The following is a 72089-nucleotide window of genomic DNA, read 5'->3' as shown; positions in this document are numbered from 1 at the left end:
CAGGTCCCAGAGGCCAAAACTATTATGACAAGGCCGGCCCACCCATGAGGCAACTGTCTCAGAAGGCGGAATCCACAGGGGGAGCAGATCCCGATGTAGATATTTCTTTCCCCACTTGTTCCTGATGTACCGTATTTTTATGTATACAACACACCCCCGTGTAAAAGACGCCCCCCCTATTTTTTGGGACTCAAAATTAAGAAAATGCACTATGTACTATCCGTGTATAAGACAACCCCTTATTTCAAACTTCAAAAATTTAGGAAAAAATTTAGGAAAAAATATAGTCTTACACACGGAAAAATACAGTAGTTCTTCCCTCACTCCTCCTTCCATAGCAGAAGAAGAAGAAGAAGAAGAAGAAGAAGAAGAAGAAGAAGAAGAAGAAGAAGAAGAAGAGTTTGGATTTGATATCCCGCTTTTCACTACCCGAAGGAGTCTCAAAGCGGCTAACATTCTCCTTTCCCTTTCTCCCCCACAACAAACACTCTGTGAGGTGAGTGGGGTTGAGAGACTTCAAAGAAGTGTGACTAGCCCAAGGTCACCCAGCAGCTGCATGTGGAGGAGCGTAGGCACGAACCCGGTTCCCCAGATAACGAGTCTACTGCTCTTAACCACTACACCACACTGGCTCTCTCTACTGCAGGGAGAAGGATGCCAATTTGGAGTCTGCCTCAGATAGCAAAATGTCTTGGGACCTCCCTGCACTGTGAGCCGTCTTCTTTTTCTTATCTTCTGAAGAAGCATGGTGCCTGTGTTGAAGAATTTCTAAAGAGCAACACAACCTCGGCTTTAGGGAGCTCAGTGCTGTTGTAAACCCAATGACAGTTCTGGTTGCGAAAGCAGGAAGGAATGCTTCTAAAGTTTTGGTCCTTTGCATATGGCTAAAGCATCTGTCCAATGATCCCTGAAAGGGGAGGCAGTATTAATGGTTGTCCATACCTTCCCCCAAACACATTATTCCTGTTTTATTATTTACAGTCTAAGATTGTCCAACAGTAACAAAGACAGATACAATATGGGCTGTATTTAAGCCTGTGGGAGCCCTTCACCTGATGAGTAATTGGGCTGCAGCTGACAATGGTAGAAAAATGTACCCAATGGCATTGGAGGTGCCAGCACCCAGCTGTGTCTGAGATGAGGCAAGGCGGCAGAGTGGTGGGCATTCCTTTTCGGCCCAGTTCCAGGAAGTATGGAATCTATGACCTACTCTAGTCCTTGATGCTCACTTCAGGTGCTGGAGCAATTCCTCTAACCTCTCTTGCCTATTGAGCCATATGTGATTAGGAAAGAGGGTTAAATGGGAAGCAGTGACTTGGAGGCAATTGCTGTGGCCTCCCTGTCCCAATGAGCATTGCTAGGGGAGCTGTGTGCAATGCGCCCCTGCTTGTACTGTTGTGGTTTGGGAGAGAGGCCAGTCTGGATTGTGCCCCGAGTCCCTTCCAAGTCTTGGGATCCCGTGCCTTGTGAGGGTTAGAATCTAATAGAGGAGGTTGCTGAAGCAAGTTTCTTCGTAAGACAATGGCCTTAGCTGGCCATTTAAGTGTACTCATCAGCTTCCCAAAAGAATGAGCTAGGCTGAAAGTGCTACAACTAAGGGGTGTGCCCTCCAGGCTAATGGGTGGACCTTTCCTCCAGACCCTCACCTAGCTACTATGTAGGAGAACAGTAACCAGAGTATGTGTAAGCTGAGCTGGGAAAACAGACTGGAAGCTGGAGACATAATGACATGCTTGCTCGGTGCTGGATCCAAAGCTGTGAGCAATGGAGAAGCAAGATCTGTTGGGATGTTAATGCTGTGAGACCCTTCCTACACTCAGCTGCGTATATGTGTAAATAAAACCACATATCCTAAAGACCACTGAGTCTCTGCTGAACAACATTCCATGGAAACTGAACTCTGGGTAAGTGCCTGGAACCCCTGGATTCTCTCCCTCCTCAGAGATGGGGGGTGGCATGTATCAGTACTTTAACTTGGTCAGCAATGCAAACAGAAAAAGTCAATGTTGATGAGAATGTGACATGTTTTCTAAGCTTTATTTGGAATAAAAAAGACTTCACTTCCAACGTTTCAGGGGGATGAATCATAATATGAACCCGGGTGAGTAGCTATGGATCCTGCGTAATCATCGCACACCCCTGGAATGTGGGCTAACAATTGATAGCTTTCGGAGTCATGTTTTCAATGTCACACTCTCAAGCGCTAAATGGAAAGCTTTTCTGAATTGCGAGTTACAAAACCAAGAAATGCCTTTTGTCTTGTTTTAACAAACGCAGGTTGTTTCCATGAACCCGCTCCTTACTTTTCCTTGCAAGGGGTTGAAACACAGGGATTATCAGAACCAAGCACGGACTGCTCACAAAAGCCATGATGGGTTACGGCCTGTGACCTGCATTTTAGAACAATCTCTATGCTAAAGAAAGCAATGGAAAAGGAAACAGAAGCCCCACATTGCTGCAGCAGGAGAGCCTGCAGCCAGAGTTCCAAACTATGTGAAATTCTAAAGGATTTGGTATTCCAGTGTCTTGCACTTGCTAACAAATCTGGCAACTGCTTTCATCGATGCATTGCCTTAGGAATTGGCTGCCCTAGAACAGAGCAGGCAAGTTGTTTGGCCCTGAAGACAACGCTGGAAAGCATTGCCATTTAAATACAAAAATGTATTTATCCCAGCAGAGTCTTGAGATTTTGAAGGCTGCACAGTTCGTTTTCTCCCCACTTCTTTTAATGCAGCATGAAGGCTGGGACTCCCAGGGCTCTGAGGAAAAACCATGAAAACCACAAATGGTCTGCGATACTGAACAAATATCCCCAAGCCACAGAAAGGTTTTAAAAAGACCATTGAGACCAAGCATATTGAGTTATGATCTCAAGCTATTTTGGAATATCTGGAATAGCGGCTCGTCTTGATAAACTTCCACTCAAATGCTGCCCACCCTCACGGCAGTATCAGTGACGGTTTCTATCTGGCCCATCACCAGTGCTATTTTTCTAGAAAAAGCAGTGCCAGAACTCATCACGAACGCCTCCCTTGTTATAATGGCAATGGTGCCCACCATTTTCCAGCTGAAAAAAAGCCCTGTGCACCACTCCATTTTCACGCATGAAATCAGCCTTGACTTCCCTGCAAAGTTTAAATTTTGTTCCATGCTTGTTAAATATTGAATTTCAGAAATCAAATATTGAAAAGAGCAGATACTGGATTGCGAATATCAACACAGAAGAATCAGTGTGTGTTGAATATTCAGCTGAAACTCAATTGACTATCAGCTGAATATCAACTCCTTTGTAGGAGAGGATTTCTGTGAAGCTTGGAGTGATTTTTTTTTTTAAAAAAGCACTTCTTCTGGGCCGGTTTGTATCATGTTCATTTCATCTTTTGAATTATGTGTACTTTCCAAACACACAAATACATTGTGTGTGTGTGTGTGTGTGTGAATCTCTGTGTGTGAATCTGAAGCATGTATATCTAAATTTAAATTTGATTACCCTTCACATAGACTTTCAAAAAGCTTTTGATCATGTCCATAGCTGTCAACTTTTCCCTTTTCTTGCGAGGAATCCTATTCGGTATAAGGGAATTTCCCTTTTAAAAAGGGAAAAGTTGACAGCTATGATCATGTCCCCTACCAAGAATCATAGCTGTCAACTTTTCCCTTTTTTGCGGGAAATTTCCTTATTCCAGCGCCATTTCCCATTGCGAAAACAGGGAAAGTTGACAGCTATGGCCGTTTCCCAATGCAACAAAAAGGAAGGTTGACAGCTCTGCCAAGAATTCTTCAGGAAGCTTAGCAGTCTCGTGATAAGAGGACATGTTCCTCTTATGGATTGGTAAGTGGTTAAACGCCAGGAAGCAGAGACTAGGAATAAATGGACAATTCTCAAAGTGGAGGGATTGGCAATTGTGTAAATGGCTTTTGCAAAAGCAAATTAGAAGTGGGTGCATGGCAGGCCTTATCCAGAATGGTACTTTGGTGTGGGGAGGGTATGTGGGTCTGTAACCCTTCCCCAATACTCTGCTGTTCCAATTGGGATTGGGCCTCACACAACTATTTTCACGGCAAACTCCAATTTGTGCCAAAGGAACCTTTTCTTCCAATGCAAATAGCAGCTGCAGCGGCACCAATCTAGGCTGGGCCTGTCATCATAACTGTTTTTTTTTTTTTTAAGCTCATCCCTTTCTTTTTTTACAATTGCTATTGCATGAATGGCATCACATCTAGTTGGACTTGGCCCTTAGTGTCCTCAGCTACATTATTCCTCCTATCTCCAAAGTCCACAGGTAATTGTGAATCCTTATGTAGCCAATATCACACCACCCTGTCTTGCAGGTTTGCAAATCTGGGGTGGGGGAGAGGGAATGGAACGGAGTATCAAGAAGTACAGAGTATGACAGACTAACTGAACAAAAGCACTCCACACCACAACATTTTGTTGCAGTACCCTCCTGTTCTAACGTAGTGCTAAAACAAGCCTGGAAACTTTTTTTTAAATGAAGAACACATAAATTTCGATTTGAGGCTTCTTCATATTCCTAAGCACTTGACAAGCACTTTGGAGAGAAAAGGATAAAGTCATAATGATGCTCTGTCTGCTAATGTGACCAATAGATAAGTTACAATTGTTGTTGATCAGTCATAGGGATCAGGGGAAATCTCATCTCTATTGTTTCTTTAACTCAGCACTGCTGCCATCTAAAAAGTATACAAGGTTGCTCTCTGGTGGTAAATGCAGAGGAGTATAAAACACAGAAATCCTGCTACGGGGTTAGGCATATTTTACATTAATAGCTATATATAAGAATAAGAGAATTAAAAATGCTAATTATTTTGATTTAAATCAGTTTCTTTAATAGAAAAAAGCTGTAAAATGATCCTAGGGGATTTTTTTCTTTTAATTTTTTTTTAAAAGAACCCATTAAAGGTTTGCAAGAAATACTAAATATTTTAGTACTGTTTTGGCTATGTGTGCTGCTGGGAATTTTGTCCATTTACTAGCAGCTGAGTGGCTGGTACTAAAAATTCAAGTACCATCTTTCTGAACTGGAGCCTGGTTTGCTAAAAAATGGTCAAGCAACAAGGCCTTGGTTTTACATTCAGAGGAATAAGAGCAGCCCCAACACACAGCTTTGAGGCTTTCTCTTGGGTGCTTCCCTCTGAATTATTGCTAAACTCAGTTGTCTGCTCTGTGGCTTTGCATATACAGTTACAGGTAGGTAGCCGTGTTGGTCTGCCATAGACAAAACAAAACAAAAAATAAAAATAAAAATTATTCCAGTAGCACCTTAGAGACCAACTAAGTTTATTCTTATGACAAAGCTATCTTTAGCCATCTCACCCCTTGCTTTTCCCTTTAAGACTAATTGCAGTCATTAACAGTCATCAACAGGTTTTCCACACTCATCAGCCAATCACCCATTCCCACCACCCTTCTGAGTAATACCCCACCTCACTCTCTCACTATATTTAAGGGTCTGGTGACTTCTGTTTAAGTGTATCTGAAGAAGTGTGCATGCACACGAAAGCTCATACCAAGAACAAACTTAGTTGGTCTCTAAGGTGCTACTGGAAGGAATTTTTTATTTTGTTTTGCATATACAATTCTGCTCCTTCATCTACACTTTGGTCAACACTCTGGGTTGGCTGTTCAGCGGAGGGTATTCCCGGGTAAGTGTGCACAGGATCGCACTGCTTCTTCATACCCACCCTTTCTTTGGTTGGCCTATCTCATCCCTCCCTTCTTCTGTTTTCAACCTGCACTTCAAAAGTTTTAGATTGCGAGTTAGGAGGGGTGGCGAAGGGGAAAGCTTTCCTTTCCTCCTCCTAATGCTGTAAAGAAGTGGGCTTCAAACTGTGTTCTGGGGAACCTGAGGTTCTTTGGAAGAAAGGTCTTTTGATAAGAAGGGGAGGAATCATGGCCAACCCTTCTTTGAAAGTGTGCGTGTTCTCTTTTGCAACATGCAGAGGCATACCTAGATTCCCTTCGCAAGGAGCTGTATCAGTGCCTCTGAAGCCAGGAGAGACCATGGACCAGAAAATAAAAGAAGTTTGCTTTATGTCAGTGGCATAGCATGGGTTGCCAGCGCCCAGAGCTGTGCGTAATGGGGTGGGTAGGAAGGATGGAAATGGATGAAGTATGCTTGCACATTCAACTGCATAATGGCATCCGCATCACCCAGGAGATCGCAGCTGGGGGAAAGAGCAAAGGATAGAATTGTATTTTTAAGCATAAACTTGGTCTGCAAATCCCCTTTCATTTAGTTGCTCAGATTGCCTCCTCATATTAAGGAAGCTTATTGTTTTGTATTGTTAACGCAGAGTATTCAGATAAGATTTGTTTTCGCGGTCAGAAAGGAGCTGACTTTACGATTGCAAGGACAAATAAAACATCATTTATGAAGTACACATGCAGACCTTTCGATCTTGGTGCCTAATTCTACAACGTCCCAAGAAGCGTACATATTATTTCTTCATAGAAAACCACTTTTAAGATAGTCAATGTATTGCTTGTGCCAATTTTCCTTCCACGAAGATGATAATTTACAGCACTCGGAGTGCATTTACAAGTGCTTAAGGAAATTAGCAGGGATTCCAAGTGCCCTTTGAGAGCATTGATTAGCAATCCAATGAACAGCCCTTTTATTGATTCTGCAATTGAAGGCAATTTCTCTTCTTATGTCCTATAAATTGCAAATTGTTGATTCAGTCCACACACACAAGACACATGTGCTCCAAACTATGGGCTGAGCGGGCTGGGTACACATTGCTACTGTGTCCAGGGGCTGGCAGCTGCGATAGCTTGCAACAGGAAAAACAGCCATGGAATTTGTGGCACCTTCAAGAAGAATCTCCAACCAATGGTATAGCGTGGGTTGCTAGTGCCCAGGGCCACGTGGAGGGTAGGTGGGATGGAAACAGATGGAGTATGTGTTAGAGATTTCAAAGTGCCTACATGCAGAAATTCAGCTAATCACCTATGTCAATTAACAGTTGGCTGAAAGCCAAGATCTGCTCTCTCTCCAGACCCTTAGCAACGACCTGTGATTGGTCAAGGAGTTCCTAAAGAATGAGCTCTGTGTGAGAGCTGTTGGTGTGGTGTTTGTAGTTTGGTTACTGAGGGTTGTGAGAGAGAGAGAGACAGAGAGAAGAGGTTTTACTTTTGTTTCTTTTATTTCCAAAGTCTGTACATAGTAACTTATGGATACTAGTTGCTTCAATAAATACTGTATATAGTTATCCAAGTGAGTTCCTGAGTTCCTGCGTTGTGCTGTCCAGTCAATGCTCTACAGCCAGAAGCTTCCAGAAAACCTGCGTTCACTCTGCTGTGTCCAGGATTACATTATTTTCCTGACACTTAATCTTAAGAGTACGCATGTGCATTCAACTGCTTGATGGCATCCATGTCACCCTGTAGATTGCAGCTGCAGAGATAAGAAAAGAAGAGTCCTTCTGTTGTTTGGAGAGGTTGCTTCCTGGTTCGCATGGAAAAGCCGTTTTCAACAGAGTGCAGCGACAGAAGCGCATAGCTGTATTGAGGCAGAACCCGGTGTTGGAATTTTGTGCCCTTAACAATTCTATGCCCGGGGCAACCACTCCTGTGGCCCCCCTCATGCTACGCCACTGTCTACGACAGGAGCGTTCATGAACAGCAACCCACTTTGTCAGGTGCATGAAGTGAAGCCCTCAGCTGAAGGAGATAAATATATAGACAATTGTAAACAGTCAACATTTCCATACAAAGCTAAACTGTATACAAGAGAAGCACAGTCATCGTTCTCAGCAGCAGTTAACTCACAACAATACATGGAGTGGGTCCAGGAAGGGCTGTTGCCAGGGAGGGGTAGTGTGGAGGAATGGGCTGGGGAGGGTCTCAAGAACTGGAGAGAGGCCATTGGAGGGCCATAACAAACAACAACAACAACAACAACAATTTATTCAACCGTCAATCAGAACACAATCATTATCCATACAAATTTTTAAAAAACCTGAGACAACTCAGAGGGGTTTACACTAAAACATACACTAAAAGTAGATTATACATAAAGACCCATATTGATACTATCGATTTTAACCTTACGTCGTTTAAGGGCCAAAAAAAAAAAAAAAAAAAAGAAATTTGGCCACCTCAAAGGTTGTGGTACCAGTAAAATTATTCACCAAAAACGAAACCTGACATTCTCTATCTACCAGGCTAAGGTGGCCTAAGAGTGGAGCTATCAGTTTTTGTCTAAGGACTACATAAAATGGACAGGTCAGGAGAATGTGTTTGGTTGACTCAACCATTCCCAAGGCACAGGGACAGACTCTCAGAGCATATGGGACTCCCTTGTATCTTCCCAACAAGACCACTGTTTCCAGGACGGTTAACCTTGCTGCTGTGAGGAGTCTGCGGTATTCCACATAGGAGGGCCATAACTGGATCCTGGCCTTGAGGTTCCCCATCCTTGCTTTAAGCCTCCAGTGCTTTTAAATATAGTTGTATGGCTGACCTAGAACATGGTGCCTCTTGGAAAAAGTACATAAGCCCAGTGCTGGAGAAAATTTGCCAAGAGCTGTAAGACTATGGCTGCTTTCCCCAATGTTGCCTCTTCCCACTCTCCTGATACTTCCAGAATATATTCATTTTTTAAAATAAAAAGTGCAGTGTGTTTCTAAAGCCAGTGCTGCCTCCTCCTCCTCCTCCTCCTCCTTGAAAGGTCTACCTGCAGGCTAGGAAATCACCATTATCCATTGCATGTTATACTGTCCTGTGGGGCAGATTTGGAGGGAAACATTGAAATGAAGATATTGAGGATAAAACATTAAGGCTGCAGGGATAAAATATAGTGGGGGCAGAACATAGGTTTTTGTTTGCTTAGCTTGAAAGAGTTTATACAGTGGTTTTGTGACAGGCGGGGAATCCTCCCACTTGCCAAAAACCCCCTCTAAATTGTCTCTTTGTAAGAAGCCAGTCTCAAGCTTCTCCAGCGCCAAGCTTCAGAAAAGACCCCAACAAATTGTATTTCAGTCAAGCTATGATCCGTTTGCATTTAATGCTGTTCCTGGCGTTGTAAACACTTCAGCAGCTCTGCAGGTTACAGGTTCCCCGCTGGCGGGTTTGTTTTCTTTGGGCGTTGCTGCCAATTTAGCCAGAACAAAGAGCTCATTTCTGTGGCTGCCAAGAGAAGCCTCCTCAGCAGGCAGATGACATCAGTTTAGGGACATTCCTGTATCTTCCCTGCTTGCTTTCCCTTTCCCTCTTGCCCCCACTCACTCGCCTCTGCTTCCTTTGCTTAGTTCCTGTAGCCAGGGGGGCACACAGTGGTGATAGTCATTAATCCAAAGACCTTAGGTGCATAAAGCCAATTCACTGGGGAATGGAAGCAGCTTGCAAATGCAAGGGCAAAAAAGCAGATTCAACTTGTGGCTTCTCTTGCAGCTCTGTTCTGTCTTTCTATTCCCCTTCTTTTATGATGTCACAAAAATAACATGAAACACATTAAAATAAAAAGATAAAAAAAAATCCTTCCAGTAGCACCTTAGAGACCAACTAAGTTTGTTATTGGTATGAGCTTTTGTGTGCATGCACACTTCTTCAGATGTGTAGAGTCCGAGGATCACAGGGCAGTTTACAGTATAAAAACAAAAATACATAATGTAATAACAAGCAAAACAATAACTACCACTACCCTACTTTAAAAGGCCATAGATTGTTTCATGAGCCAAAGGCCTGGGAGAAGGGCAATGTATTAGCCTGGTGCCTAAAGGCATGTAATGAAGGTGTGAAGGCTTTTGGATTGTTGGAAAGCCTTCAAACCAACTTAGCACCCAAATGGAGTCCAGCAAGTTTCTGCCGTGCGTACCTGTGTACGTTCTCACTTGCTTCTCCTGTGCCATCCGCAGAGTATCTTCTTGCGCAACGGTGTGTGTGTGTGCATGCCAGCAATTATAGACGACAGAGCCCAGCTTCTTTTTCTAATCTAGAAGCTTTATTTACAAGGCATAAATCACATTCCTGGAGAGACACACAACATTCTTGCCTTCTCCTTCTCTGGCCAAAAGCGAAAGGAGACAGATACAGAAACAACAAGTATCACATTACACTGAGTCTTCCGGCGATAGGAAAACCGAATGTGCGGCACTTTTCCTCTTGTGGGCGGGGCGACCTGGTTGAGCTTGTTAACCCTGAAAGCTCCAAACCTCTACAAGATGCCAGGCGAGTCTCCCAGGGATAAGCATGTGAAAAGCCATAGCTCAGCATTAGAACATCTGCTTTGCAAGCAGAAGGTCCTAGGTTCAACCCCCAGCATCTCCAGGCAGGGATGGGAATGTCCCCTGCCTGAAACCCTGGAGAGCTGCTGCCAGTCAGTGTAGACAATACTGAGCTAGATAGAGCCAGGCTGCCATGTTCCTATGTGTTCCCACTGAGCTGCCTGTGCATAGTTATATTTTCCAATGGCCACCCACAACTCAGTGTGCATATCTGCACTGGTAAGATTTAGTAGTGTTCTGCTGTTGGCTTTCCACAACCCCCTTTTTCCACCCTAGGTTTGCAGCCAAGTCTGGAAGCTGTTTTTAGGTTCCCCTTCCCACTCATCTCAGTGAATGGAGAAAAGAATGATAAAACTGGAAGATAACACATGTATTTGAAAGCAGGACACTGCTTACAATCTGGCAATAAATGGGCATACAGGAAACTGCTTTGCATTGGATTGGCTATTTTTCCAGCTAACCCAGAAGCAGAAATGCACACTCCTCCCCTCCCCACAAATCAGCAAAAATGTAAACACAGAGTCATCTGGTTGTGGCATCAGCTCCATCTGTTGAGGCAAATAGTTTCTACCACCAGGGCTGGAAAACCTGAACTGGTGGCAATCTGTTGGCCGGGTAAAAGGTAAAGGACCCCTGGACGTTTAAGTCCAGTCAAAGGCAACTATGGGGAAAGCTCATCTCACTCTCAGGCAGAGGGAGCCGGCGTTTGTCCACAGACAGCTTTCCGGGTCATGTGGCCAGCATGACTAAACCACTTCTGGTGCAACAAGACACTGTGACGGAAGCCAGAGTGCACGGAAACACTGTTTACCTTCCTGCCGCAGCGGTACCTATTTATCTACTCACACTTTTTGTTGTGCTTTCAAACTGCTAGGTTGGAAGGAGCTGGGACCGAATAACGGGAGCTCACCCCGTTGCGGGGATTTGAACCGCCGACCTTCTGAGCGGCAAGTCCAAGAGGCTCAGTGGCTTAGACCACAGCTCCACCCACTCTACTATGTATGTGGCAAACATAGTTGTTGCATTAACACAGGATACCCTGGTTTGATGGAAGTTTCCCAACCTATGTAGCTGAGTGCTTAAAAACGTGTGTTTCATCCATGCTCTATTCGGGGAAAGGCTGGTGTGCCTGCAGCCCTCATGTTTGCTGTGTGTGGTGTATAGAAGCCCACACATCTTACTTTTCACCCTAGTTAGTGCCAGATCACCAGCTTTTACAATGGCAGAGAGACACAGAAAGATAGAGAGGCTTGGACTGGCAGCTTGAACTTTGAGCAGAGTGGGGGTTTCAAAACCAGACAGCAACACGGTTATAAAAGTTCTGGGTACCTGGGTGGTGGGAAGCAGTGCCCCAGCCATGGTAATGTGAAAGATCAGTTGCTGAGTCTCAAACAGAACCAGGAAAGATCAGAGCATGATTACACCTAAGTCAGGAGATATAAAACACTTGAGACTGTCAAATACATTTTCCTTGCAGACTGCACATTCAGCTGTAGCTGCAACAGCCTGCTTAACCCATCACTGAAAATGCAGCTTGCTGCCGAGTTGAGGGAGGGAGGGAAGGAGGGGGAGATAATAAAGACATCTTTTCCAAGGCTGTCTTAGCTGCCCACCTGCTGTTTGACAGCTTTACACAAGTGTGACAGGTAGTAATGTCAGTGGCAGTCTTCCCCTATCATCCATTTTTTAAAAAAATTCAAACTGACACTGTCTACACATTTATAGGAAGGGGGGGGGGAATGTGGCAAGAAGCCTCAGGTTTTCTCTGTTAATCTTACCTCTCTCTCTCTCTCTCTCTCTCTCTCTCTATGATGTTTTAGTGATTGTTCTTCCTGCTCTTCTGCCTTTTCCAACCTTAAAAGCAGTGAGTTTAAAACAGCCAAGACACTCATAATTGTTGTTGTTGTTCAGTCGTTCAGTCGTGTCCGACTCTTCGTGACCCCATGGACCAGAGTCTATCTTACTAGCCTTTTCTCTAAACTAAAAAGTCTTCTACAGTATTATTATTATTATTATTATTATTATTATTATTATTATTATTATTATTATTATTATTATTATTAAAATGTGTATACCACCCCTATACCTGTAGATCTAGGGTGGTTCACAACACAATGTTCACCCCAACCCTAGATCATGTATAAACAAGTTAAAAGACACAGGTCCCAATACTGACTTGGCATTCTATGTATCTCTTTGGGGAGAACAGTCCATTTATTCCTACTCTCTGGTTCTGGTTCTTAATCAGCTACTGATCAAAAAGGAACCTCTCCTCTTACGCAATGACAGCCAATCTTACTGAAGAGTCTTTGGTGAGGTGTTTAATTAAAAGCTTTTAAGTCGAGTGGGGAACTGCTGGTCTGCGTGGGGAAATGTGTCCACAAGTTGGTTTTCCCACCAAACCACTCCTATGTGCCCCACACAGACACCATATGTGGCAGGTAAAGGTGTTACTGACTCACCTGTGAGGCTGAGATTCCTATGGGGAATTTGATCATGCAGCTGATCCTGTAGAAAGCAGATTTGCCAGTCCTATGCTCAGCACTGGCAAGCTGGCAACCAACTGGCTGTTGGGCAGCTGGGAAGCACTGCGCAAGGAGCCCACCTGCCAATCATGTGACATTGTGATGGTATCAGATAATTGACAGGTCAGTTATTCCACCCACCTGTCAAAGTTGCTCCAAGGGGGTGTGGACAGATAAGGATCTGGCCTGTCAGGTCAAATGTGTTCCCTTGACTGGATCACTTCTATCTATATATTTATCAACACTCTCAAAGAACTCTAAAAGTTTAGTGAGACAGGGTTTACCCTGGCAAAAGCCATACTGGTTCTGCTTCAGCAAGGCTTCTTCTTCTATATCAGGCATCTCCAAAATCAGCCCTCCAGCTGTTTTGGGACTACAACTCTCATCATCCCTAGCTAACAGGTCCAGTGGTCAGGGATGATGGGAATTGTAGTCCCAGAACAGCTGGAGGGCCGAGTTTGGGGATGCCTATTTTATATGCATTGTAATTCTTTATTTAACAATGCTTTCCACCAGTTTTCCAGGAAAAAATGATAAGCTAACTGAAATTTCCCGAGATCCCCCATGAATCCCCTTTTGAAAAGTAGTGTTACTTTGGCTGCTTAGTCCTCGGGTACAGAGTTGAGAGTCCTATCTGTTGCTTTGCCCAGTTTTGCCTCTGGCCCTGCCCACAACTAGCATGTGGTCCCTTGAAGGCTGCCCATGATGCGAACCCGGTTCCCCAGATTACGGCTCTTAACCATTCACTATACCACACTGGCTCAGATGTAAAGTCTGGCAGGTATCTTTTGAAGGGCATTGCTTTTGCCAACCATCACAGCCCATTTGAATTTGCTCAAAAGCCCAGTGGGATGCAGTGGCTAGATTGTACGTTTTGAACTGCAGGGACTTGGGTTCAAATCCTTGTTCAGCAATGTCGCTCCCTGTGCTTTCTTGACAAACTCTGCCTCCTCTGTGTGTGCTTAACTTGCCTTGTTGTTGTTGTTGTTGTTGTTCTTCTTCTTCTTCTTCTTCTTCTTCTTCTTCTTCTTCTTCTTCTTCTTCAGTTTAGTTGGGGCAACCTTGTGTACAGTGCATGGCCAGCCTAAGGGGAAAAGTTCAGGAATTTGACTGGCAGCTGAACCCTCCTTCAACACCAGTAATGAGTTAGCATCCTCCGCTGCCCTTGAGGCCAGGACAGTGCCATGTGCCATACAGGACTCTGTCCTCCAAGAGTGGGGTGGGGTGATGGCAGGAAGGTGGAACAACATCCAGCACCTGTCATGTGATGCACTTGCCTCATTTGCCTAATAGTTGGTTCTTTGAAAGAAAAGCAGGGGGTGAACATTATGTTTACAGTTTACATTTCCACAGCTGTCTTTTATTTCCAGCACAATAATGGCCAAGTAACTCTTATTATTGAAAATTTGATCTAGTAACCCAACGGATGGCTCAGAGAATTGTGAGCATTAGAGCACAGCACATAACAGAGAAAATAGAGTAATGCTCACCAGCCCTAAGAAAGAAAGAAAGAAAGAAAGAAAGAAACAGAACAATTTTACCATTTCATTTATTTAAACTGGTTCTAGTTCGGTTCCTCTTTCACATTCCATGTTCAGAAACTGTGACTTACAGACATTTCTATGGCTTCCTATCCTGCCACAAACTCGATTGCAGTTATCTTATCTATGCTTCCCAAATCCTTAAAATAATCTTCTGCAGATACACTTTCCTGCCACTAGAGGGCACTGTGGAATGCACTGACTGAAATGTCAGCTATTTCCCCAGTTCTATTCAACGATAGGAGAAATAATCTAGTTCTCTTTCTCCCCCCCCTGCTCATTCGGGAGATGCATTTCTCTCTCAGTTGCAAAATTAGATAAGGAACAGTAACACGCACTGACAAATGCATTTTAATAATGTAATTTGTGCAAGGGCCAGGAAGCAGGGTGGAACACAGCCCGTTTTAACCTGCAAGAGTTCAAGGAGACCCTGAAATAGTCTTGTGACTGGGAAATTAACTTTTACCAGAGTCTGGCTCCTGCTCCTTGCCCTGGTGAGATATGATTTTCTGCAAATGGTTAGGAAAGACTTTCATCCTCCCTTAAAAAAAAAGGGAAGGTGCTCACCTTTCTTCACACGTGCTAATTTATAGAGCTTTCGTCTGGGAGTTTTTAATCAATCCATCCTCTGCCTCAGAACCAATTGATTGATTGATTGATTCATGGAACTTAAATTAATTGGGACATGCCCAAAGCTTCAGTACAGGAACTGTTTTGAGATGTTGAAGGAGGTTTAAGGTAACATACTGTACCAGCTTCTGGCAGACTGTTCCTGAGTTAAGACAGATTGCCAGTTAATTAGCGCAGGATGCTTGGTTGATGCTTTATCAATGGGAGTCAATGGTTGGGAGGATGCTTGGCTGATAGTTGGGGATTGCTCTCCTTTTGAAGAAGATGCTCATCAGAGCTTGGGAAAGATCTCCAACCGAGGAGACAGGTGTCAGTGTGAGAGGGGGGTGGATAGTGGGAGATAATGATTCTAGCTGCAGTTAGCTGGCAAAAATCTTCTGCCTTGCTGCTTCAATGCTTTTATGCATATTTGCAAATAGAGCAAATGGTACAAAGATACATTAAGAATTCAATGCAAACTACAAAGGAGCCTGTGGACGGCCTGCAAACAGGACTTGCTCACTTGCAGTTCCCAGCAACTGGTTTTTAGAGGCAGGTAATAAGGTAATAAGGGTTGCAGCACTCATTTCGCTTTCAGGCCGAGGGAGCCGGCGTTTGTCCACAGACAGCTTTCTGGGTCATGTGGCCAGCATGACTAAGCTGCTTCTGGCGAAAACAGAACAGCACACGGAAATGCTGTTTACCTTCCCACTGGAGTGGTACCTATTTATCTACTTGCCCTTTGACGTGCTTTCAAACTGCTAGGTTGGCAGGAGCTTGGGACCAAGCAACAGGAGCTCACCCCATCGTGGGGATTCGAACTGCCGATCTTCCGATCAGCAAGCCCAAGAGGCTCAGTGGTTTAGACCACAGCGCCACCTGTGTCCCCACCTTTCCGCCATAGCTGCATCTATTTATCTACTTGCACTGGTATGCTTTTGAACTGCTAGGTTGGCAGGAGCTTGGGACCAAGCAACAGGAGCTCACTCCATCGCGGGGATCCGAACCGCCGACCTTCTGATCGGCAAGCCCAAGAGGCTCAGTGGTTTAGACCACAGCGCCACCCGCGTCCCCATTTCTCAGAGGCACAATGCCTCTGACAGTGGAGGTGGGACGTACCCATCTTTGCTAGTAGCTGTTGATAGCCCTCCCTTCCACGAATTTGTCTAATCCCGTTTTACAGCTATCCGTGTTGGTGGCCATCACTACCTCCTGAGGGAATGAGCTCTGTAGTTTAACTATGCACTTTTACCCTCTCCTGAATCTTTCAATATTCAGCTTCACCGGATGTCCACATGTTCCAGTGTTAGGAGAGAGGGAGAAGAACTTTTTTCCCTATCTACTTCCTCTGTGCCATAACAGAATTGTGTAAACTTCCATCTTCATCTGAGTTGCCTTGGCTGAGATTCCTGCACTGCAGGGGGTTGGACAAGATGACCCTTGAGATGCCTTTCTACAATTCTGTGGTTCTATTAGCCTATTATCTGTCTCACGTGGATAAGTACTTCTTGGACTTCTTGCTGCTTCAGTAAGTGAAGGGTGGGTGAAAATCTACCACCCATTAGGAAGGGGTGCAAAAAGTCATCTTCGGTATTATTTCCTTTTTCATTCCATATTACAGAAGCACATCAGAGCAAAAACTAGGCCCTCAAAAGTAATAAAGGAGGGCACCTTTAACTTGCAAACTCACACCCACAGCTAAAAACTCTCCCTTACCACATCTAAATGATTTGTATCATTGAAACCAATTCAAGCTGGCACATACCTGCAATTCAACAGAACGCTTCAGGTCATGGGCGGGGCAGGGAGGGGCAACTGCCCCCCCCAATCAATAAAAATGCATAGTTAACTGAGGTTCTGTCCCCCCCTAACAAAAGGCCTGCTCCCCCCTAACAAAAATCCTGACTACGCCCATGCTTCAGGTATCAGATGAAGTGGACTTTGGTCCATGGAACCTCATGAATTAATAAATTTGTAAGTCTTTAAGGCGCCACAAAACCTTTTGACGCATTTAGTAGGGAAGGGTAGCAGAAAATAGGGAGTTTCCGTGTTAAGTAAGTATATGAGAGTGATTAAAAAGCAAGGGAAAATGAAGTTCCTCCCAGGTTAATGGGCCAATGGACAGAAGGACGTTTCAAAAAGGAGTCCTTGGATGTATTACTTGCACTGTGCAGAGTTGATTTTTAATTAAAAGATTATCTGTTGCCACCTATGCTTTAAAAGGTCCATTGGTATTCATTAGTATTTGAATTGAACAATGGGACAAGCGCAGGGGTGTAAAGGATCACTAATGAATGCGCAGGGCATGTTGCAAGTCTCAGGTCTGAAAGGGAGAGTGACTTTAATCATCAGGGAGGTATACATTGAGTTGATACTCTCTGCGGAGATAACTTCATTGCTAGGCTGACACAACGAAACCTAGCAATTAGCTATTAAAATGCCCATTATCCCAGAGCCCTTTAAAAAATGGTCATCAGCACAGCCGTAGTCTGCCAATTGCCACTATTTTTTTTGGCCAAAGTCCAAAATGCTTGCATTTGCAACGGGCCCTGTGCCAGAATCTTAGGAACTTCTGAATGTTGTTTTGAAATGTAGAGCCAGTTCAGAAGAGCTGGGGCTCGTGGGTGCCCAGTAACCCTGAGGGACACGTCTGCATGGAAGAAGTCAGGTCTGGCCGAGGACACCCTCAGTTGCAGGTATTGTATGCAAATCTCCAAAAGGAAGCAATGCTATATTCATCAGTGGTGCTAGGTCATATATTATTTCCTTATATTATATAAGAGAGCCAGTGTGGTGTAGTGGTTAAGAGTGGTATACTTGTAATCTGGGGAACCGGGTTCGTGTCTCTGCTCCTCCACATGCAGCTGCTGGGTGACCTTGGGCTAGTCACACTTCTTTGAAGTCTCTCAGCCCCACTCACCTCACAGAGTGTTTGTTGTGGGGGAGGAAGGGAAAGGAGAATGTTAGCCGCTTTGAGACTCCCTTGGGTAGTGAAAAGCGGGATATCAAATCCAAACTCCTCCTCCTCCTCCTCTTCTTCTTCTTCTTCCTCCTCCTTCATATTGCAGTGAATTGTGAAGACTTGCACCAGCTCTAGATTGATATGTGCTTAGCAAACTACCTCCCCACTCCCCACCACCATGTCTGATGTATTTTGCAAAGATAGAGGCAGGACCAAAACCCACCATATTAAACCTAGATGCTTATACTGAGTCAGGCCCCTTGGTCCATCTTGCTCTGTATTGTCTACATGGACTGGCAATGCCTCTCCAGGGTTGCAGGCAGGAGTCTTTCCTTGCCCTACCTGGAGATACCAGGGATTGGACCTTGGACCTTCTGCATGCCAAGAAGATGCTCTGCCACTGAGCTATGGTCCTTACCAGTTCCCAGATAGGATTGGAGTAGAGCGGTGTTTCCCAAATTTACAATACAGTGGTACCTTGGTTCTCAAACTTAATCCGTTCCAGAAGTCCGTTCCAAAACCAAAGTGTTCCAAAACCAAGGCGCGCTTTCCCATAGAAAGTACTGCAAAATGGATTAATCCGTTCCAGACTTTTAAAAGCAACCCCTAAAACAGCAATTTAACATGGATTTTACTATCCATTGAGACCATTGATCCATAAAATGAAAGCAATAAACAATGTACTGCAGTCACACAATCAATCAATCAGTAGCTGAACTGTGTTCCACACAGTCACAAAAACAAGAAACAAAAAAGAGCCGCAAAAACAAAAACGCAAAATAAATAGCAAAAACAGACAGACTTCAGCGTAACACTCAAATCAGAAGCGTAACACTCAAAATGGAGCATGTTTGGCTTCTGAAAAAAGTTGGCAAACCGGAACACTTACTTCTGGGTTTGCAGTGTTTGGGTTCCAAGTGTTTGGGTTCCAAGTTGTTGAGAATCAAGGTATCACTGTAATTGTGTACCCCTTTTGGCAGTTTAGTCTTAATGGCATACCCATTCTCGGGTGAAGATCAATTGGAGGTATTTTTAAGAATGCTATTTTATCTTTTGATTGTTTTTTTGAAGCTAAGAAAATGATGGCAAAGTAAAATTTAAAAATTCTGCCATGTACACATATCACACTTTGGGAAAAACTGAAGTAGAGGATATCACAACCAGAAGATTCATGAGAAGAGCCTAGCTGAATCAGCCCAGAGGCCTACCTTGCCTGTAGTGACCAACCAGGTGGCTTTGCAAAGCTCACAAGCCTACAACTGTGCTTCGGAACAGATGATATTTGTTTCCAACAGTGGTTCGAAGTACGACACTTTTGAGATGCATTGGCGGGGGGCAAAGATGCAGTGCAGAGGCCTATACAGGTGGCTGTTAGTCAAAATAGTAGGTCAGGGTCTGGCAGGATCATCATAGGAAATGCACATGTCAGGCATCACAAGATACTTTCCCCTCTGTTCGTTGTTTCATGTGATGAGTGAGGTGGCTGGGACCTTCCTGGCGCTGATTTTAAGTTAGCTTCACAAGCGGTGACAAGTACAAGCAACTATTCTCAAAGGAGAATGAGAGAGATAGGAATAGCCGTGGACTATTATACCATTAGACAGAAGACTCAGCTACATTAGTAAAGAAAAGGTGTTTAATATTCGTTATAATGCTGTGACACCAGATGGCGCTGTGGTGTCCCGTCTTTTGCCAATGTGATTTCCCACTTTGAGGTTCCTGAAACGCTTTTTTTGATGTGTCTAGATCCAGCCAGAGTGAGGTGGCTGTCTCAGACAGTATATGTTGCAGGACATAGCACTCAAGATACCTTCCCCTCTGGTTTCAAACTATTTAAAGTGTTGGAGGTTGTTTTTGTTTTGTTTTTTGCCTAATTGCTGAATTACTGTTTGCTCTAGTTCTTCTACCAGAAACTTTCTAAATAATGCTTTCTAAATAATGAGTGGACTGCAACCGATTCTTTTGCTGTTGTGGCTACTAACAACCCCTTCAGTCTAATGGTCGGGAAGGTTACATGTGTACAGCAAGTCACATCTCTTATACACAGACTCATTCCAGGCTTAATTTCTCCTTGTGAGTGATAGGCTGTGTACTTGGCAATAGTGTATGCTTCGCATTCTTGGCACGGCCAGTTAAAACGGTGCTTGGGAACCTGTGGCCCTGTTGTAAGACCACTGGTGGAGGAAGAGGGGAGCGGGAGGAGTGCACCACCCCCAGCAGCGTGATCCCAGTGGGGTGCCATCGCGGCTGTCCACCCTGTCTGTGCTGGGCACCACGCCCCCAGGACACGCGCCAATTCCATGGAATGCGTGCCACGCCCCCAGGACGTGCGCCAGCCACGCTCCCGCCTGCTCTTCGCCCCCCAGTGCTAGAGCATGAAGCTCTGCCGCTGTGTAAGTCTTCCAACTCTTACCATCCACAGCCAGCAGGACCAGTGGACTGGGATGCTGGGAGTTCTAGCACAATAACACACAGAGGGCCTCATATTTCCCATCCTTGAATTAAAAGGATCAGGGAGCAGATGATGGGAAAGATTAGGGAAATATTAGGATGAACTTTTTCATTGCAAAAAGTAGAACAATGACTGTGGTCTCAGAAGGTGGTGGATTCTCCTTCATTGGTAGATGCCAGGGGTTCTTCAGCTATGATTCCTGCATTGCAGGGGGTTGGACTAGATCAGGGGCCAGCAAACTTTTTCAGCAGGGGGGCTGGTCCACTGTCCCTCAGACCTTGTGGTGGGCTGGACTATAGTTTGAAGGAAAAAAACAAACAAATTCCTATGCCCCACAAATAATCCAGAGATGCATTTTTTTTTTAAAGGACACATTCTGCTCATGTAAAAACACGCTGATTCCCAGACCATCTGTGAGCCGGATTTAGAAGGCAATTGGGCTGGATCTGCCCCCCGGGCCTTAGTTTGCCTACCCATGGACTAGATGGTCCTTCAGGTCCCTTTTAACTCTACAGTTCTGATTCTGATTCTAATAAAGCTGTGTGTGCCACATCACCTGCCTTAAGGTGCAGTGGAGAATGCTGTGAAATTCAGCCGCCAGCCCAGTTGACTTCTATGCCTGGGAAGTGGGGCACCAACTTCTATTCCTCAGAAAGTGAAATAACTTGCATTGGAACTGCAGTTGTAGCACTAGTTGTTCACACCAGGGCTAGAGCGTTTGTGCCCGGTCTACCACTACAGAACAATTGAGGGAGAGAGCCGTAAGCCACAGAACGAAGGACTCCTGGTTAAGGTGAGCTGGCCGCCATCTTGTTTGGTGGAGCTATGGGAGACACACACAGAAAGAAAGGGTTTAGTTGCTGCACTTTGTATACAGGTACATGCCCTGTGTTTTGTTCTCAATAGTTTTTTGTTTTATTTTTTTAGCCTCAACCCCGTCCCAGTATCTCTGATGTAAACCCTCTAGTTGCACATTTTTACCTCAGCTTTCTTCCCTGGTCCATTGTAGCATCATGTCTTAGAGTGGAGGGCTGATCTAGACAAACCTCCTTGCACAAGATTAAAGCCTTTGTTATTTTCTGTTACTGAGCCACAAAGAACGTGGAAGCTTTATAAGCTTGTGGAAACTAGCAACATACCAAGCAAATTCACTTTTCTGCTAGGTGGTAACTGAGACCGTGATAGATCGCAGGACGACAACAGTTATTATAATTATATTAATCCCCACATGTGTAAACTAACCCTGCAGGAGAGATATTGATAATAGATGCCATTTAGTCACAATGCAGCGTTAATCAATGGCGAAGACATTTTTATTTTTTTTCAGTGCGGGGGCTTATTGATTGATTCCATGTAAATAGGTGGAACCATTTAATTAGACGCAGCTGCAGATGTAATAACTCTCAGCAGGGCATTGACAAGGTGCTCCACAGACAATGACAGAAGCTTATTTTTCTGATGTTTATTTATCCTGGTACGGTTCATCCCAAAAGTACAAGTGTGCTTTTAGGAGATGTATTTTATCTTCATGTTTTTCCACAGTGCGGCTTATCACAGCTTAAGCTCTCACAGTGCTGGTTTATTGTAGGGTCTTTGTGCTATCTTGAATAATGGTTACCCCACCCCTTGCCACAGAACTCCGTGCCCAACTCCACGTGTTTTTCGTTCTGCATTGCCCCAGGAGGTGAGGTCAGGAGTTTTGCTTGTGTTGGCACCCACAAGCCAAGTCAATGTGGCGGTGTGGAGTGGATAGGCAGTTGAATACATGCTGGGGAGACCCAAGTTTGAATCTCTTCTCAGCTACAAAACACATCAATCTTGCACCACCTGCTATCTCCCTGGCTAATGTCCTTCATAGTCATGAGGCGGACAGTCAAACTGAGGAAGGAAGTTCCAGAGGATGTAATGTTAATAACTTAATATAACATAGGATTGTATCTAACCAAGTTTTACCCAGAGCAAGCCCATTGAGATTGATGGACCTGAGTCATGTGTGCTAATTTCAATAGGTCTACTATGAGTATGACTAATATTGGATAAAACCTAGTTTATTATTTGTGTTATTTGTTTTTAACACTCGATTGGGAGCTGCCCAGAGTGGCTGGGGAAACTCAGCCAGATAGGCGGGGTATAAATAATAAAATTATTATTATTATTATTATTAGTCATTGGGTCTGGGCCTCCATGCCCCTCATCTGACTTCTTCTTGTCATTAAAAGACTTCAGTGCTGTTTAGCAGCCTGCTTCTCACCGTGGACAACCAGATAGGAACATAGGAAATGGCCTTATACCAAGTCAGACCATTGTCCAGCTGGCTCAGTATTGTCTACCCTGAGTGGCAGTGGCTCTCCTGGATTTTAGACAGGGAGTCTCTCTCAGCCATACCTGGAGATGCCAGTGACTGAACCTGGGATTTTCTGCATATCAGGCAGGTGTTGCACCTCTGAACCCATCCCAGGCATCTTTGAGAAGCCCACAAACAGGACTTAATCCTGCCCTCTTTACATCACAGTTTCCCATCCTATCCAACACACGGAACTGTGGTTGAATGTCAATTTTCTAACCAGGGTCTGAAAGTACAGCCGATCCTCTTACCAGATTTTGACTAGGTGCTCATTCCTGGCTTAATAAGCCACACTTTCCTAAACTAGGCCCGTTGAATATGAATGAACTAGTCTTGCAGAGCCATCTTCCTTAGTGCTGACAATGAAGGACACAGAGGAAGGCCCATGCCGGTTCATAATGGAGAAGGTGATCCTGTAGATATTATGGCCGCAAAACATTTGGGGATTTAAAGGTCAAGAACAGTACTTTGAATTGGGCTGGAGACAACCCATGAGCCAGTAAAGCTGATGCAGTATTGGCATAATATATTCAATGTGCCCTGTTTATTATACTGCATCTGTAAATGAGCTCCCTCGGTAGCTTCAAGCGGATAGTAAACAGTATGGAGACTGAGATGGAACTTTGCAGGACCCCACATAAAAGCTGCTATGGGCTGGAGCAGAAACATCCCTTTGGATGTCTTCTCTTAAGCAGGCTCTCATGAGGGTATTTATGCTTGAGCTCAAATCCCTTTGAAATTAATGGGACTAATCAAGAGGCTTAGCCTATCATTGTTCAGGAAAGCAATTGTGCATGTAATTAATTCCCTTTCCAAGGATGCGAAATTAGCCTTACAGCAGTTGTTAGGTAGAAGATAGAGCACAATTCTCGGTAAGGGACAGTACAGTATGCCAGTTATGAACCTCAGAGACACAAAATGACGAGCCTACTGAACTGAAGGGGGAGGTAGACCAACATCAGGCAGATAAGAAGTTTTTTTTTGGTGGAATTTCATACAATTTTTGATGGTGTAGAGAACTAGTAAAGGAAGAGGCAGACAGTTAGACGGGATGGCTCTGAAAAGTAAATGTTGAGGTTCCATATATGTGACCAGTTTCAATAGATGGCATTTTCTTTTCCACATATAATGCACTTAAATTTAGTTGGTTGGGTCCTAAGCAGCTTCTCTGTTCATGTATGTGGAGGGAGTGATTTCTACCAATTCCCCTCTCCACATGATTTCCACACCATTCCCAAAGGGTACCCAACCCACAGTGGCAGATGAGGTGGGAGGTGTTCAGGAGCGGGACAACACTATTCTCATCTGTGAACTCTGCTCTGTTCACAAAAGAAAAGCTGGGATCTAAGCCAAGACATTTTTAATGTGATTTATTGTGAACTAATGGACTTGTTTCTACTTCCTGAGATGGGATTGTTTTCTCTACAAATAGAAGAGCTAACACAGTAATTATTGTTGTTTGATACAATTATACCCTACTTTTCCTCCAAGAAGCTCAAGTTCTAGCCTTCCTCTCATTTTAACCTCACAACAACCCTGCAAGGTTGATAAGGATGACAGACAGTGACTGCCTCAAGGTCATCCAGTCATGACTGAGTGGGGATTTGAACCTGGGTCTCCCCAGTCAACATCAGATGTCTGCCATGGCATAGTATTATTCCAGTGGCCATTGAGCATTGTTCTATGATGCTGATTCGGATTAGAACTTTGCATTTCCTCCAATGAGCTTAATGCGGCATTCGTAAGGGTCGTCCAATTTCACCCACTGAACAAAAAAATGCTGTGGGATGGGTTAGACTGGCTCCCTGTAGCTGTCCTAGGGCTACCCAGTGAGCTTCATGGCTGAGTAGAGGTTTGAGACAAGGCCTCTGTGGTCCAAATCCGGCAGCCTGTGTATTCCACCATAGTGCCTCTCTGGTACTACTGCTCCGATGATGATGATGATGATGATGATGATGATGATGATGATAAATTTATTATTTATACCCCACCCATCTGGCTGCGTTTCCCCAGCCACTCTGGACAGCTTCCAACAAAATATTAAAATACAATAGTCTGTTAAACATTAAAAGCTTCCCTAAACAGGGCTGCCTTCAGATGTCTTCTAAAAGTCTGGTAGTTGTTTTTCTCTTTGACATCTTGTGAGAGGGCGTTCCATAGGGTGGGTGCCACTACCGATATGGCTCTCTGCCTGGTTCCCTGTAGCTTTGCTTCTCGCAGGGAGGGAACTGCCAGAAGGCCCTCGGCGCTGGACCTCAGTGTCCAGGCAGAACGATGGGGGTGGAGTCGCTCCTTCAGGTATACTGGACCGAGGCCATTTATGAGATAGGTGCATGTTGGGGGGGGGATTCCCGCCTGGTACCATGTTGGTTACTCTGAACATCCCGCCTATTTTTACTGCTTCCTCTCATGCATGTGAGGGGCCTTGTCGTAACATGGGTTACTTAACACACATGTAAGTCCGATTAAAAGCCCCAAATTCTAGCTGTGCTCTTGCAAAGAAAGGATAAATGATATGGAGGGGGAAAAAGAAATCTCACTCTGTCTGCGTGCTACTTCAAAGAGGCAAACATAAAACATATCTGAGTTTCTTAAGAGGATATTCTCTGCCTGTGACAAAATAATTAATTTTGCCAGTTCCCTCCTCCACATCAGAAAATACTGTATGTTTATGGCTGTGCCGGAAAGCTGACAAAGTTCATAAACCATTATAATGAGTGGGTACTTAGCTCAGTAAATAGCAAGTCAATAAAGATGATGTGGTGTATTTTTTATTTTAAAGAGAAGAGAGCTAGCTTTAGGCTAAAGCTATTTTAAGATGTGGATAATTGTGGCGTCGTATTTTGTTTTTGTTTTTGTTTTAGAGAAACTGCACAATTTGCTAAATGCTGGTAATTAATTCCTCTCTAGCAGCCGCGATGATACCACTTCATTTAGATTTCATAGAAGTTAAGTGATCACTTTGAAAAAATTGTAATCCTTCATATCTATCTGATGGATGTTTAAGACAACAGAAGATGTAATTAACTGGAGAGGAGAAAGAGAGCTTGAGTGGCTTTTAAGAATCAAAGGGAGGAAAAGCTTTGGGGAGGCCAAACATGTCATTCACCTTTGACCTCTTTTACTGGAGCGCTTAACGCTCGGTGCCCAACATGACTCTTTGAATTATTCTTTTAGGCTGCAATTACCTGGCGCTGAGAGGAAGCTCAGCTGAACATAAGGGGACTTACTTCTGAGTAGTCATGGATAAGTATAGGATTGCAACACTAGCCTCCTCATGCACACTCTTGTTTTGAAGATCTAGAAGATTCTTTTTAAATGATTTCCACACAACATGGTACCCATACCCTCTCCAATCCCAGTTCCATCTGTGAAGAACCCTATTCAATTGGCAATATAAGTTATCGCGATCACAGTTCTTGAATGGACAACTTTATATCTATATATTTCTAAATGTTTGTGAGGGGTCCGAGACAGAGAACAACCCACATTTTACACAGTATCAAAGAGGAGCTGACAAGTATCTTGTCAGTGAAGTTTCAAAATACACAAACGGAAAAATCTAAGATGTAATTTTATTCATTCGGTTGTTCAGCCGAAAAGTGAAACAAAGATTAAGAACTCTTATTGGTACATAGACATCAGTTGATGTTTACTTGACTTGTATATGTTTCATTTTGTGTACATTTAAAGCATGTCCCGTCCCCCCCAAGAAAACTGGGAAGTGTCATTTGACTACCTCTAGATGACCTTTGGGAATCCCTTCTAATTCTACAATTCTATGATTCTTTGAGGGAAGCCATGATTTTAAAGTGACATGGTACTGCTTTAAATGTATAGTGCAGATGGGACCTTAAGTCAGAGAACTGCATCACAAAATTTGAAGAAGTAGGAATGTGAAGTATAGTTGTATTTAAGTTCACATATTTTTTTCCGGGAACTGAAAACTGGTCAGGTTTTGCATTAAAATGTGAACAAAACAGAATTTCTCCCCCATCCCAAGAATAAGGCAGCATGGCTGTGATGATGAGAGAAAGCAAACTTCCACAACTTGGGAAAGAGACTTTTCTAGTGAATGATGCCCAAGATGGTTGCTGCCCCATCCCTGCATGTTCTCAAGTGATGAGCCCCATTTTTCTTGGCCTCGAATCCTTAAAAAAACAAACAGGCATATTGCTGTTCCTTGTGAAATACAATAGTGGTTAAGTCTGCCCACATGTCTCGTGAATGTGTTTAGACCTCATGCTTTCGCTTTGTTATGGATCACGGAAACTACAACAAAACTATTATTACATATAATCAAACTGGTGATTTACTTCTCGCACAGACTATAGTCATTCAAAAAGAGTAAGAGACAATTCTGCGTAGGTGGAATTGGTGAGAGCTGCTCAGTAGTTACTTAGATACATAATGCTCAGCTTGGCCACTGTATGTTAAACAAGATGGAGTTTTAAACATAGCAGAAAAGTGGCCAAGGAGATGCCTGTGGGAAACCTGCAAGCGGGACCTGAGCACAAGAGCGCTCTCTTTTCTTGCGGTTTCTCTCAACTGGTATCCAGAAGGACACGGCCTCTGACTAAGGAGGCAGAGCATAGCTTCCATCATGGCTAGTTGCCACTGATAGACTTGTCCTCCATGACTTTGTCTAAGCCACCCAAGTTGGTGGCCGTCACTGTCTCTGTGTCATACAACCTATCTGCCATCTACTCTTCCTGGCATGACTCCTTGCCTGCTCCTATAACTCCAGCTAGGGAAGTGGAACACACTCAGGATGGTTGGGAAGAGGTTACATGCATCTCTTACATGGGTAGGCAAACTAAGGCCCGGGGGCCAGATGCAGCCCAATCACCTCCTCAATCCGGCCCACGGATGGTCTGGCAATCAGCATGTTTTTACATGAGTAGAATGTGTCCTTTTATTTAAAATGCATCTCTGAGTTATTTGTGGGGCCCGCCTGGTGTTTTTACATGAGTAGAATTTGTGCTTTTATTTAAAATGCATCTCTGGGTTATTTGTGGGGCATAGGAATTCATTCATTCCCCCCCCCCTCAGAATATAATCTGGCCTCCCACAAGGTCTGAGGGACAGTGGACTGGCCCCCTGCTGAAAAAGTTTGCTGACTCCTGAATTCTCTTCTGATTTTCCTTCCAATCAGGAAGTGTAGCAGAATAGTGGGTGGCAGCAGTCTGGAACGGGCCATTTGCATACATTTTTGAGAGCAGGAAAGACCAGTGATTTGCAGCTCTTGCTATCTGAGACCAGGATCATGCACTCTAAGTGCACAGACGCCTCAGACGTTCAGACAGTGATCATACTGAGATGATGTTACAAACCCTTTTCATTTTCTAAAGTCTGTGACATTGTAGGGAAAAGTTTATATACCCCTTCTCATCCTCACTGTTCTCCCAGTAATGGTTGCCCCCCTGTACATTAAGAGGAGAAATAACAGTAGTGGATGGCTTGGTGAGGCAGAGGTCCTTACCTGACCTCATGGAAGGTGAGTTGCTGTTGCTTACTGGGGAGGATATGGGTGAGGTAGTGATGAGGTTGGCCTGGTGCAAATGCACTGGCTGAGCCAATCTGGCATTCCTGCCAGCGCATTTGCACTGTGCTGCTCTCCCTACCACCTCTTCCCTCCCTTCTTCCTGGTGTGCAACAGCATCTGCCAAAAGGTCAGGCAAGCATCTCTACCCCACCAGGCCATCTGCTACTTGGGAAGAAGAAAAACAGATATAAATGCAATGCTTTCTGGGTAGCAGTGATTCCTAGAGACGAGACCATAGAGAAGGAAATGGCTAGAGCACAGTAAATATATATATAAATGTCTAGAACGATTTAATCAGGCGTGATAGCAGCACAACAGGCTGTCTACACTAGGGGAAATTGCACATCTTTCCCTAACATCACAAATGTAGCATTTTGTTTAAAATGATGGAAACCAGCAAGCCATTCCCTCAAGAATCTGAAATGCAATTATATGAGATTGAGGTTTTTATAAAGCCAGATTTTCTGAGCTCCAAGCGTGGGGGTGAGGGTGGGAAGGAAACTGTACAGTGAAAACCTGACAGGGAATGTTTTGTTCATGATGTGATGTAGATGCCCCATAAAAAGTGAGTGAACAAAGTGTGGCTGTCGCATGGCAAATGCTCAGTGTGGAAGCAGCCATTATCACCCCTAATCAAAATTGTAGTATTCAGGTTTGTATTGATTAACCAGAGGGGGAGTAAATCATCATAAGCTGAGGTACTGTGGCTTTTCTGAGTTTTGATGTGGGAAACTAACAGAGTGGATTCAGTAAAACACACACTTACACAGAGCCTCCCCGCAGGTCTTGGGATTGTTAGGCAAATGATCGTCCACAGGCAGGAAAGTCATAATTATTATTTCCCTTCTAAATCAAAGACTTTACAATCAGACCATCAAACTCTAGCTGCAGCCTTTGGTTAATTGATATGGCTTTTTAAACACTACCCCCATGGAGCATTTTGTTTAAAGCAATGGAAAGTCGTTCCCTCAAGTATCCAATATGGAGTTATATGAGATGAACAGAAGCTGAGCTGAGGGTTGTAATGAACAGTCCTGTCAATATTCCTGTCATAGAAAGATTGTGTCTCAAAAATCCAGGCTTGTCTCTAACATAGCACTAGGTAACCATCCTATTGCCTAAAGAGAGCCAGTGTGGTGTAGTGGTTAAGAGCGGTAGTCTCGTAATCTGGGGAACCGGGTTTGCGTCTCCGCTCCTCCACATGCAGCTGCTGGGTGACCTTGGGCTAGTCACACTTCTTTGAAGTCTCTCAGCCCCACTCACCACACAGAGTGTTTGTTGTGGGGGAGGAAGGGAAAGGAGAATGTTAGCCGCTTTGAGATTCCTTCAGGTAGTGATAAAGCGGGATATCAAATCCAAACTCTTCTTCTTCTAAAGGATTTACACTTGTGCAATCGGACTTCCCCGCCTCTCCTTGCACATGACCTCCCCAAATCTACTCCAGAGGGCGCAGAACAGATTTAGGAGATGTTGGGGTGAGGGGGGGGGAGCCCCATCACACTAGTAGTGCAACTCCTTGCACTGACTGGATGGTTATTCAGTGTTGTACTGGATACGAGCCATAACCTTATAGTGCTTGAATATGAAGGTTAGCTGTCACATCCTGTCTTCTAAAGTAAGTAATTCAGAGCGGATTTGCAAGTTGATTAAGCAAGTTCTCCTTCATGGAGAGCACGTGTTGTGGTGGGGGCCAACAAGACACCCCTCTGTTGCTGGGCGGGATCTTTTAGATGGCCAAGGACTGTGATTGGGTTCTGCGGGTTGTTGGGGAGATTTTTATGTTGCAATGTTTGATGGACAGCCCTAGGCTATATATTCACTGTGCTCCCAGCGTGAGCCCTCTTCGCTGTGTGCATCGGATCACCCACCCTCCCTCCCTATAATTTAGGCTTGCGCTTTGACCTTGCTATGCCTGTCATGGGGTCCTCTGCTTTTGGGGCAGGGGCCTGGTAAGAATTTTTCCATCTGACTGATTGACTGGTGCCATTTGGTTTTCGCCTACTGCGTAGCAATTAGTCACGACTTGTAAGGTTGCGGTTAGGCATTGGTTATTAAATTGGTTGGTGGAGGGGTAAGGATTGGCTGTGCCTGCCCCTCTAATGCTGCTGCTGCACGGGGAATTCCATTAAAGCAATCCAGGGGCTCACCATGCTTTTGTCCGTACCCCCTGGTCAGGGGCTAGGGCCACGCAAGAGCCCCTGGGAACATTAGGGGAGGGGCGAGGGCCAGACACCCGGCTCCCATTCTCTCTCCAAAGTGTTTTCCCTTTACTGACTTCCACAAGGCAGGCGGATGTCAGTCTGTCGCCAGGTGGGGACAGATAGTTGGAACCAATGCCTAAGCAACCACTCACATTTTGTATTTTAATAAAGTTGCGGCCAAAATTATGCCAAAAACCTTAAACTTAAATTTCTGTGTGAAGTGTGTTATTTGAGGGGTGGCTTGGGCACCTCGACATGCAACAGGATCCCTTTTTTACATTTCCCAGACATCATTCTTATCAAAATAGTCAGTCAGTAAAACACATTTTGTTATAATAATTAATAAATTATAAAAGTTTTCCTGAAGGTAGTTAGAAAATTGCCCAGCATCTGGGATTTACTTATCACTGTCTGGGCCACAGTTGAGGTGTCCCTTAAGGACACAACAGGTACCTTGCATTTAAGATTCGTGTGACACACAGCGCAGAAACCTGTGGCTTGGATTATGATGCGGCCAAAGTGGAGAGAATTCAGAAATGAGGTGCTAGGGAAGCGTGCTTACCTCTTCAAATTAAAACAAAAACAAAAACACCCTTACAAGTCAAATCCTTGTTTTTAGACTTTCTCTCTTAGCTAGGGATGGGTGAGTCTGTCCATTTAGGTTTCTCGCAGTTTCTCGTTTTTTCTAATTTTAAATTCAGTTTTCCACATTTCCGCAAGAGTTTGTGGGATTTGAAGCATCTCATTAGATGGCTAGTCAAGAACTCCAAGGAAGGAGATGCTATAACTGAACAGACGTATTCAGAAAGTGGTGGTGGGAAATGAGTGTTCAGACCCCTGAGCTCTCACTTGTGGGGTGTCTCAGGGTTCTGCCCTCTCCCCCATGCTTTTCAACATCTACATGCAGCCGTGCATGCACACAAAAGCTCATACCAAGAACAAACTTAGTTGGTCTCTAAGGTGCTAATGGAAGGAATTTAATTTTTTTGTTTTGTTTTGATCACCAGGGGGTTTGGGCTGGGTGTCCCTCAATATGTGGATGATACCCAGCTCTACCTCTCTTTCAAATCAGAACCAATGAAGGTGGTGAAGGTCCTGTGTGAGTGTCTGGAGGCGGTTGGAGGATGGATGGCGGCTAACAGATTGAGGTTGAATCCTGACAAGACAGAAGTACTGTTTTTGGGGAACAGGAGGCGGGCAGGTGTGGAGGACTCCCTGGTCCTGAATGGGGTTACTGTGCCCCTGAAGGACCAGGTGCGCAGCCTGGGAGTCATTTTGGACTCACAGCTGTCCATGGAGGCACAGGTCAACTCTGTGTCCAGGGCAGCTGTTTATCAGCTCCATCTGGTACTCAGGCTGAGACCCTACCTGCCCGCAGAATGTCTTGCCAGAGTGGTGCATGCTCTTGTTATTTCTCGCTTGGACTACTGCAATGCGCTTTATGTGGGGTTATCTTTGAAGGTGACCCGGAAACTACAACTAATCCAGAATGTGGCAGCTAGACTAGTGACTGGCAACTGCCGCCGAGACCACATAACACTGGTCTTGAAAGACCTACATTGGCTCCCAGTACGTTTCCGAGCACAATTCAAAGTGTTGGTGCTGACCTTTAAAGCCCTAAACGGCCTCGGTCCAGTATACCTGAAGGAGTGTCTATACCCCCATCGTTCTGCCCGGACACTGAGGTCCAGCGCTGAGGGCCTTCTGTCGGTTCCCTCGCTGTGAGAAGCCAAGTTACAGAGGGCCTTCTCGGTAGTGGCACCCGCCCTGTGGAACGCCCTCCCACCAGATGTCAAAGAGAAAAACAACTACCAGACTTTTAGAAAACATCTGCAGGCAGCCCTGTTTAGGGAAGCTTTTAATAGATTATTGTATTTTAATGTTTTGTTGGAAGCCGCCCAGAATGGCTGGGGAGGCCCAGCCAGATGGGCGGGGTATAAATAATAAATTAGTATTAGTATTAGTATTAGTATTAGTATTAGTATTAGTATTAGTATTAGTAATAACTTCTTGAGGCAGGTTGCTGTCATTGTAATCCCAGAATATCCACAACAGATCTTGGTCTGCCAAAAGCAAAGAACAGTTGCACCAAAGTAAAGCAATACCCCCAGAGAGTCCAGGCAAAAGCACATGAAACTGTGGCCACTTGGGCACTGGCATATGCACAAACATGAGGCACTTTTGACCCAGAGAGGTACAGTTAAGAAAGCTCTAAACTATAGCTGAGCATAGAATGTCCTGTGCCTTTTGATCTACAAAAAAACCTGAGTTACACAAACTGGAGTTCTTCCCCTTAAGTTACTCAGCTGCTGCCCATTGCTGGAAGTATCACACCATCCTCTTGTTTGTTATCAACTACTGGAGAGTAGGGAAACTTGCCGCACAAAATATTTGTGCAAAGGCTGAGCAGATTCAAGCATAGCCTTTGGCTACGCAGAGAAAAGAGGCTTGGGAATCTGGAGTGTGTGTATGTGTGTGTAATTAGACACTGAAGTTTCCCATGTTTATACCTGAGCACTGCTAAATTAACCATCACAACAGAGTCGGGGTAATTCCTGTCAGTTCCTGCTGAATCTCATTTGTTTATCCTGGCATGCTGTCTCCTTGGCATTTTGCTGTTGTTCTTGTTAAAAAAATATGAAAAAAGCCCTGTGAAATTCTGGGATACCAATCCACATTTGGGTAGATTGGAGGGTGTGTGTGTTAGAGATGCTGTTTTACATCTCCATGGTAACGACTTCGGCAGCTAGAGAGAAGGATAATTTCCCATACAAAAGATTTGCGTGCCTTGCTGTGCCAGAAGGAATGGCAGGGTAGCTTGAGATAGCGCTGAAATATTAATGTCTTTGATGCCTCACGGACAACTGATATAATGTTATGAAATGCTGTCCATATAGCCTTGTCAGTCAAGGATTTACATACATGAAGACAGTACCATATGAAACCCCAGTCCCGAACAGACAGCACATGGATCTGAAGAGATTCTCCGAGGAAGGAGAATGCTGAACCTTAGATGCTGTCTGGTGGCACAGTGCACAGATTTACCTGTGGAATGTCGCCCCAAGAGAGGCAAGTGAGGGGAGGGCTCCTTGGCTTTGTTGCTTCACAACAACCTTGTGAGGCAGGGCTGTGAGTGGTGTACAGTCACTCAGTCACTCAGAGTGTCTTTTGGACTCCTGGATCAGGCCAAACACCCATCTACTCCAGCATGCTATCCTGATAGGGGCCAACCAGATGCCTTACATGAAGCCCACAAGAAAAACCCGAATGCAACAGTGCATGCCCCGCTGATGATTCCTAGCAAATGGCATTCAGAGGCATGCTACTGCTAGCAGTGGAGGACATAGGCATTACGGCTAGTTAATTCTGATAGCCTTATTCAAAGCCCATTCACAGTCCAGTATCTCACCTGATAATTCAAATGAATGGTTGCAGGAAGGAAATCCAATTTTCTATTTTTTAAAATCCATTCCTGCAAATACCAGCCCTCAAAATATATTCGTGCCAATTTCCCCCTGAAAAAGGCAATATGCACAAATATTTCAGAACAAAGAAGAACGCATGCAAAATTTGATTTTCTGTAACCTTTCCCTGCAGATGGATGCCAAGGTGGGGCTCATAAAATAATGCCATTGTGAAGTCCACAATGAATTATTTTTGCAAGGGGCACCAGTTGTTCATGTCTTTGGTCTGTCCTCCTACCAACTCCCATTTATCTCACAAAATGCAAGTCACACTTTAGGGAGCTGCTGAAGAAAGGAAAAACAACGCTTGCTGTGCTGATGTAAAACACAGTCAAAAGGCTCATCTTTGTCTCTGTAACAATATTCTGGCAGTGTCTGATTTCTGACCTCTAAACTTTAGAGTGTAAAGGAACCACAGTGGCAGGACACTGACAAACCCCTGCAGACAAAACCATTAATTTTATGTCTTTTCCCCACCCAGCCACTCAATCATATCCTGACATTAACAATTCAATTAAGATTCCTCCTCAGTCTGGATCTCATTGAATTGCACCAAAGGGTTTGGATTTATGGAGCAATGCCATGGCTGCTGTGCCACTTATAGGACGCCGTATTAAATTCTAACAGCGGTGCAAGGCACAACTCATGATCACCCCATGTGTGCCAGCTCTGGGACTGATGTCAGCCCTAACACAGCCATTTCTCCTTAGGGCTACTTCCTGTGATTTATTTATTTATTTAGTTTCCCTGCGTGAAATCCATTGTGCCAATCAGGCAGGCAGAAGGTAGTTGGCCAACCCTAGCAGGACTGGCCCATCCATGAGACAGACTGAGGCAGCTGCTTTGGGCGGCAGAATCCCATGACCCTGGTGGGCAGCACTTTCCCATTTTGCCACACAGGCCACCCCAAACCCTAGGAACAATGGCAGGTAGGGTAAATATGTGCTGGCTGTAAATGAAGAGGCAGAGACTTGTCAGAAGAAGGGTAGAATCATAGAGCTGAGTTTCAGCAGCCTAGACACAGTGTGGAAGTGCTGTACTGGCTTGGCGGAGGATTTCTAAGAGTAGCTCTGTGGTTTTGCATGCTGAAAGTCTCAGGTAGCTCCAGGTATGGCTAAGAAGGAGTCCCTGTCTCAAATCTCAGAGAGCTGCTCCTGGTCAGTGTAGACAATACTGAGCTAGGGGTATTGTGCTCTTACATTCCTAGTACACTGAGAATAGAAAGCATCCCAAGAGCCAGAGTCTAGATTTAAGTAGCCTAATATGTTTAAAGTGCTTTAATTCCATGACAACGTAATACAGTAAGGTTCAAGTATATAACATGCTCTTGTTCGCCAGAACACTGAAAGGCAGGGACAGGTTTCCATCTTAGCAACAATTTGGATGGAAGGTTGTACGCACACTTTTTTCCTGCCTGCCTCCACAATTAAAAATGGCTAGAAGCTATTTTGAAGAACGAAAGACAATCATTTAGGGAAATGGTCTGGAGGGAGCAAGACCCTACTGTGGCTATAGCTTTGAAGCAATAGCAGCAGCACAGGATGTGCTCTTGGGACTAAGCTTCTTCATAGGGTTGGGTAACGGTGCTTTCTAGCTATTGGACTCCAACTCCCATCATTCCCAGCCAGCAAGGCCAATGATCAGGGATGGTGGGAGTTGTGATCCAACAACACCTGGAGGGCACCACATTGTCAACTCTTGATTGGTTGTCAAAGCTTTGGTACTAGAATTCCAGCAGGTTCCCAATGCAGCTTTCCAGTTGATGCTCTGTTGTGCATGTAAACTGAGCAGTGAGCATCTATGGGGCAGATGGAGAACATGCTCCATCTTGTGTATTGCACCTTTTCTTTTGGGGTAGTCTAGGATAACAACCACTGTTGCAGTTTACACCTAGCAAGGCTCTGGGCGTTGTTGTTGGCAATAGCTTATATTTTTGTAGCCTTTTCAGGTGTTCAGAGAGCTTTATGTACATTGTGCCATTGTAGCCCTTACACTAGCCTTTCCCATCCCTCCGGATGTTGTTGAATTACAACTTCCATTATCCCTGACCATTGTCTATGCTGGTCTGGGATGATGGGAATTATAGTCCAAAGCATTTTAAGGGTACCACCAGCTTGGAGAAGGGTGCCTTGCAACAACCAACATGAGGCAAGTCCATCATATTGTGTTATGGTCCAGGGGGAAGGTGAGTGATGCTTGCCTAGAACCACCCAGTGATTTTATGGCAGAAGCAAGATTCAGACCAGGAACTTCCTGGTGTGTAGCTCAGTTTCTTGGCAGCTGTGCTACACTAGCACCCCCTGTTCAGCTATGGCTCTTGAAAACAAATGAGCTATGCAGTGCATCCATATTGTAACCAGGAAATCACAATTAAACAATGTGAATGCCAAAGAGACTGGTGATGTCTTGTTACTGTTTGTGATGCACAACTGTGTTTAAATGCAACAGAACACAAACACCTACCCGAACTAGCACCTTTCTTATTCTACTTTTTTTAGCAGGGGGTTAAACATTGCCTGTTGGCACCGGAGATAGCATGAGGTCATATAATACCAGCTGCCAAACCACAGCTATGCTGTGCGAGAATAACAGCCAAACAGTTCTCCCTCACAGGCAGATTTGAGGCAGCACATCTGGCTGAAAGAAGCATCATTGTTGGATTCCCAGCTCGAAGTCATTATTCCCCTTTAGGCTAGAATAGCTCAATTAACAATCAGCACAGTTTTGAATGAAACTGATCTCCAAAATATGAAGTTAGCGGGATTTCATTTGCATGATTGCCACTGCTCTAGAGTTCCAGCATTTAGCTTACATTCCATGCGGGGTTGTGGATTGTGTCAAGCATACAAAGCTGACATCTAGGCTCCCTGCTGTAAAAACGTTGCTTTCTCTGGGGTTCCAATACAATGTTGTTGATCAGTCATTCACCAATCTGCTATTTTTAGAGAGTCAGGCACAGTTTATTCTAGGGCTGAAGCAAAAGAAAAGAAAAGAAAAGAAAAGTTGCTTATGCATTCAAAACTGTAAAATTAAAAATGTGAATTAGGTGAGGTCCTCAAGAAAAATGAAATCATAGAATTGTAGAGTTGGAAGGGACCGCAAGGATAATCTTGTCTAGCCCCCTGAAACACAGGAATATTTTGTCCAACTTGGTGCTTGAACCTTGAGATTAAGAGTTTCATGCTCTACCAACTGAACAATCCCTCATCCTTCGTGAGTAAATCCTAAACAGCAAGGATTGGAAACTCACGTCTTCTCACAAAACCCAAATTCTGGGTTAAAAAATTAAAACAGCTATTAATGAACTCAAAATTGAGAAATGGTTGAATTGGGCACCCAATGTTTGTTTTGTTTTTGGTTTTGTGGTAGGCTTAGAATAGATGCCTGTCCAGGATTCATATACTGTAGACATTTTTTTCAGGAATGTGATGGAATTCATATACTGGATTCATATACTGTAGACATTTTTTTCAGGAATGTGATGGAATATTACTGTTTCTGGGGTTTTTTCTTTGTGGTGTGGGCCAGTCCACTTTTCCTCATGAGGGGGAGATTTATCTCCTGAAAGCTTTCATTTGTCTTTATCAGTTTCACCCATGGGCGCAGCCAGGATTTTTGTCTGGGGAGGCTCGACTTCTGTTGGGGGGGGGCAAGACTTTTGTGGGGGGGGGGGGCAGAACCAACGTGATTGGTCAGATAGTTAAGTATTTCTATTGTTTAACTTGATCTAGGTGGGGCAGCTCCCCCCCCCCCGGCTATGTCCATGGTTTCACCCAGATTCATGAAACTACAGGGCATCTGAGGGTGGGGGGCAGGGGCGGTAGTGCTGCTGATGATTTTGATGATGGAAAACACACACACACACACACACATATGTTAGCGGACTAATGTTAGCGGTGATGGAACTGGCCCTGACCAGTAGGTTCCTGTGACAGCTGTGAAGCCCCAGCACTGCAAACAGTAGCTTGGGAGGAATTTCATGTTTCCCCTGCAACAAAATATGGCATTATAAGTGCTGGGGAAATAAAATTGTCCTGCAATTGAAACAATTTATTCAGCAAATATGACTTGGATTGTCCAAAGCAACTCAGGAACAACTTGTCCTATGCACTTACCGGTACCCTGTAAAAAACAAAATCAAAATCTGGAAAGGCTATGTGAGTTTTTATGAAGTCTAAAATCCTCAGGGAGAGTGAAGAAGTCAGTCCACTTTGGTGAACCAACAGTCTCATTTGCCTTTATGGCTACTACAAAGGATGCAAAGAAAAATGTGCTTGGGAAATATTTCATAACAGGTCTTTCCAGTGTTCCTTTTTTATTATTATTAAACTTTACTGTGTGTCCCACAAACTTACCTGAAACACTGTAGATACATATTCTCAGCAAAGAAAGCTGAAGTATTACTGGCAGCTGATTTCCTGGAGGCTTTTGATTAAAATTCCTTTGTACTTTTAAACCCCATTTCTTATTTATGAAAAATATGCCTTACAAAGCCATTCTCTGAACCTTCATTGTTAACAATATTATAGTGTTCTCTGGAAGGGAAAAAAAAAGAATCACAAAGATAATATACACAAAGGAAATCATGCCAGAATTATTAAAAAGGTGGTGCATGGAGAAAAAGTGGGGAGACGGAGAGCTGTGTGGTTTTTTCTTTGTGCAATGGGGATATATTTTTTATTATGGACTTTCTACTTTCCCCCGTCACAGCCACTGTGACATTACAAACATGAAACAGTACAGACTGTTCCTGTTTGTATGTCTTTAAATTCCCAGGCAACACAGAGACCAGCTTGGTGCTTGAAAACAAAAGGTAGCTTACGTTGGCTCACAAGAAAAAAAATATCAAAATCCACAGTAGGAAAATTCCATTATGAGGGCTGTTGCGGTCACTCTCTCAGACCTGAGCAGCACCCCCGGACGTTTAACGGTCTATTGGTAACTGTCCCAACGACATATGGTATATCCGCTGCTACCAGCCAGTATTCACTCTGGCAATGAATAACTCACTTCAGATTCAGATTGTGGTAAAAATAAAACATAAGTTTCTTTATTGTTTGTACAAAGCGTAATGGTTTCAAATGACTTGGTAAAACGTTTAATATAACTGTATGGTTATTCAGATAAGTATATTTCAACTCTCTACCTAGTATTCTAATAACTATCCCTAATGCCTTCTGTTAATTATTCACTCTGCTCTAGCTCTGCTCATTGGCTCTATCTCCCTCTCTCTATCCCTCTCTAACTCAACTCAACTGCCTAACTTCCAACCTCTAACTGCCTTTCTATCCTCTCTTACTGCCATCCTTCCACACTCTAACTGCCTAGAGAGCTCCCATTGGTCAATCTCCTCCCTGCCAAGTTAACCCTTGGAGAACCTTTAGGGGTGAAACGCCACAAGGGCCAACCAAATAAATGAAGGACAAAAGTGTAAGAAAGCTTTTGAGCTCCCCAGAACTCTTAATCAGGCTAGATGCAATGTTGGAAGGGGGCAGGGGACTGGCTTTGTAGTAAGGCCATATATTCTGCATTTGTCTAATGAGAGGAAACCCTAACCGCTTTCCCCCTTAGTGAGTATGGCAGGGATGAATGTAAAGTGTAAATAACAAAATATACCACATGTTAATGGCAATCGTCAATAATGTGTGTGCATGTTTAAGGGGTAGGATAAGGTAAAGGTAAGGGGACCCCTGGCCATTAGGTCCAGTCATGTCTGACTCTGGGGTTGCGCTGCTCATCTCGCGTTACTGACTGAGGGAGCTGGCGTACAGCTTCCGGGTCATGTGACCAGCATGACTAAGCTGCTTCTGGCGAACCAGAGCAGCGCACGGAAACGCCGTTTACCTTGCCGCCAGAGCAGTCCCTATTTATCTACTTGCACTTTGACATGCTTTCGAACTGCTAGGTGGGCAGGAGCTGGGACCGAGCAACAGCAGCTCACCACGTCGCAGGGATTCAAACCGCCAACCTTCTGATCAGCAAGTCCTAGGCACAGTGGTTTAGCCACAGCGCCACCTGGGGTCCCTAAGTGGTAGGATACACCACAATAAACACTGAAGTGATTATTGAGGAAGGATAGAGCACCCCACGCTTTAATGTCTATTGCAAGAAGGCAGTTTACTGGAGTCCTCTGGTGGTGAGATATCAAACCCCTCCACCCTCTGTATTTTAGTGCTTGAAAGCAGGAGTTGTGATTTTTGTTTTTAAAAGTCCTCATGAAAATTTATCAGCATTTTACTGGACATTTTTTCTTGATATGCACATTTCTGCATGCACTTTTGTCAGAGCGAATTATTTTTTCCTACGTTATTTTCAGTATTATATGCATTTTTATGAATCTTTGTACACAGTTTTCGATTTGAGAAATACATTGCAAAATTTGGAGAAGGGCAAATTCAAGGGTGGTTGTGTCTTGGTTGCATACGGTTTCAGCAAGTGCAAATTGCATAATTAAAATGCCAAACTGAAAACAGCTTTCTCACCCATCTCTATTCCCTATGAACATCCCTTTCTTGGAGTCTTCCTTGACCACAGTGCCAGCATTATCACACAGTAGAAATAGGCAGGGTGACAGAGTTTCGCACTACTGGGAAGAGAATACAAGACTATGCTTGCATTGAAGAGGAGGAGGAGGAGGAGGAGGAAAAGGAAGAGGAAGAAGAAAGGTCTAGGGCAGACTGAGACTCTGAGTTTTTATCAGTAAGGGCTTTTTGATTTTAGGAACATAAGAAGAATGTTGCTGGATCAGGTGAAAGGTTAATCTAGTCCAGCATTCAGTTCTCGTAGTAGCCAAGCAGATGCCCATGGGAAGCCTGTGAGAGAATCTGAGCACAACACCCTCCCCACCTGCAATCCTCAGAAACGGGTATTCAGAAGCACACGACCTCATTTCCAGGCAAACCTAGGGTGAAACTGCACATAAGGCAAGTCTTCAAGAAACTGATCCATGGTAGATGTATTCCCGAGTGACAATGTTAGCCATCTGAGGCAAAGCAGATGCCTACAAGGTAAAGGGCCTATTCAGAAGTGGTGCCCTGGCTGTCAAATGCTCTTCCTAGGGAGACTCACCTGGGGCTTATGTTGAAGTCATTTGGGCACCTAGGGTTTTTTTAATCTTCTGGCACCCACTCAATACTTTTCATTATTCCGGCAGGCACTTTAACTGAACACTGATTTTTATTATATTGTATTGAGTCACTTGTATACTGCTTAGAGACGACTCTGAGTGCTATATAAATTGTATAAATAAATTAATACAATAAATAAATTGTTATAATGTTGCTTTGGTTTTGCTGCTGGCTGCTTTAATGTTGCTCTTACATTGTGTGATGTTTCAATGTTTCTGTTTTGATTTGTTCTATTGTAATTTTTACTTTTGTAGGTCACACAGGAAACTTATTGAAGGGTGTATATACACAAAGCTAGAATAAACGCAATAAAAGCTACCTGGCTTTCTTACTCTAAAGATGGAGATTATTTTATCAGCTTCCATGAGCCTATTCTTTACCCCACATCACAGATCCCTGCTAGGATCTGAATATCCAGTGACATACTTTTGGTTTTCTGATTTCCCGATAAGAAAACATATATGTTTAACATTTTTAGGCATATCAAATGAGCCCAGGATTTTATTTTTTTGTGGAAACAACACCTCTACCAGTACTTGGATGCCAATTAAGTAGCAGCTCTAATGAGATACTTGTGATCGGGAATACTGTAGCAACTGTAGAGAACAACAACAAAAAGGCATGACCACAAGACTTTAATAATAAATGATGGCAGAAAACATTCTGTGATCTATGTTTTCTTTGGAGAATACTGTTGCCTACAGTATGCAGCATGGATCTAGTATTAATTAATCATGCTGTTATTAGATCAGAGAGAATGGCTTCCTTAAAGAGACAATGTTCACATAATATGGCAGTGATCTAACCAAGAAATATTGCTGGCCCCTGCTGGAAAGAAACAGAACGATACTATACACGGGCCCTACCTACCAGTAGTTCTGCCCTCCAGCTGCATGGGGGCATGGTAGAACAAAGCAGGCTGCAGTTGTAGGACCTTGGAGAGCTCCGAGTGAGACACCTGCTCCATGTAGGGGTGCGTTCATATTGCTGTTGACTGCGGCTCATTTGCACTCTCACTACTGGTTTGTTAGGCTGACATTAGCCACAATCCATCCTTATCCTTTCACTTTTCAAAATATGTTGCTCTTTGATGCACTTTTTTCTCAGACAAGCATCCATTGGATTTGAAAATGGAAGCCACAGTCCCATCACGGTGTGAAGACTCAGCTTCTGTGTGTGTGCAGTTGAAAGCGTCACTGACTTGGAGTTTGGCACTGGGAAAGAAATGATCAGGCAAGAAGACACCCCCACTTCCAGGGGTGGGAGAAAGCAACTTAAAAAATGCAGCAGCAAGAAATGAATTTGCAGCATTCAAGCTGCTAATTTGAAGCCTTAAGCCTAAGCTTGGAGGTCTTTTAGGCTAGAGAGTGCTGAGCTCCCAGCCCATCTTCTTTCCATTACGTCCCTCCCGGCTGACTGCCGACACATGATGAGGAGTGGAGGCCCAGATGGGAAGGCAGTCTGTTCCCTGGATCTCCTGTATCTCCTGAATTCCGTATTTGTATTCCCGGGCCCAGTGTTCCCAAGTGGGATCACACCATAGATTAATATAATGGCATTATGATATTGGCAGTTTTATTGACGATCCGTTTCCTAATGATCCCTAACATGGAATCTGGCTTTTTCACAGCAGCCACTGTGAACTCAACATCTTCGCTGAGCTATCCACCATGACTCCAAGGTCTTGCTCCCAGTCAATCACTGCCAGTTCAGACCTCATGAGTGGTGAAATTTTGTTCCTTTGTCCAATGTGCATCACTTTATACTTGTACATTGAATTGCACCTATCAGTTTCCTACCCGCTCACCTCAGTTTGGAGCTTTTCCTAGTCCCTGTTAGTTTTAATCACCCCAAACCACTTTGTATCATCAGTCAACTTGGCAACCTCACTGCTCACCACTAACTCTGGATCATTTCTGAACAAGTTAAAAATCTAATAGCCTCTCTCTCTCTCTCTCATCTCTCTCTCTCTCTCATCTCTCTCTCTCTCTCTCTCTCTCTCTTTAAAGCGAGCATTCCCCTTTATTAAAAATTTCCTCACTGATTACATCCATGTGGCCCTATTTTCAGCAGTGGTTTACAGATCACGTAACTCTCTCCCTCATGAAGATTTGAGGCTGACTATTTAAGGAAACAATGTAAAACTCCCCCCCCCCCCTGCAACTGAACCTCTTATTATCAGATAAGGGGAACTGTATATTTTTAGTCAGTTGCATGTTTTATTATGAGATAGTCCTGCTGTAGTAACAACGTGCTATGAGATATATAACAATAAAAAATTCAAGACTGATGCTATGCCAAAGAAGAGCTCTTGGAGTGTTAATGACATGCCCAAATCACCAACACTGGACATCAAATCTCAACTGCTCAAGCCAGAGAAGTTCTGCTGACGTCAGTAAGGCTTTGCCAAAATGGCTGGGGACCCGAAGCTTTTGTCTCAAACAGTTTGTATGATTAAAGGGTCCTGGGGGCAGAGAGAATGATCAATTGTCCCTCAAATTAAATCCATTTTCTGTTATTTTCTTGCCTCATTTATATGCCCAAATCCTAAAAGTCTAATTCAGCCTACACAAAAGAGGGGCAAATGACAGCTAGCAGAAGTAAAACTTCACCCGAGTTCCACGTTAATAGCAACTGGTTGCCATGTTTAAGGGTGGATTTGAGGGGGGGGGGTTAAAGAGAAGTGAATGAGGTGCTTGAAAAAACTTTCTAGGGCTATTTGGATAGCAGCCCAACAGGCTGTAGTGAGTACAAAAACCGCACGCAACTGCTTCAGCCTTCAAATGATTTTAATTTGCTGAAAATTGCTTCAACAATACAAAACACAAGCCTCTACCACATGACTGCGTTCTGCAATCACTTTACATTTTGGTGAAAATTAGACAGAAAACATTCTAGGTCTTTCCACACAATTAGGTCATTGTGCAGCAAAATGTGCTTTTGTTTCTCACTTGCTGTCTACAGACTGCTTTTCACCATTGCTTCTGTTTCCAGAGAAGCCTTTCATACAGAAGATGCAGACAGGGAAATTTCCACCTGCGAGATGTTGACTACCCATTCCTGTGCATGCTCTCATGGAAGTAAGGCCCACTGTGTCCAGTGGCTTACTCCCAGATAATTGTGTAGTGATGTAAAAATTGCTGCCTAACTCCCCATGGGACCCTGAGTCCCCTAAGTCCATGATTGGTCAGAGAGAATGAATGGAGACAGGATCCAGTGGAAAGCAAGGCAGATACTTATTTTTCTGTTGCAACAGAGTTCCCTCCCCACCTTCCAAGAAGGGAGAGACCCCGAACAAAAGTGTGCAGGACCCTTTAAAGACTTTTGACATTTCCCAACCCCCTTAGCCAAAGAGCACCCCAAAATCATCATACATACATCATAGGAGGTGGTCTACAGCAGAATCCTGTCTGCTAGGATACATGATAATGGTTGCTGATTGCATTACCTGGGCAGCCTGGCCATTCTTTTGTGATGGTTAATACTTTAGTTCCTGAATCCAGGTCACAGGCTCACCCTATTCATACACAAATACGCCCTTAGGACAGGATTTGTAAGCAAAAAGACAATGGGAAGGCTTTCCCCATTTGCCTCCCTTACTGCAGAGAAGCAGGGACCCAGGTGGTGCTGTGGGTTAAACCACAGAGCCTAGGGCTTGCTGACCAGAAGGTTGGGGGTTCGAATCCCTGCGATGGGGTGAGCTCCCATTGCTCGGTCCCTGCTCCTGCCAACCTAGCAGTTCGAAAGCATGTCAAAGTGCAAGTAGATGAATAGGTACCGCTCCAGTGGGAAGGTAAACAGCGTTTCTGTGTGCAGCTCTGGTTTGCCAGAAGCAGCTTTTCATGGTGGCCACATGACCCGGAAGCTGTATGCTGGCTCCCTCGGCCAGTAACGGAAGATGAGTGCCCGCAATCCCAGAGTCGGACATGACTGGACCTAATGGTCAGGGGTCCCTTTACCTTTACCTTTTACTGCAGAGAAATATCTGAGCTCATTGTAGAGTCAAAATGGCTTTAGGATTGCTCTCCCGTACTATTTCAGACACATGGTTTATATATTTAGATATATGTGCATCTATGAATATTCTATATTTGAGACCTTAAAATTCTTATAACAATAGGATTGCACATGTGACTTTGCAGAAGTCAAATTTACGTGCTGCTTAGGGTTGCCATATTTTAAAGAGCAAAAAAGAGGACACATTTGTTGACTTCTAGGTCAGTATTGTCTACACTGACTGGCAGCAGCTCTCCAGGGTTCCAGGCAGGGACTCTTTTCCCAGCCCCACCTGGAGCTGCTGGGGATTGAATCTGGGGCCTTTTGCAAGCCAAGTCAACCTTCTGCCCACCCTTGGTCTAGTACAGGGGTCTGCAACCTTTAAGACAAAAAGAGCCACTGGACCCGTTTCCGAAGAGAAAAAAAAAACTGGGAGCCGCAAAACCATTGCGGCCCACAAAAATATAAACACCCAGAAGCTCATAGCACAATTTAGACAGGTAATGAAGAGCAGGTAATGAAGGCAAAATGGCAAAATATCACAAAACGCTCCCCCCCCCCCAGCCAAACAACAAGCACTGTATTAAAGGAACCGTCCGAACGCCTGACGCTGCAGGGGCAAATCTAGAAGGGGAAATCCAACCCCCCAGAATACTTCTGCCCCATGAACAGCACAAAAACCTCTTTCCCCCCTTCTCTCATTGCACACACTTTGTAAACCAAGAATTTATTTATTTTAAAAAACAATTTGGGAATCCAGTTGCGGTGAGGTAATAGCCCAGCTATTAAGAACAATGTAGCTAATTCCAAGGCAACTGAATAACAAGAGGCCAGCGATTAAGCTACAGTGCCTGGGGGGAAAAGTCAAAGGGCAATTCTAAAATGCAGTAGGGGTGACTTTTAAAACACGAAGTTTTTTACCCACCAAAAATGGTGACCTCCAATATATCCCCAAACCACTGCCCAACACGGATGCAAGTACAGGCTCCAAGCACTATAAACACCCAGAAGCTCATTTGACTAGTGGAGTGGGTATATGTGTAGATATTACTGCAAAACTGTAGCTTGCCCAATATACATTTGTTGTTGTTTTTTAAAACTGCTGTTAGTTGCTTTGGGCTTCCTGCTGGAGGAAACAGCTGGCCACCAATAAATAGAATGAACTTCTTTTTAAGTAAAACTGCTGTTTCAATCCAGGGTCACTTCTGCCCTGGCAAATCATCATCCTTTGCAATTCCAGGCTTGTTTAATGTCATCGTCACCATCGAATTGCCCTGCTGTAATCATGCAGTCATGTTATCAAGCTGTATCCACTAAAATAACAGGTTGTGCATTTTTTTGCTTTCTTCCAGATATTGAAACCTAACACTTTGCTTCCCTGCCATGCTATTGCCTCTCAATTCCGAAGCTGGCATATCCATTGCTTCAGTTATGCAGGAGCTCTCTGTGTTGCTCTCAGATGCAAAACGCATTTCTCTTGGCTGCAGCTGAGGCATGCAGAGGTCCAGCACAGCTCGTTGGCCTGCTGCTCTGAAATACAGAATCGGGGAAGTGCTGACTTTTGATGCATAGCCTCGGTCACAGCTGCGAATGGACCCGATTCATGACTTGAGTGATCAAGATGATTTATATAAACAAGATGCTTATATAAACAAGTTGATTTATATTCTGCGGCCATACTAGATCACAAAATAATCTGCAATGCACTGCTCCAAACAGCACACAGCCATGTGAATGCAGGTAGTGGCTCTAGCTTGCAATGTGCATCCAAGATCAGAACAGATCCATAAAGTTCAATGGGGAGCAGATGAAAACCATAATAGCGTTTTTCACAATACCTGGTTCCATTTTATTTCATATGCTTAAAAAAAAAAGGAACATGCTTACCGAAAACTCATGAGAATCTGTGGAATGATGTTATTTTCCATGCCATTTAAAAGAGACCTCCATCTTTTCTTTTATGTATCAATGGGCTAAGTTGATGTTTTGAGGGATGGGAGGGAAAACTACGTTAGGTTGTTTGATATGTTACTAAAAACAGTTTTTTATCATTTTAAATAAAAGGAAATCATAATGCATATCTTGATCAGCCCACACACATGTTCACATTGGAACAGGGCAGACATGTTCATATGCATATAAAAGCAGAGGGAGAGGTCGCATAAGTCCCCCCCCCTTGCATGCTGCTGCAGAGTTAATACAGCTACCTCTCTGAATGTGCTCAGGTTTTGCACTTAAGACTGCTTCTGCCAGGGAGAAAGAGGCTGGCAAGGAAACCATATCCTGACAGAATTCTGTATGCAAATGAACAGCACAATCTGCATTCTGGCATAGGCACTCCACTCACAGCAGCTGGCGGCACAATAATGAGCAGATATATAGATAGATATAAAGGGAATTTGTGAAGGATGAATAATCCTGTTTACTTGTAAGGCAAGGTAAGTATGCAATTACCAATGGGGTTACAGATAACGAAGGGGTTAAAAATGAGATTAAAATCTGAAAATTCAGTTAGCTGGAGTTGCCAAGAAGTTAGGTGTGATTTCTCACAGGAGGGTAGTTTGGTGCCTCTGTTAGCCTGACTCTGGCAACTGGCTGCAAGCCTCCTAATGAACCCGGCTGGGCAGATCAACTGCACACATGATTCTGGCAGCCTAGGAATCGATCAGCTCTATCAGGGCTTGGCTGCATGACCTGACCTAAAGCTGGAGTCTAGCAGGCTATAAAACAGCACCTTGTATTTTATGAGAACCACTCAGTTGGTGTGTAATATGCCATCTAAGCAGAGATTAAAAACAGCACATAGTAATTAAAGCAGTACATAGATATTCAGAAAAATGCAAGATGTGGCACTCAGATTCTACCTTTCAATTTTGGATTATGTAATATGGGCCCATGTTCAAGGCTGGAATTAAGGTGGCTGGGGGCCCTGGTGCCGTTCCCAAAATAGGGGCTCCTTCCTCCCAAAAGAAATGAATGAAATAAGTGATGGGAATTGGTAAGAGCATATATTAATCAATTCTCTATTAACCCACATGTGTGGGTTAGCAACAAAGTGAAAATGGCAACAAGTCTGCATTTTAAAGTGTGGGGCTTTAGAAGACTCTGTGGTGGGATAAAGCCCCCTAGCAGAATTCAATTCTCATCCTTAGGCAGATTAGTTAAGCATAGTAATAGGCTACTAAATCTTATTTATTCCATTCATCTGTGTGAAGCAGCTGACCCCCTTTTACCCCTCATGCAATGAAATAGATCACACAGTGAAGTAAGTTTAAAGATGCTTTACTTACTTATTTGAGGTCACAGTAATACTTCTTCTTATGTAACAATAAGAAATGCAGGTAAATATTAGTAGCAGAGATACAACAAGATAGCTTCAGAAGCTAGGAGCTATTGAGAGGCACGTCCTCCCTCCATAGCTACTTGCTGAATAAAGAGGAAAGGAAGCTAAGAAATGCATTACCGGTTCTTCCTCCCTCTCCAGGAAGAGAGGGGGCATGACCTAACAGCCTACTCTAACAATTTAAAACTCTGTGGTCCTTAACCCCTTCATAAGCTAACTAGAAAAATCATGCACAGTTATGTTTTACTGCAAATCTTCCCCAATAAAGTACCACAAAAAAGGCTTGTGGAGGGGGAGAAACCCTTCTGGCTTCTGGAACTGCTTTGCAGAGCAATATAGAACCTGCACGCCCAACTTCAGGAAAACATTATCTCCGGTCAGGTTGCACATTTTGATTCATAGCTCATCCCCAGTGCCCCCTACCCTATAAAGGCAGTTTGCATAGCTGACTTAGGAAAATAATAAAACAATAAAATCAAACAGCAACAACTGTGCACACATTCAAAATGCAATTAAAACTATTTCAATTAATTCAACAAATTGATGAACTTGATCCAGTGATACCAGCTGTTCAAAGCATGATACTCTTTTACACCTCCAGTGCCCCCTTGCTACCCACTTTGGGTAATCCAACCCTAGGTAATCCTACCCACCCATGAGGGCAGTACCACCCACTTGGGAACAACAGGGCTAGAGACTCCAACTGCACTGGGCATTCATTCTGAATTGTTTTAGGAGAGTTTGGATGACATTGTGACTAAGCAAGTATCATCCCACACTTTCCCCAGTGCGTTTCCTCATCGCTTCCCTTATTGCTAAAAAGACCGATCATCTGGGAAAGTGGGTTTGTTTTGCTGGACCTCCCAATCAGCTATCGTTGCATGACTTGAATTTGCTGGTATGTGATTGAATGCCACCCAAATGTAGTGACAGCCTGCATTCTCCCTCAAAATTTGAACTTCATGGTCTTAACTGTTACCTCAAGGTTCCTTTCCATCATATAAGGCAGGGTGCAGGTGGGGGTGGGGGTGGCAGAGAATGCCTTTTTAAACCAGATGTTTTAAAGAAAACGCCAAGCAGTTTATTACCCCTTTAAACCCCTATTACACAGCTAGGCCTAATGGTATATCTTAGGAATAGACCCATTGTTTCTGCCTCCAGCTGTCGTTTTGATTGACTAGTTTGGTTACTCTTCCTGCCATTAAGTAGGAAAGCACAACTGGCCTTTTATGTCATCGAATGCCTATAATATTTGGAACTAATTTGAGCCACTTGAAAATAAAGGTCAGTAGAGGCGGCTGCATTCCTCCACAGCCAGGAGCATAGAGCCAAGGGTCCGGGCAGTCCGGCCTGGCTTTCCGATAACTCTGTGTGTGAGAGAGAGGGAGGGAGAGGGAAGGTGTTGGAAAGCTGTTGGCAATCTGACTCCCATACCCCTTTCGCTCAGCGCCATAGACCTACAGCAGCTTTTTCTGCGCTCCATTTGGCTTCTTCGAGGGAATAACTTGTAAAATGAGCTTTACATTTCCACAGCTGCTGCCTTGCCTTTAGCAGCCGCTAATTATGACTGAGGGACCTGTTCCTTTTAACACGCTCTCCCTTTAACATGCTCTCGGTACTTTGTTTCTGCCTATTTTATGGGAGTAAGTACTTTAATAGCCCATAAATTGCAAACGGACCCTGACACCATCCAACTTTATAACAGCCGTGTGAGATGTACAACGTCAGCTATCTTCTCCAGTGATAATTAGACTGGTAGTGCTGTCGCTGGGGAAAGCCGTTAACTCAGTTTGGATTGGGTTTTGGGCTGAGTACGAATTTGTCCCCCAACAGAGAAATCCTGGGCAGGGACTTATTACCCCCCCTCCCTCCTCCCAAAAAATTAGGCGGCTGTAAAGAAGGCCACTTGAAATGTTTGTTAGGGTTTATTGCCAGTTATGTGAATTGGGAACATTCCTGCTGACAGGGGAAAGGGTAGCAGCTCTCTCAAGTTGCTAGGAATTAAGTCAGTTTTCAGATCCTTGCAAGCTTCACCACATAGATGTGGCAGGTGATAGATTCTGCATAGATGTAGACAGACTTGTTATTTGCGATCTCTGAATGAAGGTAGGCAGACCTAAGATATACATATTTTAAAACCCCGTCCAGATTTATTTTTTTTAATATGATGTAGATATTTTTGACAGTGTTGATGAAACAAATTTGCACCGAAGGCAGCATGAACTGTGATTGAGACAGAAGAGGCAGTTAAACTGTGCCCAGTCGAGCCATAAGAGATCCATTTCCTCACCCTTGCAGGCCTCTTCCTGCTGCTTTCTGTTTTGCCCATCCCTTCAAAACCAAATGATGCAGCTGCATGGAACATGTAACCATGCCTCATTTGCATACTTTAGTTCTACTACTCAATTTGAGAGTCCGATTGGTTGAGCATGGCATTCCAAGATTGTGGGGCTGTCCAGCTAGTGAACAGCACATTGTCCATCACAGCACCAAGCTAATCACATTTCCAGCCATCATACTGTGTGACTGAACATTCATTCATCCTGGAAGACAGAAGAAACACCCACTAGCCTCATAACAACTTAATTGCCTTCCAGGGTCAAGAGTATGGCGCTAAGCCTTTTTGAACTCTGCAGACTCTATGCTGTAAGTCTGTGACCTGCCTTTTAATTTTCTTCGAAGTATGTTCGGAGAGCTCTGGCTGTTAATCGTGAACGTTCTGTAAGGCACAGCGGAAATATCTACCCTGCTATCGGAGCAACCTAAATTCAAACACCCTTCTGTGTTTGAGAGAGCCAGTGTGGTGTAGTGGTTAAGAGTGGTAGACTCGTAATCTGGGGAACCGGGTTCGCGTCTCCACTCCTCCACATGCAGCTGCTGGGTGACCTTGGGCTAGTCACACTTATTTGAAGTCCAGCCCCACTCACCTCACAGAGTGTTTGTTGTGGGGGAGGAAGGGAAAGGAGAATATTAGCCGCTTTGAGACTCCTTGGGGTAGTGATAAAGCGGGATATCAAATCCAAACTCTTCTTCTTCGTTGTTCTGCAATTTCCTCTTTAAAATAAGGCAGGTAGAATTATTCTGTAGCTCACGCCTGTTTTCCCTCATATTTTCACAGCCCAGTACAGTTTGCCAAGTATAATTTAGGACAGGATTCACTGATATCAATATAGGAGCATAATAACGTAGGAAGGTGCCTCCTACTGAGAGTCAGACCATTGGCCCATCTAGCTTGGTATTGTCTACACTGACTGGCAGCAGCTCTCCAGGCTGTCAGGCAGGAGTCTTTTTGGGAGATAGCTGGGGATTGAACATGAGATGTTCTGCTGCAGTTCTGAGTGATTTAACACATCTCTCAAAACTGTTTATGAGCACCCTTTGCATCAGCTGATAGATTGTGGGAAAAGGGAAAACCCTAGTCCTCAAGGCAGGAAACCAGAAACCAACTTAATCCCACATGGAAACGATGCACTCAGCTCTATCCCAGAATGAACAAAATTCATGTCCAGTTTACTCAGCAATTATGGGAGCTACTTTCGGGTGCAGTTCAGAGTTATTTGAACTAATTCAGGGAACTTCATTAAACCAAACTAGTTCGTTCTAAGCACTAGCAATCTCTCAACACTTCATGGTGGCAGGATCCCCAAAGACATGCTCTACGGGGAGCTGGCTTCAGGCACCAGGCCTGTTGGCAGACTGACTCTGTGTTACAAAGATGCCTGCAAATGTGGCAGATGACCACTGTTCCTGGAGACAGTCAGTCAGGTCCTGCATCCATAGCAGTGACCGGTGGAGAAATGAATGCTAGGAGGAGCTCAGAGAGAAGAAACGCCACGGTGCATCTGCAGCAGCACAACTGGACAACTTCATCTGCTTCAGCTTAAACAAAACATGTATTTCCTGTATCAGAGAGTGCTGTACCCTCCTGACAGTTTGACTTCACCCCCCAAAGCACACTCCTCCGCTGTCTCCCGAGACAGATGGATGCAACATACGTTGCTCTATCCGCACAGCCAGCTTTTCTGTTTCCAACGTTAATTCTGGATGGCTTAATCTCAATCAGACCCAAAGGGAAGGTGACTGACAACTTTTGATCGGGAGGGCAGTACATATGCCAGTACAGAACAGAAGGAGGGGGAGACAGCCAGCGAAGAATCTGCACCGGCAGTGGTTTCCATCAAGATCCCACGAGATCTCATCCGAAGCCACCACACAATGCAGGTAAGAGGGGTTTGGTAGTGGGGCAGCCACAAGAGGTGGCGGGCCGTGTGTGTGTGTGTGTGTGTGTGTGTGTGTGTGTGTGTGTGTGAGAGAGAGAGAGAGAGGAGAGAGAGAGAGGCAGTGTTATGTACTAAGCTTGGATCCTAGAACAATAGGCAGTAGGATCCTAGAATGCAACAACCTGATTGGCCTGTAGGAACAGCCCAATCAGGCTCCAGGAGGGAAACATAATCAACCAATCAGACGGACTCATTGTGTAAGGGAGAAACGTACTAAGAGGAAGGCATGCTTGGCAAATCCACACCGTGATCAACTTCCGCCCGGAAACCATGTTCCCACTGTGGAAGGACGTGTGGATCCAGAATTGGCCTCAACAGTCACTTACGGATTCATTGTTAAAACTGTGTTTATGGAAGAAAATCTTACTCAGCTACGAAAGAAGAAGAAGAAGAAGAAGAAGAAGAAGAAGAAGAAGAAGAAGAAGAAGAAGAAGAAGAATGCATATAAAGCCTGAGGTTTGGGGGAAATTCATTGACTGTTTTTCGAGCTGCAATAAAGAGCATGAAATCCTACGCGACTCCGAGTATATTTCAGGCAGCTTGTTCATCTTTCACCTCAAGTGGCAAAGCAGGACGCGTCGCCCCTGTCCCCCCCCCGACTGCTGCGGCCCCTGCCATCGTATGCAGCCTTTGTGACTTGAGAGCAGGTCTCTGTAGATGCCGCTACTCACAAATAAATAGCAGGGAAGTAGTAAAATCCATCGCATTTGCTCAGCCTGTACTGTTCATGCTTACTGTAACGGAGAAGGTTATTTAACTGGATTGAAATGAATAAATTTTCTTAAGAAGATGATGGCTGAGGCTACTAATGACCAGAATGTCCGATAAAAATGCAAGCTTTTAGGGTTTGTTTGTTTTTAAAGGAAGAAGTATTACTAAGACATTCTGCTGAGCATGGAGAAATGTAAGCTTTAACTTTGCCAGTCTTTTCAGGATGAAAAAGAAGAGAGGTGAGGGAATGATTGATTTATTTTGGAGAGGGGGAAAATAGATTTATTGTGAAACTTCGAGTGGGATCGCTGGAAGAAACACACACAAACTACCCCCTGAAAGCAATCATAAGTTACCTAGAAAGCTCATAAATCCTGGGAAAATAATAAACACTAATAAATGCTTAGGAGGATCTCTCTCTCTCTCTCTCTCTTTTATTCTGTCCCACTTTCTTACCAAGTACCGGTACTCTAAGCAGTCAATATGCTTATTGATAAATGAAGTATTAACTTGAGTGTGAGGAGTGCCAGAAGACAAAGAGAGTGGCTTCCTCCTTTGGTTGTAGCTCTCAGACCTGGGGTTTTAAAATCGGGGATAGCAACTGTCAAAATGAGAGACAGACAGGAGAAAGGGGGTCATAAACACGGTCAACAACTTCACATCCAAAGGCCTGGCCCTTAAAGAAAACCTCTCTTTTTAAAAATAAGAGAGGCAGCATAGGGTAGTGTTCAAAGTTGCGGACTAAGGCTGTGGAGACCCGGGTTCAAATCCCCACTAAGAAATAAAGCTCACTGGGTGCCCTTGGGCCAGTCACTATTTCTCATGGCTATGGGGAGGGAGAAGGAAGTGTGCATAGAGAGAAACATATAGCCTACACCACTTTTGAGGTCCTCAGAGGAGGGATTGCCCCAACCCAAGAGTTACGAGCATATGTACAGGGATATCCCTTTCATGGCTTTTGTGTCTCTGTGTGTTTAAGGAGTTTTAATCTTGTGGGAGTACAAGAGACTGGAAAAGGAACTGCATCAAGGTGCTGCCTGATCTATGGTGAACCTGGTTATTGTGACAAAATTTGGTCAGCAGCTAATGACTACTGTCATTGGAAGTACAGTGGTACCTTGGGTTACAGACGCTTCAGGTTACAGATGCTTCGGTTACTTACTCCGCTAACCCAGAAATAGTACCTCAGGTTGAGAACTTTGCTCAGGATGAGAACAGAAATCACGCTGGCTGGCGGCAGCAGGAGGCCCCATTAGCTAAAGTGGTACCTCAGGTTAAGAACAGTTTCAGGTTAAGAACGGACCTCCGGAACGAATTAAGTTCTTAACCCGAGGTACCACTGTACCAGCACCATCTCTATCTGCCATACCTCTCCTTGGAACTGAGCTTGCAAACTGACAACTTGCAACCGGTCAGAGGGAACTGGCATGAGACAGATGCCTCCCAAATCACAGCTACAGAACTCTCCACTTGGGTACTGAGACGATGCTGGTACACAAGCCGCACAAATTAAATTACTGAGGATCCATTCAGGATCTTTCACAATAGTCAGGTGTCTTGTATTAGTGGGTTTATTTTAATACATTATTTGAGAATGCTGGCTGAATGGTAATGATGCCATGGTAGTAGAATGCCAAAAAATAAAAATAAAAAAAAATCCAGGAACAAACCAGCAGCTATACAGCTACAAATGAAGAAAAGCCCTGTGTCATTGAATTACAACTCCCATCATCCTTGACCACCAGCCAAGCTGGTTGGGGCTGGTGGGAGTTGGAGTCCAGTAATGTCTGGAAAGCAACAGGTCTCCCACCCCTGCTTCCTGCTGTAGTGGTTTCTCAGTCTCTTTTCTCCCTGCTTTTTCCCAGGAAGGCATCTTTTCTCTCTAGGTCAAATTCACAGGACACAGGCTGTTGGGAAATGTAGCCCCATGACCCCACAGTCCCATTGCTCAGCCCCTCATTTCGAACATCCTGGCAAGAATCCTAGTCCCATTTTACAGACTGAAAAGTTCCCACCATGGGTATTTTACATGGGAAATTGTGGTATACATTTAACAAACAAACAAACAAACAAACAAACAAACAAACATGGGAAAACGATATCCTCAAATCCAGCTATGTTATCTCCCTGAGATGGGATGCAAACTCCAGGCTTTAAGGATTTCTTTAAGATGCATTAAAAAAAACAAAAACGTTCTTGATAGCACACCCACTACTTAATAACCATTTCCTACAAATTGCAAGGTTTACATACTGCACTTTGTTCCCAAGTTGCAGAAGTAGGGTCATTCTGCTCTTTAAAAAACCTTGCTGATAGAGACTATAAAAAATTGCTCCCCCTAGTATGCTATTTGAGCATGTGAGACTGATAAGTTATCTATTTTAGGTTGCTGATATCATGTTTATATAGGAAAGTTTCCAAAAAGTTCCAGAAATGATCCTTTTTTTTAAAAAAAAAAAAAGGAGGAAAGAAAGTAAAGGAGACACAAAAATTAATCCCAGACGTTACTGGCCCAAATGTATTTATTTGCAGTAATGACTGAGGCTTTATGAGAGCAGATGGGCTGTCCCTGGGAGAATGATTGGCTTCCTTTCTTTTCTTGCCCCATGATGTATTTTATGATTTGAACAGGTCAGTGAATGCCATGTGTTCCTCTCTAATCTGTAAGTGCTTTTCGCTTGCTTCATTCTTGGCAGCTGTAATATTTACCAAAGAGATCAGACATGGACAGATGATGGCCAAGTTCCAGCCTCTTCTAGAGATCACTGCTTGGATGTTGGTTGTAGATAAAGAAATGCGGAGTTTGCTGGGTATAACTACCACCCCTCCCTCCTCCCTGAATATATTTCTATTAGTGTACGTGTTTAAATGCACTTTGTAAATGCCCATGTTCATTCTGACACAGATGAGCTTTTTATATGAAGAACAATAGGTGTCCAAATGGCTGCCTGGACTTTCATTTATTATGAATCCTTCATACTCATTAACTGATGAACTACCGGTACTGTGATGATATCTCACTGAGCTAAATTGTCTGTATTTCCAGGATTTTCATTTGTTCATTTAGTATTCCATTGGAGAGTAAAAACTATAGTGTGAGGTTTTCAATAGACAATATTCTATAGATCGGGGGCAAGGAAACCTCAGGCATGGGAGCATAGCCAGGCTTCTCTGTTTGCTGCTCAGGACTCTCTCCAAGTCATGCCCCTTCTCCCCAGGCCACACACCCTTCACAGGCCGAGCGCCACTGTTAAGTTGTGGGTGGACACAGCAGACGACACAGTGATTTTCAGGCAGCTCTTGTTTATTCTCAGGCTGGAACAGAAGTGAGCTGAAGGGCTCAGCAGCCTGCTTATATAGAACTCAGCTGCAATGCAACAGTAACAACTTTCTGTAGTTACCCAATCCCTGAACGTCACTTTTCAATCCTTCATTTGCATGTGCGGACCTGAGTGAAAACTGCAGCAGAATGAACTATATACACACACCCCTAGTTGCCTAGGGTGAGAACTTCAATACATAACAGCCACCATCTCTTCAAGTGTTTGTCCTCTTGCTTACCTGGTTGTACAGGTGCGTATGTGGAAAACTTATGTGTGACTGGAATGCCGCCTGCACAATCACATCCATCGTTCCTCCTAATTTTTGCCTGCTCGTGAGGGAACGTGGCCCTCAGGCTCCCCACAATGGACATTGTAAAAGGTTTTCCAAGGCAGACTGCTGTAAATGGGGAGCTATCACATACACACTCTGCAGAAGGGCAAAAGGAGGATAGTATTCAGATGGCCAAGCAGATACTGAAACAATGCTCCATGGCAAACAAAGGAGACACCTTAGAGCTGCCGCTGGCTGCAGCACATGCTTTTCTTTGTAATCTTAGCCATGGTATTTTTTTTTTTTGCTTTGTTTTGGACAGGGGTGGGGTAAATGACAGAACCACACCAACCTAACTGCGCATACACACTGACTGTGAGAGAAGAAAATAACAGGTTAGCCCATACACTCATAATACGCCAATACCACAATACACAAAGCACCATCAAGAAGGGAAGAAAATGAGTCATTTTCTGGGTCCAATGCCCAGTAATACCATCCGCCCATGGCTCCCGGGGCCAGCCAGGCTAGGTGCGCGGTGGCAGGGCACCAAGCCCACCCGCGCCGTCAACATCCATATTGGCCACCAATTGGCCCTATCCTGAAGCACCCACGGCCCACCAGGAGGCCGACAAAACGAGCTGCAGCGGCAGCAGGGCACCAGCGCCCTCCCGCGCCACCCGCAATCAAATTGCCTCCAAGCGCCCAATCCCGGGGCATCGTGCCCCGCCGCCATCCCTTCGGCCGCTACGCGGCCCGATCCTGGGGCTCCCGCAGCCCGCCAGGCCCAGCGGGAGGCCCCTGAAGCAAGCGGCGGCAGCGGCAGGGCCCATCGCCCTCCCGTGCCCCGGCCGTCAATTGGCCGCCGAGCGGCCGAACCCGGGGGCTCCCACAGCCTGCCAGGCCCAGCGGGAAGCCCCCCCAGCAGCAGCAGTGGCGGCAGGGCCCAGCGCATCGCGCCCCGCCGCCATCCCTTCAGCCGCTACGCGGCCCGATCCCCGGGGCCTCCCGCAGCCTGCCAAGCCCAGCGGGAAGCCCCCACAACAGCGGTGGCGGCAGCGCATCGCGCCCCGCCGCTATCCCTTTGGCCGCCACGTGGCCCGATCCCCGGGGGCTCCTGCAGCCTGCCAGGCCCAGCGGGAAGCCCCCACAACAACAGCGGCGGCAGCACATCGCGCCCCGCCGCCATCCCTTCGGCCGCCATGCGGCCCGATCCCCGGGGGCTCCCGCAGCCTGCCAGGCCCAGCGGGAAGCCCCAACAGCGGCAGCTCCCGTGCCACCAGCAACGCTTCGGCCGCCAAGCGGCGTGATCCTGGGGCTCTCCCTGTGCCATCAGGCCCGATCCAGGACTACATACCTGCAATGTGGAGCTCCTGGATCCTGGACGTTCCTGAACCTGCGGGAGAGAAACGAAAAGGGGGGGAAAACAGGCGGCTCTGCCGCTTTTACCTGGCCCTTGACCCCGCCCCCGGCCACAATCCTTTGTCCCATCCTGGCCGGAGGCAGGTCAAGGGCTGACCTGACCCAAGGGGAGTGGAACCTGCCCAGGTGATCCCGCCCGGTGCCGCAAACACCGCCCACCTGGAAAGGGAGGGCGGGAATTGTAATCTTAGCCATGGTATTTGGTGCTTGTTTATGGGCTTCCTTTTAGGCATCTGGTTAGCTACAGTGAGAACAGGGTGCTCGACTAGGTGGGCCTTTGGTCTGTTCCAGGGTTGTTCTTATGTCTAAAGCAGTAATGGGGAGCCAGTGGCCCTCCAGATGTTTCTGGACTACAACTTTGATCATCCCCCACCATTGACAATGCTGGCTGGGGCTTACAGGCTTCAACAACATCTGGAGGGCACAAGCTCCCCGTCCCCGGGAACTGCTTAGAAAACCAAACCAGATGCCACATTCCCCCCGCCCCTCTCCTTCAACCAACCCTACTTAGAAGCAACTCTCAAAAAAGGAAAAAAAGGAGAGCAGAGAGAATCAAAGAAGGAACTCTTCTTTCAAACCTCTGTGGCCAGCAAACTACAGGTGTAGGCCATATAAGCAAATTTTGAAATTAAAAATAAAAATCAGAGGGGAAAAGGTAGTGGCTACAGATGGAGTGCTGACAGCATTCTATTCATCAGCTATATATTCTTTTTAAAAAAACAACACCACAACAACCTGTGAGAGATTTAAGTAGGTGAACACTGTTATACCTAACATACGGAAGGACATGTTAATAAGGAGATCTGTGACAGCTTGACAAGTGTGCTAAAAGGTACTCTCTGTTAAAATAATGAACAGCGCATGGGGCATATTAATGGCTTAACAAGCTAGTGCAGTTCTCTCTCTTTTGAATTAGCAAGAGAAATGGTGTCACTGGCTGTGGTAGAATTCCATCCCATTTACTCATGGGCTGGGATGGGGGCAAAAGATGAAAAGCACACTGGCTAATGGTGGAGGCTTTTAGGATGCAAAGGCTGTCTCAGCAGGTGTCCCTTGAACAGCAGACTTCAAAGCCTGCTGGGTGTTCTCCCTTTAATTGTGACCGGCAGGCAGATCAACACACTTGTTTACTCTGGCTTTAAGCATATTAGCGGAATCAGCCAGCCTTGAAGAATCCTGGCAATTGTCTGTTCGGGCTTTTCTTATCAAGGCGTTCTGAGGGTGGGGGTGGAGGGAATGAGATTATATTTTGGCAAACAGGAGGATTGCAGATTAGGTTCTGCTATTTTAAGCAGAAGAAATGGCGTTTGAACATCCTATGGGCTTCCCAAGTTGGATAATGAGATCTCTCTCTCTCTTTCTCTCTCTTCCCCCCTCTTTTTTATCCACTGGGTAATTCAGTTTGCTTTCTGCTCCATTAATATCCATTTAAGACTCAAGAACAGCTCATAAGCACCACAGCAGTACAGGGAAAGAACATCTTTGAAAGCAATGCAGCTACCGGGGTGAGACCATGAAACTAGTACAGATCAACTAGTTGGCTTAGTAAAATAATGATAATGATAATAAATTTCTTCATTGGCTGTTTCCACATCATAATTTGTTCCAGAATGAATAGCTCCTAGCTTGTGCAGCTTGCTCCTAATACCAGCTACATTCAGATGTGATGATAAACCACCAGTTACCATAGGATGAAGAGCTTCAGAGGACCTGGGGTCACATGCTTGTTCTTCCCTCTCATCTGCTGGTGCGGCTGCAATGCAAGGAGGAAACAGGAAGTGTTTGCTTTCACTTTTGATTAACAGCAGCTTGTCATTTCATCTGGATGAACTGCTAACAAAATGTGGTTAATTTTTTTTAACTATGGTTTGCTTGGAACAAGGCAACTTCAGCTTTTGGGTTTTGAAGTTGGCTTGTTTCAACAAATGATAGATAAAGATTAACCACGGTTTAGGGTTCAGACATATTGCTAAACTGTGGTTAGTCAAAAGCAGAAGTGAAAGCTTCAGATCTCTTCATAACCAGAGGATGGCAGGGAAGGGTGGTAGTGTGCAGATCTGAGTTCACTGTCTCTTGTCACATCCTGTGCTTTATATCTGAGTTCTTCAGTCAAAAAAGAACTTGGCCCTTTGTGTCAGCAAGTTTCACATTCCCCCCCCCCATTCATACATCTGGTCCTTTCTCCACCTTTAATCAGAATTTATCATAGTTTTAAAAAGGTTTTCTTAATTCCATTGTGTGCATCTAAACCTGTTTACCAGTAGTCACAAACAGGGGCTACTTTGCAACTTAGTTTGGTTTTTCTTCTGATATTTCAAATGCCTATCCTTATCCCCCCCTTCCCTTCTTCAACAGAGTGGGTGGTATATGTCTGGCAATTATGGCTGGTGGACAAATTGCACTCCCAACACAGTGCTATTACATTTATCCAGAGCAAACAAGTATGACCAAGAAAAATGAAAGTTGAGGGTCCATGGTGTTATGACCATGGTGGCCTGCCACAGACCAAAGAGCCCTTAGCAGAGGCTTGACACCCTGTTGTAAAAGTTGAGCTGGTGTGGAAAAAAAACCCTTTCACAGCAAATCTGTAAACAACTGTAACAAGAGATTTCTGGTTTCCACTTGTGTGTTCTTCCAACAGAGGGAGAAGCAAATCACCCTTGTAAACAGTTGACCTGTCTATTTTAGGAGGGCAGTAGTTTCCATCAGCTCTGAATGACAATTGCCCACACAATGAATTGCACTGCAATCGAATCCTAAGCATTTCAGTGACGCATCAGTCTATTTTCTCCATGTGGTGACGATTAGGATCGAAAATTAGTGTTACCCAACTCATTCCCTTCTGCTCCCCTTTCTGCTGAATTGTTGCAATTGTGCTCCCTATGACTTTCTCCTCCTCCTTTTACAAAGGCTTATAAGTAATGCATAACTAGCTGGTTTCTCACATTTATCTCAATCCTGTTATTCTGACACATTTCGAGCTCAGGAGAATACCTTCCAAAAGCTGAAATCTTGTGTTCATTAGTGGCAAAATTCACATTTCTCTTCTCCTCCTCTTCTGTTCATTTCACATATTGCTCTTGTTTTCTTTCTTTCTTTTTTCTTTTTTTAAAAAAAATCTAACTGGAACTCAGATCATGATGAATAGCAGCATTTCTGGGGGTAGTGAAGCGCTTGCCTTGAATGCCTTCATATGGATCTGATCGAACCCTCACTGCTGCTGAGTCCAAGCACATTTCCTTCCTGCAATGCTTGTATAAAAACCTCACTTTGAAAGGAAGAGAGAGTGAGCTCTTGTCTGAAACACCCACATAAAGTTACCAGACCGAAATCTTGGCTGGGAACCAGATTTTAGCATGGTCCCATTCAGAACGATTTCCTACATAGTGAACGCATTCATTCTAGGCCTGCTTACGAGCTGGGGCCTCATTGTTGCAACAGGGTGTCTTGTTTTCCCTACTTAGTTTTCGATCGGGAAGTTGTATCTGCTGTGTGGTGAAGATTGTCCCTGGCTTTCTACACTGCATCTTCAGGCCTTGGCTGGCCTTCATGGGATTTTCACTGCTTTTTGTGCCTGATTTCTGTCTGTACCTCTTTGTAGTTTCCTAACAGATGCTAACAGGGGATGAGATCATGTATCAGAATGTGGGTCTTGCTATTTTCCTCTAGTATCTGTGTTTGTGGAGGGCAATTTAAACTTCAGGGAGGAAATGACTTAGGAGAAGGAGTTTCAGAGTGGGTGAGGGATAGGGACACCCACCTACCCACCCACTGCCCATGCTATTATTTAAATTGCAGCAACGGCAACTTTTTTGTTTGTACCCAGCCCATCCGACCGGGTTGCCCCTGTCTTCAGTTTTATAGCAGGGCTCCAACACCCATGAGCTCCAGCTACCACGGCCAATGGTCAGGAATGATGGGAAGTGTAGTCCACATACCACAATATTTGGAATACACCATGCCGGCTGCCCCTTCTTTATAGAGTGTTGGTGACAGCCCAGTTTTAACAGAGATGCCACCTTCTGTCATATTTAATTAGCCCTAGAAATAAGCAAAGCTTTGCACAGCGACAGGCTATTCTGACTCAAAAAAGTAACCATAAGCTTTTGTTATGTTTGTCTGTGTTTTTCTAGAAGAAGTGGCAAGCTAGCTATACTCTTTTGGATGAATCTACACAGGTATAAAAAAAATGCTGAGAAAATGCTTTAAAAACAAACAAACACCACGTTGTAAAATATATATGGAATTTGCCATTAGCTCACCAGCACCATCTAGTGTTACATTTGTATAATGCACTTAAAACGCACTCAAAACATTATATTCGCAGCTGTATAGCTGGGTCCTTTGTGAATGTTCTTCAGCTATTATTTGCAGCTACGCAGGCCACTGGTCAAAGCCGGCCCATGCATGAGGCAAGGTGAGGTGACCACCTCAGGTGGAAGGATCCGCAGGGGCAGTGGACCTCAATGTAGAACTTTATCCCCCCCTTTGTTCCTCATGTCCCCTCTCTTTCTCCTCACTCGCCTTCCAGCAGCTGCTATAAGCTGCCCCAGGGAAGAGGCCAGCAGCAGCGGCCATGAAGAGGCCATGGAAGAGTCCATGGAAGAGTCCATGGGAGAATCTCTCGTCACTGCTGCTTGGGACAAGCACTTGCTTACCCTCCTCCCTGAGCTCAGTGGCAACAGCACTGGGCGTGGAAATAGGGACATTCCACGATCAAATCTGAAGCCGGGATGGTTGTCGGAATTCCGGGACTGCCCCTGGAAAATCGGGACACTAGGAAGTTATGCATCTACAGATTTCATTGTCTTATGTTTTCTAGAAAGAACATTTGTTCCTTTTCAAAAAAAAATCAGCACAAGCCATTCAAGCATAACTTCAATAGAGGCCTACAACGATTTTCAAATGTTTTCAGTGTTAATGCTGAAGGTTGGTTAGGTCAACTTCAGTGAGCTTATCCAGTAAACCAGCTCATTGTGTAAGTAAGCTCTCGCTCAGAAAAAGACTTGTAAGTTAATAACCATTATAAATGGCCTAGGTACCAGTGCCCTTGAGTGATAGGGTGGGGAATTCACCTCAGGAATTGATTATGAGCCCCTGAACAAGGAGAATGAACCAGTTTCTGAGCTCTACATCTTGTAGTTGTTAAAAGCTGACAGTCTCCTCCACAACTGATGGCCTTCTCTGAATTAAAATAATCTCATTTCAGAGGTTATAAATAACCAGTTGTAGTCTTTGTTTTTTGTTTTCTGTTTAAGGCTGGGATGAAACATTCTCACAAGTTACAGAATGCTCTACACAATGCACTGGACTGTATCTGACAAAGAAATCCCCCTTGTGTGAGGACTTACGCTTCTGCAACATAATCCCCCCCTTCTCCCCCTGTGCCCCCCCCCCACAGATCTGCTTCAGGGGGTTGAAGGAATCCACAGAATAGATTTGGAGGCTGTGAATGGGGTAGGACAGGGAGGGGAATTTCCATTGTGCAAGCATTCATTTCTCCTCTGGCCACTGCTATGGATGCACGACCTGCAGCAGCACAACCGCACGCCTTCATCTGCCCCAGCTGCAACAAAACAAGTTTCTCCTGTATCAGTCTCTACAGCCACAGCAGGCGCTGCAACCTTCCAACAGCTTGACCTCACCCCCAAGGCACACTCCCCCACTGCCTCCCGAGACAGATGAATGCCAGCACAGGTGTACTCTTCTGCTGCAGAAACAAAACAGACTGTGGGCAAGCATCCTATGAAAATGTGTGAAGCAACAAGATGGTATGGATTGAACTGGGTTTCAGTAGCATCCTGCAAGTAGAGGACCTGGTTCGGACATATCGTAACAGATGTGCAATGAAGCGTTCCTTGCAAAGTGTAGTTTGGCTTGCAGAATGCTGCAGGCAACAAACTGCAAATACTCTATCAGTACATAGAGTCTACTGGATTTATTTGGTCCTGTGGGTCTATAAAAAGGGGCAATACACAACAGCCTATGAGTGTTAGACCCTTTTATTGAAGCAGCCCTCCCCACCCCAGTGTCCTCCAGATACTGTAGGACTACAGCTCCCAACATACCTGACCATTGGCCATGCTGGCTAGGGTTGATGGAACTGTAGTTAAAAATTATCAGGTGGGCTCCAGGTTGGGGAAGGCAGGTTTAGAGGATGAGGCTTTTTTTAAGAATGGGAACACCAATAAGCAATTTTGAAGTATCTGAAAATAGCTTGGCACATGGGGCCAGCTGGCTGATCAGCCTCTGAAGCCAAAACTAATTTATTGTGTGATGTGAAGCATTATCAGTTTGGAGACATATCCTCTTCTACCACTTGGGTTTTAGAGAATGCAGTTTCCATGCACATTAATAAAGAGGAAAAGTTTGCTGACAGACCTGATTAAACCCATATGTGCTTAAAAAGCCGAGTAAGTCCCAGAACTTACACTGCATGCACTTCTCCCTGCATGCCAGAAAACACACTCTATATTTCATTATTATTTAAAATATTTCTTTTTCATTGTGCAGTGGGGCCCTGGTCCTTTGAATGGGGTTCTTGCATTCTCTGCAAGAAGAGAAGCAAGGCAAACCCCTCACCTGGACCTAAAAGCTGTGTGATCTTCTGAGTGGACTTTGAATGTCTATGAATCCAAGCTGTTCAGGTGCTCAGATTTTGCAGAGTTCCTGAATGTGCTGTAACGAGATGGGGACTGGATTAAATAAACTCCCTCCCGCTCCGAGAGTTAGAATTCCCAGAGTGGCTTAACAACCAATCCCTCTTCCCTAGGAACTTTGGAACTGCAGCTCTGTGAGGAGAATAGGGGCCTCCTAATGACCCTCAGCACCCTTGATAAAAGACAACTCCCAGAATCCTCTGGGGGAAGCCGTGACTGTTTAAAGTGGTATCATTGTGCTTGATATCCACAGTGTGAGTGTGGCCATGGACAATGCAAGTGGGCCCAATGTGGACACTTCCTTGTTCCAACTCCACATATTTATTGAGGATGTGATCCATCATTCTACTGTGGGTTACAGGTGGGTAGCCATGTTGGTCTGCCATAGTCGAAACAAAATAGAAAATTCTTTTCAGTAGCACCTTAGAGACCAACTGTGTTTGTTCTTGGTATGAGCTTTCATGTGCATGCACACTTCTTCAGAAGAAAGAAGTGTTTTTCTTTTCAGGTGCTACTGAAAAGAATTTTCTATTTTGTTTCTACTGTGGGTGTAAAGCAGGAACACTTGCAGAAAGTTGCCTGAACTGGATGAGAGGAGGGACTGACCGAAAGGCTACCTACAGTATTCTTCCTTTCCTTCCTGCTTCTTCTCCGAGTCAGTTAGGGTCGGTATGTTAACCTCGGGACTCCATACTGACTCCAGCATTTATGTGTTTTTGCTGGTATATACCTTTCAGTTTTTTTTTTTTTTAAAGTTAGGTCTTTATAACAAGCACAACAAATTACATGTACTTTCAGGTGTCCCTTTGCACTAAACAGACGGTTGATTGTACAAGAGCTGAAAGGATGCACATTTTGATCAAAGCTGTGGGGAAAATACTGTGCAACTTCCTGAGGCCAGTTGAATAGCTGTCCCATGTTTATCGCAGTATTCAGATTATTCAGAGAAGTGGTTTGAGTGCCTGATCAGGTCCTGGGAGGCTCACTCAGCTATGAATCTTGCTGCAAAACCTTGACCCAGCCACCAACTCTCAGCCTAACAGGGTTGTTGTGAGGGTAACTTGGAGAAGGGGAGAACCATGAGTCAACAGTGTGATGCAGCAGCTAAAAAAGCCAATGCAATTCTGGGCTGCATCAATAGGAGTATAGCATCTAGATCAAGGGAAGTAATAGTACCACTGTATTCTGCTCTGGTCAGAGCTCACCTGGAATACTGTGTCCAGTTCTGGGCACGTGTCCAGAGGAGGGCAACCAAAATAGTCAAAGGCCTTATGAGGAACAGCTTAGGGAGCTGGGTATGTTTACCCTCATACAGAGGAGGGAGAAAGGTTGTTTTCTGCTGCTCCAGAGAAGCGGACACGGGGCAATGGATTCAAACTACAAGAAAGAAGATTCCACCTAAACATTAGGAAGAACTTCCTGACAGTAAGAGCTGTTCGACAGTGGAATTTGCTGCCAAGGAGTGTGGTGGAGTCTCCTTCTTTGGAGGTCTTGAAGCAGAGGCTTGACAGCCATCTGTCAGGAATGCTTTGATGGTGTTTCCTGCTTGGCAGGGGGTTGGACTGGATGGCCCTTGTGGTCTCTTCCAACTCTATGATTCTATGTAGTTTAACCATTTGTCTCAAGGGTGGAATAGTACCCCAGGTTGCCCTCTCTCCTGCCTGCCCATTTACCTAGTGGAAATTCCAGTCAGGTTGAGATTTGATGAGCTACAAGAAATATGAGCTGCCTGGCAGGACCAGTAGGCTTCCGTTAAAAACATGGGCCATTGCTATCATATCAACAGTGGATGTGAGGGCAAGTGTCATGTAATGGCTAACATCTGTGGGGATAAACAAGTTAGGATTCAGCAGGTGTCCAGTTCAGCCAGCCAATTCAGGGCACGGCTGGGCTACGCAAACATAATGTCATCATCCCTGCTCAGCCAGAGATATGCTAGTGTAAGTCCCTCATCCCGGCTGAACCGAGGCTAAACTGAATGAGCTGAGAGTGAGGGATCTATGTTGGATACTAACACAGCTTGGTCACAGCTGGCAAAATTTATGCTGCCCAAAATGGGTGGCATAAGTCAGACTCTACTTTAAAGGCTTGCTCTCCTTCTGCCAGACTTAGGCAGCTCAGCTAGCAGGAGCCCCGTTCCTCAATGGAGATTAGATCTGGCGTACTTTATGCCGTCTTAACTTAAACCAGCATAAATTCCATTGGCGTCTCATGTTTAGAATTGCTCCCAGAGCTGTGAATCAGGAAATCCCTGGCTCAGATCTCATCCCTGATATGAATCCACCTTAGGCAAGCTACTGTTCTTTCGTCCTCAGCTGCTCATCTGTAATATGGGGATAAAAACACTGGTTAACAAAATTGTTTTAAGGATTACAGAAATAGTATAAAATGTTAATGCTAAGTCTTATTATAACTGCAGGTATTCAAAGTAAGAATGTGTTATTTATAGCCATAAAATTCTAATGGTGTGCTAGGTTATGAAAGGGGTTGGGGCTGGCAGAAGGATTTTAGAAATTGTAGAGGATAAAATGGACCGAAGATGCTGCAACCCAAATATAAGGCTCCTGATGAGGACACAAACAAGGGGTATAGTCTGAAGGTGAGGAACAGAGTGCATGAATTTAAATAGCTCAGTTCTGTGGTGCAGAGGGAGGCTGGAACAGAGAATCATCAAAAACAGATTCATAAGGCATGGATTAAATGAAAATGGAAAGAAAAAAACACACGAGGTGCCATGTGATAAAAGGCTGCCTCTAATGCTGAAAAGTTACCGGTAACTTGCAAGGAAAGAATGTATTGGGAAGAATATTGAGCAAGCAGGAAGAAAGGCATTGTTAAGTAGCAACAAAGGTACAAATGCTATGTGGTGCTTACTAGAATGAACAGGAACACAATGTGAAATAAATTGAGAGAGCACCATGGTTTGACAGTCCCTACATTACAGTAATGATCCAGATGTCCGTGAAAGCATTTGCCCAGTCCCTTCTGGGGGGGGGGGAGCCAATCTGCTGTGCTTGGGGAACTTGAAACCCTGACAAATGCCTCACCCCCCCCAGAACAACAGCAATGGGAGGAATATTGTCTTTGTCTCCCACCACTCAGGAACCCTGGTGACTTCAGAAACCAGGGCACCAGTAATCTTCCTCTGCCCAATCTCCTATTTGCATTTCAAATTCCCAGCCCTTCTGGGCAAGCTGTGTCATGCTGGTGGCCATCTTGCTGGATTAAAACATATTGCAAGTTTGCACCGATTTGGGCACATTGAGAGATCAGGCGGTGACCATGGCTGGAACGCTGTGTTTCCTTCATGGGTTGCTCCTGCCAGTGGTGGAGATTATTCTTGCCAGTTTGCCCTTCTCACTGCAGCCCTCCTCCCTTTCTCCCCTGAAATCTTCTCCAGAAGTTTGGGGGCATGTTAGGTGACTCAGGAGGTACAGTAGGAAGGGTTACTAGCAAAAATGGGCTCCTCTCCTTCCACTGGAGGAAAGCTCTGTTGGATTGAAGACTGTGAAGGGAAGGGACCATAGGGTTCACGGAATCCTGGAAACGATGCCTTATGAGGAACGGCTTAAGGAGCTGGGTATGTTTAGCCTGGAGAAGAGAAGGTTAAGGGGTGATATGATAGCCATGTTCAAATATATAAAAGGATGTCATATAGAGGAGGGAGAAAGGTTGTTTTCTGCTGCTCCAGAGAAGTGGACACGGAACAATGGATTCAAACTACAAGAAAGAAGATTCCACCTAAACATTAGGAAGAACCTCCTGACAGTAAGAGCTGTTTGGCAGTGGAATTTGCTGCCAAGGAGTGTGGTGGAGTCTCCTTCTTTGGAGGTCTTTAAGCAGAGGCTTGACAGCCATCTGTCAGGAATGCTTTGATGGTGTTTCCTGCTTGGCAGGGGGTTGGACTGGATGGCCCTTGTGGTCTCTTCCAACTCTATGGTTCTATGATTCCTATTTAGGGTATAATCATATTGTTACAAAAGTTGGGTGCCACCCCTCACTCTCTGCTGAGCAGTAGCAAGATTCCAGGGGGGTTCCAGGGGCTCACCCAAGGTCTGTGTTCTTTTGAAGATGCAGCGGAGGCTGTCATAGCTTTAAGAAATATGATTTATTCGCATCTTTACACCTGTGTTTGGATGGAGTCCAGATCTTGCAGCATGGTTTCCTACTCCTTCCACAGGTGGTAGCAGCTCGATGAAGGGCTGAGTAACTTAACTGTTTGAACCTTAACCATTTGCACCTTAAAACCTACACAAAGTTATCAGAGCTTGCCATCATAGCAAGCTGGCACTCAAGTTCTGCTTCCAGCTTCCCCATAAGCATCTGTAGTTGGCTGCTGGGTGAAGAGGATGCAGGATTAGGCGAGCACTTGTTCCCTAAGTGTTTGGCTCTCCTGATGTTTTTAGGTTTTCAAGAGGCAAGTGGCTTATTCCTCCCCACATATAACTGGAATGAAACAGAAATGACTTGGTAGGCAGAGGTCTGGAATAAGGCAGCTTCCCATGTCACAATACCCAGGGTTGCCAGTCCCGTACTCTGAGCCAGGGAGGTGATGGACCTTGAATCTAAATGAACAATACACTCTTGTTTCACCCCTGTGGTCTCTCAACCACTCCACTCCCACTGGAAAAACCGAGTCATGAAATTTGCTCAGAACAGCTCGACGTTTGACAAAAGTGATAGCTGGCCTGGGACAGTTTTTGCAATGCCTGAAAGTACATTTGAAAGAAACTGCTCAGTGTGTTAGCTAATATTTATGTACTGTGAAGCCAAGGAAAGCAAGGACTGGGGGGGGGGGAGAGGGAGAGAGAGAGAGAGAGAGAGAGAGAGAGAGAGAGAGAGAGAGAGAGAGAGAGGAGACTGCCAAGCAAGCCACCTGGAGTTTTTCATGTGACTGAGCTCAGTCTCCTTCCAGAAACAGAGCTCACTATGTTCCAGATAACCTGTAAACTACCCGTGATCTGTTCCCATTCATGGACAGGAATAGCAAGTGACCCACCCCTTTAGTTCCTAAGCTTTTATAGTGTGGGCTTCTTCATTTTTATGGCAGCCAAACAAATGTTTGTATTGGTGGATGGTCCTCAGATGCCTAGGATAGTTCCATTGTTTATGTTAACTTTTATTGCTTCATCTGGTGGACAAGAAACCAACAGAGCTTTTTCTGAGGCTACTTAACTTTGGTGTATCTCAGATGTAACCTGCTTCAAAAGAAGTACTTGTCAGTGGGCAGAGTACCATTAAGGTGCTTGTGTATGTCTCTCCGAATTATGCTGTCACAATAGTGGGTGCTAGGGGTCAGCGTCCCTGCCTGTGGTGGCTATTGCTCCAAGCAGAAACTGGTTGCCTGGGTTGCACCCTTTGAATTTCCCATCATGGCTTCCGGTTTGGTGCCGGATAATGGCGGAGCGGAGCTGAGTCAGTTCCAGTCCCCGGGGGGTTTTAGGGGTCTCCTTGTCTGCGCCAAGGGCCCCTTAAAGCCACGGGAAGAGCGTCCCGTGGACCGCGGCCTCGTGGGTCCCAGACGTGCCGTCTCTGCTCTTGATTGACCCTCGTAAGGGGGGAAAATCAAGCGAGCGGAGCTACCGACACGGGACTGGAGAGGCGGATGCACCCCCCCGGGTGATCAAAGCAGCAATTCTGCCAGACCTGAGCACCAGGCTTTTCCTGCTAACTTCAAAGAAAAAAGAAGAACCCCGGCTGCTGTAAGTGTGGGACTAATTGGATTTACATTTGAATAATTGACAACCGGGAGGGATGTTAAAAGGAAGCCTGTCCCTCTCCTTTGTTGTGCAGAGGAGGTAATTAAGCTCCAAGCGGCTGCAGCTGCATTACTAGACATAATGTTGCTACGAAGCACTTTGACAGAGAAGATGGATTAAATCCCAATTTGAGGGATTGAAGATTTTGGAAATATCTCTTCTGTGGCTTTTGGAATTAACTTTGGCACCCTGTCTCAGGGAAAATGGCGCTGGAAAACTAATACGCAGGATGGAAAATTACTGACATTTGACACCCTTTGTTTTCTCCAACCATGCTTGCTTTCGCTTTTAAACTGATTCTAGATCCGGGTATTACCCAGGAACAAAGAACAATCCTTCTGCAATTGGAGTTTGTGAATCGGAAAATGGACTGGTTAGGTCGTAATTTCAAAGAAATTTGCTGTGGAGCAGGAGAGACCAGCCAGACCTGGGAAAATTTTGATAATTTGGAAGCAGACTTCTTCAGGGAACTGGGGGAGCTGCTGGAGAAATGGGACGAATTGATTCAGCAACCCCAGGTAAATGGACGGCTCTGGTGTAGTGAGAAACACAGGGCTGATGTTTTGATTGGAGCTACGAGATTCAGTCTCTGGAGTGGGAGTCCAGAGATGAAGCTGAGAAGATTTTTGAAGACACAAGTGGAAGGAAACCAAAATTGCGAAATGGAGTTGCTGGGACGGTGCCTCTTGAGGCGCCCAAGGAGGAGATTTATAAATTTTAAGATGATACTGAACAAGGACAACAGAGGGAAATGTAAAGATGAATGGTGGGGGGGCATGGGAGAGAGCAGAAAAATGGTGAGAAGGGGAATAGGGTGAAAATGATAAAAATTGAATTAGGATGGATTTATGGTACCCTGAAGATAGTGTGTTAAGATTTTAGGATTTTGATGTTAAGTTTTAAGATTTTGATGTTACGATTTTGGGAATTTTGAATTAGTGAAGAGATATGTAACTGATTAATAGCAGCAGCTTAAGTGAAAAGAAGTATAAGATTGATTTAAGAATTATTTCATGATACTATAAGATGTTAAGTTTTTATGATATTATAAAAGGTTGGATAATGAATTGTAATGTTAAAAATGGATGTTACCAAAGTATATTAGTATTGAAGGCAGAGGAGGGAAAGCGGGGGAGGTCCCTTTAGAAGATCAGAAACTAGATTTTGTTAAGTAGTAAGAGAAAGATTGGTGTTCCAGTTTAGGTATGTATTGGCTTTGGTTTTGTTTTAATTGTTTTCTTTGTTGATTGTATTTATGTAATGTGTTTTTTATTGTGTTAATGTTGGTGTTTATGTTATGTTAT

The sequence above is a fragment of the Lacerta agilis genome, chromosome 2 (assembly GCF_009819535.1).
Source record: "Lacerta agilis isolate rLacAgi1 chromosome 2, rLacAgi1.pri, whole genome shotgun sequence".
In the NCBI taxonomy this organism is placed as follows: Eukaryota; Metazoa; Chordata; class Lepidosauria; order Squamata; family Lacertidae; genus Lacerta; species Lacerta agilis.
The sequence above is the reverse complement of the archived record's forward strand: the minus strand, read 5'-3'. Positions refer to the sequence as shown.